General features: G+C 50.3%; 1 protein-coding gene and 1 pseudogene across 1 annotated transcript; one reads left to right on the plus strand and one right to left on the minus strand.

The window, feature by feature from the left end:
- The first annotated feature begins 17,876 nt into the window (after positions 1-17,876).
- Positions 17,877-17,993, plus strand: LOC140404174 (U2 spliceosomal RNA; annotated as a pseudogene).
- A 3,136-nt stretch (positions 17,994-21,129) lies between these two features.
- Positions 21,130-53,140, minus strand: LOC140403921 (cytochrome P450 2J2-like). Its single transcript, XM_072492167.1, has 9 exons — positions 52,742-53,140; positions 51,047-51,209; positions 47,866-48,018; positions 45,397-45,557; positions 43,084-43,257; positions 30,004-30,145; positions 26,653-26,840; positions 24,640-24,781; positions 21,130-23,521 (listed from the first exon to the last, which is right to left on the minus strand). The coding sequence occupies exons 1-9, from the start codon at positions 52,922-52,924 to the stop codon at positions 23,340-23,342; spliced, it is 1,488 nt and encodes a 495-aa protein (XP_072348268.1). The 5' UTR covers positions 52,925-53,140; the 3' UTR covers positions 21,130-23,339.
- Between the last annotated feature and the right edge of the window lie 18,949 nt (positions 53,141-72,089).

Genomic DNA, 72,089 nt, shown 5'->3' on the forward strand with positions numbered 1-72,089 from the left:
ACTAGCGGGAAAGCTAGCGCCGGGGGCATGCAACAAAGCAGGGCCGCAGCTCGCCCCCAACAGGGGGGGAAGGCGCCAGGCTGGGGGTGGGGGGGTCCACCCAACAGAGACAGGAGAGCAAACGGGGATGGGAACAGGGGAAAGAGGGACAAAGGAGGGGTATACGGGAGAGGGGGGAAAATGGCGAGACCGGGAGTAGGGGGGAACACAGGGAGGGAGAGCCCGGGGAGGGGGCACACAGGGAAGGAGGGACAAACAAGGGTAGAAAAGGAATAGGGCTGCAAAGTGCCACAACCAAGGGCTCGAAACAAGGAATCGCTGCAAGCATCCACCCAGTACGGTCTCTGGGCGAAGGGAGACCCCCAGAGTGCAGGGGACTACCCGCATGACGGACGCACAGTGGGCGGCCATGTCGGGTGCCCCCGGGACAAAGGGAAACCCCGGAGTGCAGGGACCCGACCGCATGGAGAGAGCAGTGACAGCGGCCATCCTGGACGGCCCCCTAACAAAGGGAAACCCCGGAAGGGTTGGGGCGCGTCCACCAGGTAAGTATGGTTAATCCCACAGGAGCGAGGGGGTAGATGCCCCCCACCAGGATAGTCACCTGGAATGTAAGGGGACTCAACGGCCCAGTGAAGAGATCCAGAGTCCTCACCCACCTAAGAAATATGAGGCCGACATAGTCTTCCTCCAAGAGACACACCTGAGAGAGCAGGACCGACTGCGGGTAAGAAAGTGCTGGGCGGGACAGACCTACCATTTGTAGCGCACAAAGACTCCGTGAGACGAATAGAGTGAAGTCGATGAGGCTTTATTAAGCGTGTCTGTTCCCCCGCAGCTCGATAGTAAACTGGCCTGCGGGGGAAGACTCCGGCTTCTTATACTCCGCCTTCAGGGCGGAGCTAGAGGTCAACGGCCAACCAGGACCCGGGATCTGTCAGCCAATGACATTAGGGCTTCCAGTCCCACATGACCCCCAATACATACTACCACATTCACCCCTTGTCAAAAATGAACCCGGCGGGGTGACGCTTCGTATGGTGGTAAGGGTTTACAGGGCTGGTCCTGGGAGGAAAAAAAAACATTCACAAGGCAATACAGTATTGTACAATTTTGTCCTGTTGCAACTATTTACAGAGGGTATGGGAAGAAAAGCAAAATGTTCTTGTGAAAAGTCCATATTTAGTTTTAGATCGACGCCACGAGTCGGTCGGGTGGTCTGGTCGTCCGTGTCGATCGCCTCGGCCACGGTGGTGGTGTGCTTGTACCGGTTTTGTCGCCTCCAGGAGCCTTACGGTTTCAGCTTGGGCTTTATTCTTGGTCGGTGCTGAGGGGAGGGGAACCGATCCTCCTGGGAAGGGGGCGGTCGCGGGGTGCAGTGGTGGCAGGAAGGGAGGGGTTGGGTTGATGGTGTCAGGGGTGTGTGCGTGTTGCCGGCGGGCGCCAGATCCCGCAGGGAGACCGTGTCCTGTCGGCCGTCGGGGTACTCCACGTAGGCGTACTGGGGGTTCGCGTGGAGGAGGTGAACCCTTTCGACCAACGGGTCCGCCTTATGTGCCCGCACATGCTTTCGGAGCAGGATGGGTCCTGGGGCCGCCAGCCAGGTCGGCAGCGACGTTCCAGAGGAGGACCTCCTAGGGAAAACAAGGAGACGCTCATGAGGCGTTTGATTAGTGCTCGTACATAATAGCGACCGGATGGAGTGGAGAGCGTCCGGGAGGACCTCCTGCCACCGTGAAACTGGGAGGTCCCTGGACCGTAGGGCCAGTAGGACGGCCTTCCAGACCGTGCCGTTCTCCCTCTCTACTTGCCCGTTCCCCCGGGGGTTGTAGCTGGTCGTCCTGCTTGAGGCTATGCCCTTGCTGAGCAGGAACTGGCGCAGCTCGTCACTCATGAAAGAGGACCCCCTGTCGTTGTGGACGTAAGCGGGGTAACCGAACAGTGTGAAGATGCTGTTCAGGGCTTTAATGACTGTGGCCGCGGTCATGTCAGAACAGGGAATGGCAAAAGGGAAGCGGGAGTATTCGTCCACCACATTAAGAAAATATGCGTTGCGGTCGGTGGAGGGGAGGGGCCCTTTGAAATCGAGACTGAGGCGTTCAAAGGGGCGGGAAGCCTTAATCAGGTGTGCTCCATCTGGCCTGAAAAAATGCGGCTTGCATTCCGCGCAGATGTGGCAGTCCCTTGTGACTGTACGGACCTCCTCTAAAGAGTATGGGAGATTGCGGGACTTGATGAAGTGGTAAAACCGAGTGACCCCCGGGTGGCAGAGGTCCTCGTGGAGGGTTTGGAGGCGGTTAATTTGTGCGTTGGCACATGTGCCGCGGGATAGGGCATCGGACGGCTCGTTCAGCTTTCCGGGATGATACAAAATCTCATAGTTGAAGGTGGAGAGCTCGATCCTCCACCTTAAGATCTTGTCGTTTTTGATTTTGCCCCGCTGTGCATTATCGAACATGAAGGCTACCGACCGTTGGTCCGTGAGGAGAGTGAATCTCCTGCCGGCCAGGTAATGCCTCCAATGTCGCACAGCTTCCACTATGGCTTGGGCTTCCTTTTCTACTGAAGAGTGGCGGATTTCTGAGGCGTGGAGGGTCCGGGAGAAAAAGGCCACGGGTCTGCTCGCTTGGTTAAGGGTGGCCGCTAGAGCTACGTCGGTGGCGTCGCTCTCGACCTGGAAGGGGAGGGACTCGTCGATGGCGCGCATCGTGGCCTTTGCGATATCCGCTTTGATGCGGCTGAAGGCCTGGCAAGCCTCTGTCGACAGAGGGAAAGTCGTGGTCTGTATTAGGGGGCGGGCCTTGTCTGCGTACTGGGGGACCCACTGGGCGTAGTATGAAAAGAACCCCAAGCAGCGTTTCAGGGCTTTTGGGCAGTGCGGGAGGGGAAATTCCATGAGTGCGCGCATACGTTCGGGGTCGGGGCCTATTTTCCCATTGCACACTACGTAGCCCAGAATGGCTAGCCGATCGGTGCTAAAAACGCACTTGTCCTCGTTGTACGTGAGGTTCAAGGCTTTGGCGGTCTGGAGGAATTTTTGGAGGTTGGCGTCGTGGTCCTGCTGATCGTGGCCTCAGATGGTTACATTGTCGAGATACAGGAACGTGGCCCGCAACCCATGTTGATCAACCATTCGGTCCATCTCCCGTTGGAAGACCGAGACCCCGTTTGTGATGCCAAAAGGGACCCGTAGGAAATGGTATAATCGCCCGTCTGCCTCGAAGGCTCTGTACTTGCGGTCACTTGGGCGGATGGGGAGCTTATGGTAGGCGGACTTGAGGTCCACGGTGGAGAAGACTTTATATTGGGCAATCCGGTTGACCATGTCGGATATGCGGGGGAGAGGGTACGCGTCTAGTTGTGTGTACCTGTTGATGGTCTGGCTATAGTCAATGACCATCCTTTGTTTCTCCCCTGTCTTCACTACTACCACCTGCGCTCTCCAGGGACTATTGCTGGCCTGGATTATGCCCTCCTTTAGTAGCCGCTGGACTTCGGACCGAATGAAGGTCCGGTCCTGGGCGCTGTACCGTCTGCTCCTAGTGGCGACGGGTTTGCAATCCGGGGTGAGGTTCGCAAACAAGGACGGGGGTTGCACCTTGAGGGTTGCGAGGCCGCAGATAGTGAGTGGGGGTATTGGGCTGCTGAATTTGAACGTAAGGCTCTGTAGATTGCATTGGAAATCTAATCCCAGCAAGGTGGGGGCACAGAGTTGGGGAAGGACGTTTAGTTTGTAGTTTTTGAACTCCCTCCCCTGCACCGTTAGGGTAACTATGCAGAATCCCTGGATCTGTACGGAGTGGGATCCTGCAGCTAGGGAAATCTTTTGTGCGCTGGGATAGGTGGTCAAGGAACAGCGTCTTACCCTGTCGGGGTGTATAAAGCTCTCCGTGCTCCCGGAGTCGACTAGGCATGTCGTCTCGTGGCCGTTTATTAGCACCGTTGTCGTCGTCATCTGGAGTGTCCGGGGCCGAGCTTGATCGAGCGTGATTGAAGCGAGATGTGGTTGTAGTAGTGGAGTGGGGTCCGTTGTTGCCGTCCAAGATGGCGTCAGGGATGGACAAAATGGCCACCCCCATACATCGCACAGGTCTGGGGCAGTCCAAGCTGGCAGCGCCCCTCCTCCCCTCGTGGTGGCCGGGACCCAAAATGGCGGCGTCTGCGGGTCGCACATCGGCGCCCCTCCTCCCCTCGTGGTGGCCGGGACCCAAAATGGCGGCGTCTGCGGGTCGCACATGGTGTGCTGGGGGGGCTGGGGAGCGCTAGGACCACGAGCGCTAGGACCGCGAGCGCTAGGACCGCGCGGAGCTCCCTCACCGGGGACAGCGGTGGTCGGGGCCCAAGTAGGTGGCGCCGGCCGGTCAGGCGTGGGGTGGGGGTTAGGGTGGCGTTAGGGACGCGCAAAACTCCCTCCTCTCCGTGGAGAGTGTTGGCCGGGACCCAAAGCGGTAGCGCCGGCGGCGGGTCATACATGGGCTGCGGGGAGGGGGGTTGGGGAGCGTAAGCGGCGTGCAGAGCTCCCAGTTCTCCCGGGACCGCGGTGGTCGGGACCCAGAGCGGCTGCGCCTGCGGGTCGTACATGGCGTGCTGGGGGGGTTGGGGCGCGTAAACTGCTTGCAGGGCTCCCTGTGCTCCCGGGACAGCGGCGACCTCGCGGGACCGGCACACAACCGCATAATGGCCCTTTTTCCCGCAGCTTTTGCAGATAGCTGCGCGGGCCGGGCAGCGCTGTCTGGGGTGTTTCGCCTGGCCGCAGAAATAACAGCAGGCGCCCCCGGTGCGACTCGGCGTTTGGACCGCGCAAGCCTGTGGGGTGTCCGGGGGGGTAGGGGGTTTGCCGCGACGGGTACGTACGGGGCCCAATGGGTTGCCGCGCGGTCGGGGCCGTAGGCGCGGGTATTACGCGCGGCCACGTCTAGGGAGGCTGCTAGGGCCCGTGCCTCTGAGAGTCCTAGCGACTCTTTTTCTAGAAGTCTTTGGCGGATTTGGGAGGATTGCATACCTGCCACAAAAGCATCGCGCATTAACATGTCCGTGTGTTCGTTTGCATTCACCGACGGGCAGCTGCAGGCTCGTCCCAAAATCAGCAGCGCGGCGTAGAATTCGTCCATCGATTCTCCGGGAGCTTGCCGTCTCGTCGCGAGCTGGTAGCGAGCGTAGATTTGGTTAACTGGGCGGACATAGAGACTTTTCAGTGCTGCGAACGCCGTCTGGAAATCCTCCGAGTCTTCGATGAGGGAGAAAATCTCCGTGCTCACCCTCGAGTGCAGGACCTGCAGTTTTTGGTCTTCTGTGACCCGGCCGGTGGTCGTTCTGAGGTAGGCCTCGAAGCAAGTCTGCCAGTGCTTGAAGGCTGCTGCCGCGTTCACTGCGTGGGGGCTGATCCTCAGGCATTCCGGAATGATCCTGAGCTCCATAGTCCTTTTTAAGCACGCTTAATAAATTGTAGCGCACAAAGACTCCGTGAGACGAATAGAGTGAAGTCGATGAGGCTTTATTAAGCGTGTCTGTTCCCCCGCAGCTCGATAGTAAACTGGCCTGCGGGGGAAGACTCCAACTTCTTATACTCCGCCTTCAGGGCGGAGCTAGAGGTCAACGGCCAACCAGGACCCGGGATCTGTCAGCCAATGACATTAGGGCTTCCAGTCCCACATGACCCCCAATACATACTACCACACCATTCCTGCTATGGAACAAGGGCCAGGGGGGTGACAATATTGATCGGCAAGAGGACGATGTTTAGGGCGACAAGGACGGCTACGGACCCAGGGGGACGGTACGTCATGGTCAGCGGGGCCCTGGATGGGGCACTGGTAGTACTAGTTAACGTGTATGTACCCAACTGGGACGACACGAGGTTCATCAAGAAGACCATGGCAGAAATCCCTGACATAGCGACGCATCGACTAATCATGGGGGGGACTTCAACTGTGTACAGGACCCAAAGACAGACAGATCAAACCCCAAAACGGGGAAAACCTCAAGCATGACAAAGGAACTCAGTCACTTTATGGAGCAGATGGGAGCGGTGGACCCCTCGAGGTTCGCCCACTCGTGGGGAGAAGGAATTCTCCTTCTTCTCCCCAGTACACAACGTATACACCAGAATTGACTTCCTTGTGGTGGGGAAAACGGTGCTTCCGGGGATAGACAAGTGGAATACTCCGCAATTGTGATATAAGACCACGCTCCACACTACATGGACGTGAGGCTGGAGACGGGCAGGGCCCAACACCCCATAGGGAGGTTGGACGTCGCCCTACTAGCGGACAAGGCCTTCAACGAAAGGATATCACGGGCCATAGCAGAGTACGCGGAGAACAACCAGAACGGGGAGGTCTCACCCTCCACGTTCTGGGAAGGGCTAAAGGCCGTACTAAGAGGGGAAATCATCGCTTTCAAAGCGCAAAGAGATAGGGAGGAAAGGGCGGCTAGGCAGCAGCTGGTCGACTCCATACTGGAGGTAGACCGTAAACACTCTGAGCCCCCGACCGTAGAGCTCCTGGAGAAAAGGAAAGAGCTACAAAGGAACTTTGACCTGCTCTCCACCAGGGAAGCAGTGCACCAACTCCGCCAGGCACGTGGGACCCGATACGAACACGGAGACAAAGCCAGCCGCCTGTTGGCACACCAGCTGAGAAAGCAGGCAGCCACCAGAGAAATTGCACAAATTAGGGATACCAGAGGCACGCTAGAAACAGAACCAGGAAAGATCAACAAAACCTTCAAGGCCTTCTACCAAGGGCTGTACACCTCAGAGCCCCCAATGGGGGAGTCCGGGATGAAACGGTTCCTTGATGGACTGGACATACCAGTCGTGGGGGAGGGTAGAAAACGGGGCTTGGAAGCACCAGTAGCTCTGGGAGAGATCATGGACAGCATTAGCTCCATGCAGGCGGGGAAGGCGCCGGGACCCGACGGGTTCCCGGTGGATTTCTACAAACGATTTGCGACAGTACTGGCCCCGCACCCGCGGGAGATGTTCACAGACTCGCTAGCGAGGGGCACACTGCCACCCACGCTAGCGCAGGCCTCAATCTCGCTGATACCTAAGAAAGACAAAGACCCAACGGAATGTGGGCCGTACAGACCCACCTCACTGCTGAACGCAGATGCCAAAATACTGGCCAAAACCCCAGCCAAAAGGCTAGAAGACTGTGTACCTGAGGTGGTCGCAGAGGACCAGACGGGCTTTGTCAAAGGTAGACAGCTTACCTCGAACATCAGGCGCCTGCTGAACGTGATAATGGCCCCCTCCGGGGAGAGAACACCAGAGGTCATCGTCTCCCTAGATGCAGAAAAGGCCTTCGACAGAGTCGAATGGAAATACCTCATAGAGGGACTGGAGCGGTTCAGGCTTGGAACAGGGTTCACCTCCTGGGTAAAACTCCTATACAACACTCCCATGGCGAGCGTACGGACCAATACCAACTCCCGATACTTCCAGCTGCACAGGGGCACCAGACAAGGAGGCCCACTGTCCCCGCTGCTGTTTGCTCTAGCGATCAAACCACTTGCAATTGCGCTCAGAGCAGCATAAAGCTGGAGGGGGATCCGAAGGGGCGGCAGAGAGCGCAGAGTCTCACTCTATGCAGATGACCTGCTCCTCTACATTTCGGACCCACAGAGCAGCATGGACAGAACCATCGCGCTCCTGAAAGAGTTTGGCACCTTCTCGGGCTACAAACTCAACATGTGATCTCCCCGGTACACCCACAAGTAAGGGGGGCAGCACTAACGGGACTGCCGTTTAAACAAGCCCGACACAAATTCCGATACCTGGGGATCCAAACAGCCCATGACTGGAAAGGGATCCACAAATGGAACCTCATCAGTCTGACAGAGGAAGTAAAAAAGGACCTGCAAAGATGGAACACACTCCCACTCTCCCCCACGGGGAGAGTCCAGACGATCAAAATGAACGTATTGCCCAGGTACCTCTTCCTACTTAGAAAAATGCTAGGATCCCAAAGAAGGTCATACAAAAAACAAAATCCAGGGGGGGGCTAGCCCTCCCAAACCTACAACTTTACCACTGAGCGGCGACGGCCGAGCGAATAAGGGTATGGATCAAGGAGCCAGAGGCCGGGTGGGTGCGCGCGGAAGAGGTCTCCTGCATGGGGACCTCCCTCCGGGCCCTCGACACAGCGTCACTCCTATCCCCACCCAAAAAACATTCCAGCAGCCCGGTGGTGATAGCCACCCTCCAGTCCTGGAACCAACTACGGCAGTAATTTGGCCTGACCAGAATGTCGGACAAAGCTCCCATCTACAACAACCATAGGTTCACGCCAGCGCTGACTGACGCCACCTTCAAAAGCCCAGGCCAGATGGTGGGAGGTGAATGTAATGCGACATGAATTCATTCCGAAAGCTAGTGATTCAAAACAAACGCGTTGGACTTGAACCTGGTAAACTTCTTACTGATATTTTTCTAACTAATAAAAAGTGTTCAGAGAAAATGTTCAAACCAAAACACAATTATATCATGCCCCATTGATTTTTTTTCACCTGGGAATTGCTTGGAGCAGTGTTCAGGAGATTATTCTTTCATTCCTGGAGACTTGGGATCAATATCCAGAGTGTTGGCACTGTTTACATTCCAGATCTTAGAATCACATAGAATCCAGTTTGTCGCCGTAATCGGGCCCGGTGATTCTCCGGGCACAGAAAATCGGTGTCACCGTGGAGTACGCCATTGCCAGAGGACCACTCATCAATCCTCCGCTCCCGACCAGCCAAGTTCCCGACGGCGTGGTACAGGGGCTAGTTTAGCACAGGGCTAAATCGCTGGCTTTGAAAGCAGACCAAGGCAGGCCAGCAGCACGGTTCAATTCCCATACCAGCTGTCATGATATTCAGATAAACATCACGGTGCAAACATACATACACACTGATGGACAGATCAACGGACCAATCAATACACACACAACATCACAGCCAATCACAGGCAAGCGCATTCACACTATAAAACGGGGAACACGACACTTCCCGCTGATTCCAGCAGGAGACAGCTCAGGGCACAGAGCTCACAGCAAGCGACTCAGACATTCACCATGTGCTGAGTGCGTCTCCAAGATAGTGTTAGGGCTAGGTCCACAGGTTAGAGGGTAATGAATGAACGACAGTAACCAATCTTTCCTAACACACCTCCGTATCCTCGCGCAGTCCTGCGGTTACGACACCACCTCCGATTCAGTGATTCGGGACCAGATTGTTTTTGGGGTCACCTCGGGCACCCTACGCCAGCAGCTCCTCAAAATTAAAAGCCTCACCCTAGTCACCGCTATCGAAGCCTGCGTCCTCCATGAAAACGCGACCAGCCGCTACTCCCAATTCCAGGCGGCCGAATCGGCACGGCAGGGGTCCTACGCGGCTGAATCGGCAAGGCAGGGGTCCTACGAGGCCGAGCGGGTCCAGGCGATCGAGTTCCTCGCGGCCCGGACGAGGGCGGCCATTTTGCGCGCTTTCCGCGGCCTCCCGCGCTTGTACGCGCCAAGAGAGCCGTCGACGCAGAGGGATGTGATGCGCAGGCGCGCTCTACGCAGACTGAACTGCGCATGCACGATGGCGCAACGAATGCCATGACGTCACGACGTGCGGCAACTGTGGATCCGCACATTTAAAGTGGCAATGTCCGGCAAAGAACCGACAATGCCTCCGCTGTGGCAAGATGGGCCATTACGCTGCCTGCTGTCGAGCAGCTCAACCTGCCAACGCTCCCCAATTCCGACAGCCTCGCAGGGACGTGCGGGCCATTCAGCCTCCGTACTCCGAGTCATACCCGGACGATATACAGACCGGTGATACAGAAGACCGGGAAGCCTTACGCGTTGCGGTCATTGACAGGAACCGGATGTCTCCAACCAGGATCCACCAGCCGATGCCGGTGAACAGCGTCAATCCGGGTGATGAATGGTGTGCCACCCTAACGGTCAACAGATCGCCAATCACATTCCGTTTGGACGCTGATGCCTCCGCCAACCTAATAGCATGGTCAGCCTTCTACGCCTTGAAGGTCAGACCACCAATTCGGCCATCCCGTTGTAAGATGGTCGACTACAATGGAAACGTTATCCCGGCCATGGGATCCTGCCAGCTCCAGGTGACACACAATGCATACACAGCATCACTGTCCTTTGAGATAGTCGGATCATCGAAGGACTCCCTGCTAGGCGCACAGGCGTGCGAGGTTCTCCACCTCGTTCAGCGGGTCCACGCTCTGACTCCAAAAGGCACATCAGACTTCCCGGATAGAGAATTTGGGGCACAACTCCACTCGCTCCTCGCCCACAACTAGGAGGCATTCGAGGGCATGGGCACACTGCCCTATGCCTACAGAATACAACTCAAACCGGACGCCACCCCGGTCATTCACGCACCTCGCAGGGTCCCAGCGCCACTCAAAGACCGCCTCAAGCAGCAGCTGCAGGTTCTCCAGGACCAAGGGGTGCTATCCCGGGTCACGGAGCCCACGCCATGGGTCAGCTCCATGGTGTGTGTTAAGAAGCCCTCTGGCGAACTCCGGATCTGCATCGACCCGAAAGACCTGAACAACAACATAATGAGGGAACATTACCCCCTACCCAAGCGGGAAGAGATCACGAGCGAAATGGCCCTGGCTAAAATTTTCACAAAGCTTGATGCCTCGAAGGGTTTTTGGCAGATCTAACTGGATCAGTCCAGCAGGAAGCTGTGCACCTTCAACACTCCTTTCGGCAGGTTCTGCTATAACAGAATGCCGTTTGGCATCATCTCGGCATCCGAGGTATTCCACAGAATCATGGAACAGATGATGGAGGGCACCGAAAGGGTGCGCGTCTATGTTGACGACATCATCATCTGGTCCACCACACCACAGGAGCACATCAGCCATCTCCAGCGTGTCTTTGCGCGGATACGGGAACACGACCTGCGCCTCAACCGAGCCAAGTGTTCCTTCGGCCAAACTGAGCTAATGTTTCTGGGGGACCACATATCCCGGTCAGGAGTGCGCCCGGATGCAGACAAGGTGAGCGCCATTACAGCCATGCCGCAGCCGGCAGACAAGAAAGCAGTGCTACGCTTTTTAGGCATGGTCAACTTCCTGGGGAAGTTCATTCCCAGCCTTGCCTCCCACACAACGGCTCTTCGCCACCTCGTAAAGAAGTCCACGGAGTTCCAGTGGCTGCCCACACACCAGAAGGAATGGGAGGAGTTCAAAATTAAGCTCACCACAGCCCCGGTATTGGCGTTCTTCGACACCTCTCGTGATACGAAGATCTCGACTGATGCCAGCCAGTCCGGCATTGGGGCGGTACTCCTGCAACGGGATGACACTGCATCATGGGCCCCGGTCACCTATGCCTCGCGGGCCATGACCCCCACAGAACAGCGCTATGTGCAGATCGAGAAGGAGTGCCTGGGTTTGTTAACCAGCAGAGACAAGTTCCACGACTACGTGTATGGTCTCCCCCAGTTCACCGTGGAAGCTGACCATCGCCCCCTGGTCAGCATCATACATAAGGACCTGAACGAGATGACCCCTCACCTCCAGCGCATCCTGCTCAAGCTCCGGAGGTACGACTTCCAACTGGTCTACACCCCGGGTAAGGACCTCATCATTGCGGATGCCCTATCCAGAGCAGTAAGCACACCGCCCAATTCGGAGGGGTTCATTTGTCAGGTCGAAGTGCAGGTGGCCTTCACATCGGCAAATCTGCCAGCTGATGATTCAAGTCTGGCCCGTATTCGCCAGGAGACTGCGGCTGACCCCCTTCTACAACGTGTGATGCGCCACATGACGGGAGGGTGGCTCAAAGGGCAGTGCCCGCAGTTCTACAATGTCCGGGACGACTTGGCCGTCATTGACGGTGTCCTCCTAAAGCTGGACCGGATTGTGATTCCACACAGCATGCACAGGCTGGTCCTCAACCAACTACACGAAGGCCATCTGGGGGTTGAGAAGTGCAGACGGAGGGCCCGAGAAGCTGTATACTGGCCGGGCATCAGCGATGACATCGCCAACATGGTGCTCAACTGCCCCACCTGCCAAAGGTTTCAGCCGGCGCAACTCCCTGAGACGCTTCACCCCCAGGAGTTGGTGACGTCCCCCTGGGCGAAGGTGGGTGTGGACCTTTTTCATGTGCTCGGCAGGGACTACGCCATCATCATAGATTACGTTTCGAATTATCCAGAGCTCATACGCTTGCACGATTTGACATCGTCCGCTGTCATCAGGGCCTGCAAAGACATCTTCGCTCGCCGTGGCATTCCGCTTACCGCCATGTCGGACAATGGGCCCTGTTTTGCCAGCCAGGAATGGTCATCCTTTGCTGCTTCGTATGGCTTCACACAAGTGACGTCCAGCCCTCTGCATCCCCAGTCCAATGGCAAGGTGGAAAAGGGCATTCACATCATCAAGCGGCTCCTCTGCAAGGCTGCTGATGCCGGATCGGATTTCTGCTTAGCCCTGCTGGCCTATCGCTCGGCCCCACTAGCCACTGGCCTCTCACCAGCCCAGCTGTTGATGGGTCGCGCCCTCAGGACCACTGTGCCATCCATTCTTGTCCCTACACTCGACCACATTCCAGTACTGCAAAGGATGCGACAGCAGCGTGCTCAGCAGAAGGTGGCACACGACACTCGGGCAACTGATCTTCCTGCCCTGGCGCCTGGAGACAAAGTCCGCATCCACCTACCAGAGGGTGGCTGATCGGCAACTGCCGAAGTTCTCCGACGCGTGGCTCCCCACTCGTTCCTGGTTCGCATGCCTGATGGCTCCATTCGCCGGCGCAATCGGCGGGCCCTTCGCCTGCTTCCACGCTCGCTACGTGATCATACACTGGTGCCACGCCCTCCTGTTGTTCCTGATGTCGACTTTGTGGAGCTTCCTGCCACCATGCCCATTCCTCTGCTGCCTGTGGCCAGGCCCATTCCTCAGCCGGTGGATCCTGACCCACCCTTGAGGCGGTCAACCCGAATTCATCGCCCACCTACTAGGCTGGACTTATGAGCCTGTTTGAACATTGGACTCACTGACGTATTATGCCACAATGTTAATATGTTTCTCTTTTTGTCGTTACAGGAGTTCGTTTTGATGCTTGATGTTTATACTTGTTTTGTTTATGGTACAACCTCGTTGCTATGTTGCACCTGACACCTTCCTATGTATATAGTTTAGCCTCATGTACATGTTGTAGATATTGCACACACAAATTCAGATGCACTCAGTACACATCTATATTTATTACCACACAGGCACATATCCTTGTAAAAAGGGGGGATGTCATGATATTCAGATAAACATCATGGTGCAAACATACATACACACTGATGGACAGATCAACGGACCAATCAATACACACACAACATCACAGCCAATCACAGGCAAGAGCATACACACTATAAAACGGGGAACACAACACTTCCCGCTGATTCCAGCAGGAGACAGCTCAGGGCACAGAGCTCACAGCAAGCCACTCAGACATTCACCATGTGCTGAGTGCTTCTCCAAGATAGTGTTAGGGCTAGGTCCACAGGTTAGAGGGTAATGAACGAACCACAGTAACCAGTTTACAGATGATGTTGTTATTGTTAGTAATAAAACTGAGTTGTACCATCCGCAACCGTGTTGGTTCGTCCATGTAGCAGAGCACCCAACACAACACCAACCTCCCTGAACAGGCGCCGGAATGTGGCGACGAGGGGCTTTTCACAGTAAGTTCATTTGAAGCCTACTTGTGACAATACGCGATTTTCATTTTCATTTCATTTCACTGACCACCTATTGCCGGTCGGGATGCTCGTGTGACGGCTGCGGACTCAGTTCCCGGATGTCCTGATCGGGGGGGCGGACGGATCGGAGACCAGGGGGAGCCTTATGGGCGGTCGGGGATTAAATGTGCGGGGTTTGAGGGAGGGGTCTCTTTCTTTGGTGTGGCTCCGCCATGGAGCATGGTGCGGCCGCTGGAGGTCGCCGCCGTGCGCATCCGCGGCCTCTGACCCAGGAGTGCGGGGGCCCGTACCTGCAGCAAAATCTGCGAGAGTCACTCCGGGTCCCTGCCAGCCCCCTGCAGGGCTATGGACTTGTTGAACTTATTTGCATGGATTTCTGGAGTAAAATCCCACCGTTTTCACGCCGGCGTGGGGGGACATTGTCACATTTTGGGAGAATCCAGCCCTCTGTGTCCGGATTGAGCGGAGTAACGAGAAAGGGAAATTCAGGAACCGGCTCACCAGGCAGGTCAGTGAAGACTGCAGGAGAGTCGAAGAAAGCAGTGGAGAAAAGATTGAAATCTGTCACGGAGAGAGAGAGAGAGGTTATGAGGTAAGCGACGAAGATGAGACTTGGCACGAGGAGGGACCAAAAGCAGATTGGAAAGATGTTTTTATTTTCATTTCTGGGATCTGGGCGTCGCTGGCTTGGCCCAGCATTTGTTGTCCTTGCCCGATTGCCCCTTGAGAAGGGGGTGGTGAGCCGCCGCCATCTTGACCCCGCTGCGGCCCATGTGGCGTAGGCACACCCCCCTGTGCTGTGAGGGAGGGAATTCCAGGATTTTGACCCACCGAGGGACTTAAGCAGTGGGACTGGAAGAGGAATGGGCGATGGAAGGGAGAAGATGGAGAATCAGTCGAGGCGACCCCCGGTAAAATGGGAAAAGGCGAGGGGGTGCCGGAATCGTAAAAGTAACCGCGCTCGGAAATGAAAACCAAAGTTGATCTTGCAGGATTTCTGTTGAAAAACGAACTCCTCTTGCTGAGCAGTGAGAGGAGCGAGGGGAGGTTCAGCCTTGTTCAGCACCTGCTCTCGGCCAGCAGAGGGCGGCGTGTCCTCGGAGATGAGGCTGAGGGCCTGGAGGGTGCCAGGGCTGAGCATGGCTGATCTGGGATTGTCCTCAGTCACAGCAATGGAGGAAATGTTTGCATTCAGCTACAACAATAGGGCCTTTGACGAGGGCGGTTCTGATGTGTGCGGCCGTGCCTAGTATCAGCAAAGCTTGCTGATGTTTTAGTTAAATGACCCCACCCACTCCTCTCTCTCCCCTGTTGTGAAAGATTGATTTGTTTTCCTGTTTCTTGCATTCTACTCCGCGGGAGGAGGGGATTTAAAAATTAGCACCCGTCATTTGCTCAGCTCCCAGCAGCTGTGGTTCATTCGGGAGCTTCTGAGTTAGAATATCATAGAATTTACAGTGCAGAAGGAGGCCATTCAGCCCATCGAGTCTGCACCGGCTCTTGGAAAGAGCACCCGACTTACGCCCACGCCTCCACCCTATCCCCGTAACCCAGCAACCCCACCTAACCTTTTTGGACACTAAGGGCAATTTAGCACGGCCAATCCGCCTAACCTGCACATCTTTGGACTGTGGGAGGAAACCGGAGCACCCGGAGGAAACCCACGCAGTCACGGGGAGAACGTGCAGACTCCGCACAGACAGTGACCCAAGCCAGGAATCGAACCTGGGACCCTGGAGCGGTGAAGCAATTGTGCTAACCACTATGCTACTGTGCTGCCCAATATCATGGGCCCATAAACACGGCAGAAACTGAGGCTGAAATTTCATTGCAGTACCAAAGAGGGCGCTGCCTCGATCGGCCATCTTTCAGGTGACATACTACGCTGTAATAACTAACCCTCAGGGGACCCACGGGGATGCCCAAATTGACCTCCCCCGTGGGGCTCACGGAGTGCAAGTTCCCTCGCTCGTGGGCGGAGGCCCATCAGCTGGGGCTCGTAGAAATCGCCTCATAAAAGCCGGCCCGGATTGGGACCGCTGAAACGGTTGTCCCGTTTGGGGCCTTTCTAGTTGTAAGCCACGTTGCGGCCTTTAATGACGGTGCCCCGAACTTTCATATACACTCAGGCCTTAACCGTCTCCTCTTGTTAAAGATCTTAGGCAGCACTCCTGGCACAGTGGTTAGCACTGCTGCCTCACAGCTCCAGGTCCCTGTGTTTGATTCCAGCCTTGGGTGGCTGTCAGTGTGGAGTTTGCACGTTCTCCCCGTGTCTGCGTGGGTTTCCTCCGGGTGCTCCGGTTTCCTCCCACAGTCCAAAGATGTGCAGGTTAGATGGATTGGTCATGCTAAGTTGCCCCTTGGTATCCAGAGATGCGCGAGTTAGATGGGATTGTGGCGATAGGAAGGGAGCCTAGTTAAGGGGCTCTTTCGGTGGGTTGGTGCAAACTAAACGGTCTGAATGACCTCGTTCGGCACTGTAGGGATTCTATGGATTCTATGGGGCGGGATTCTCCAATAATGGGGCTTTGTCTCCACGCCCACGAAGAAACACGCGCGAATCACTCTGGGCTTACCTGGAGAAAGTCCAGGGAGACTCTCTAATTTGCAGTGGGCTCCTCACAGCTCCGGCTGCTGATACGGGGCCCTGCACTTGGCCCACTGGACTGAATATTGGCAGCCCCAAAGAAAGCAATCAATTCGCAAAGCGCTCAATGAAATGCGGACAATGAGTGGTTAAAGAATTGCAGGGGGAGAATGTAAGATTAATGTGAAAAGATCAGGATGCTTAGAGAGCTTAAAGAACAAAATTCTGTGGGGTGGCACGATGGTACAGTGGTTAGCATTGCTGCCTACGGCGCTGAGGACCCGGGTTCGAATCCCGGCCCTGGGTCACTGTCCGTGTGAAGTTTGCACATTCTCCCCGTGTCTGTGTGGGATTTATCCCCACAGTCCAAAGATGTGCAGGTTAGGTGGATTGGCCCCACGCTAAATTGCCCCTTAATTGGAAAAAAATTATTGGGTACTCTAAATTTTAAAAAATAAAATGAAAACCAAAATTATGATTGGAAAATGTACATCAATCACCTTTAAGAACGGAATATAGAAGCTCAATAACTATGGAGAATGGACATTGCTAATCACGATGTAATAAGGATCGAGGCTCCTAAATCATTGAAGAAATTGGATAATTAGTTAGGATTGTCATGAATCACAGCCACCATGAATATGCTGCTCAGATCCCATCTGGAGTACCAATTACATAAATGGTCACTGAATCACTGGATGTTATTGTTCTTGAAGGGCACAGACACAAGTGTTGCAGTGAGTAACTCACCTCCTGACTCCTCAAAGCCTGTCCACCATCGACAAGGCACAAGTCAGGGGTGCTATGGAGCACTCCCCACTTGCCTGGATGAGCGCGGCTCCAACAACACTCAAGAAGCTCGACACCATCCAGTCCACTTGATCGGCACCCCATGCACAACCATTCACTCCCTCCACCACCGACGCACAGTGGCGGCCGTGTGTACCATCTACAAGATGCACACCTGCAACTCACCAAGGCTCCTTCGATGGCGCCTTCCAAACCCACGACCACTGCCATCTAGACGGACACGGGCAGCAGATACCCGGGAACCCCACCACCTGGAGGTTCCCCTCCAAGTCACTCATCACCCCGACTTGCAAATATATCACCGCTCCTTCACTGTCGCTGGGGCAAAATCCTGGGACTGTCTCCCTGACAGCACAGTGGGTGTACCTACACCACGTGGACTGCAGAGCTCAAGAAGGTTGTTCGCCACCACCTTCTCAAGGGGTAATTAGGGATGGGCAATGAATGCTGGCACAGCCCACGAGGCCCACATCCCTTGAGTGAATAAAAAAAGAGTCAGACTTCTACACAGAGTTGAGCTCAAGCCATGAGGGAAGAGTTGGGCTTGCGTTCTTTTGATACGAAGAGAATTAATGGCCCTTCACTAAAAGATTTTAAAACCATCGAGAAGGAAATGGCCCAACTTGGTGAAAGATTCTGTTACCGAGGGGCAGAAAGTAAAAAGGAGAACATTTGGAATAAAATGAGAATTCATTAACAGATGTGCGACAGATGCTGGTAACAATTACTGCTGAATGACATTTAAAGTTGGCAATGTAAAGGGGTAAAGTGCAATTTGGCTGAGATAAAATGTAGAGTCTGTTCTTATCAATTTAATATCTGATATGTCCCTTATTTGGGTGCCAAGTATTAAATTGTTTTTTGGAGCAGGGTACTTGCTCCTTCAGCGCCCGGGGGAAGGTCAGTCGGTCGGTTGGACAGGAGGAGGCCCAGGATGGCGTACGAGATCCTGCCCAGCCTCGGCAACCAAGGACGGCTGCCCTGATGTTTCCCAGACCCGCCACCATCTACATTGCCGGGTGGACGAGCACGGCGAGGAGAGGCGGACTGCTCGTTTACCAAACCGTAAGGCCATAAAACCCTAAGGATTAGGATCAGGAGTGTGCCGGTCGGCCCATTGAGTCTGCTCTGCCATTCAATGGGATCGTGGCTGATCCGACATTCCTCGCCTCCACTTTCCTGCCCTGTCCCCGCTGGACCCTGCTGGATCGAGATAGTAGAGTGTCTGGTTGCAAAGCCGGTTTCAGATCAAAGGGGGTTAGAAACCGCCGGCTAATGGACTTTTCACCATAAACTATGGGACCCATGAACCTGCTATGGTCGCTAACTGGTCGCTAAATGGTCCCTAAAAGCTTTAATCTTTGTTTCATGAAGTAACTTTACATCCTATTAACGAGCTGGGACACCGGAAACTACTTGGACCTCCGGGGCTCTGGGCCGGGATTCACATGGGCGTGAGTTGGTGCAGGTATTTCCCAGCGTGGCCCTGGCACTGTGGACTCGCGGTGGGACAAGGGGGTAACACTTTTAGGGATTTGCCCCCAAAGTTTAGCGGAGGGCTCCCTCCCCCACACAACACAAATCCTGCCCACCCCACCCCTACCAGACCTTCACACCGCCCCCCCCCCCCGCCACCAGAGACCCCCCCCCCCCCGTTTAAGAGAGACCCGCACCAACAACCCCCCATCACAGAGACACCCACCAGAAATCCTCCCATAAGAGAGCTCCCCCACCAGAGACTCTCCCATTACAGAGACCCTGCCTGGAAGCTAGAGAGAAGCCCAGACAGAGACAGTGAAAGAAATCACTGCTTTAAAACTCACCTGGGCAATACACCTGCTGGCTCAGGCAGAGGAAGCTGCACCTGTCCATTCCTAGAAAGAGAAAACCACACCCAGCTGTGTTTAAACCCTCCCCCCCAGGGTGAGAACAGCCTGCTATGGTGTCACTGAGGGCCCCCCCTCCCATTATCAGGCCTCCCATCCCTCCCTTTCGGCCTCCCCTTTCAGGACCCCCACCCTATACTCCCCTACCTTTATGAGACCGCTTCATTACTGCCCCCCCCCACCCTTCATACCCCCTCAGCCGCCTTTCATGGGCATGCCCCCCCCTCAGGCCCTGACTTTTGGCAGTGCCACTCTGGCACTTGGGCAACCCTGGCAGTGCCCCTGTCAGCCTAGTAGTGCTACCCATGCACCTGTGCGCAGGTGCCGTGGGGAGTTCCAGGGTGGCACCCTGCCATGTCTCCGCCCAGCCAAGGGTCTCCGATGGATTGGGAGACCCCCCCAGATGCCAGTAAGTTTGGTCCAGCTGGAGAACATAGGCTGCCAAATGGAGAATCAAGCCCACATCTTAGACAACAGTGGAAGTTCCAATTTCAGCAATCCCTTCCTCAAACCCGGGCATATGCCGTTACTTTAATCTTCATTCATCATCCTGCACTATCTTCCCTCAGAACGCGCTGTTGGAGTTCAAAGGTCTTCTTTTACCTCAGGGGAGGTATTTAATGAAGGCGACTGGGGTCTCGCCCAATGGCAAGAGAGCTTTACCTTCTTTGGAGCCCGCCATATTAAACACTTCTCAGTCACCTAGGTGGTCAGCTGTGTGCCTTTTCTGGGATCAAGGACCCTGGGGCTAGAAACCCCATCCTTCCCAAGAGCTGCCAGCCCATTAGGGGGCGGTAGCTGCGGTACTGTCTGCAATTTAACGTGGAAACTTGACATGAGGAAGGAGAAAACAAAAGGGTCTGCACCTTTAAGCGTGGAAAGATCTCCCTTTTCAAACACCAAAGTTGTGTAAAATGTCCCTTGGGAAGAAGACAGTTTGGCCTTAGCTATTGTTTTCGCCCCACATCAGTTTCATCTCAACCTCTCGGTATCTGTCCTTCAGTTCATTTCTCCCTCACGTGTTTGTCCAACTTCCCTTCAAATATACTTTAATCTCTGATGTGGCAAATTATTATTATTATTTTTTTTTTAGAAATTTAGTGCACCCAATTCATTTTTCCAATTAAGGGGCGATTTAGCGTGTTCAATCCACCTACCCTGCACATCTTTGGGTTGTGGGGGGCGAAACCCACGCAAACACGGGGAGAATGTGCAAACTCCACACGGACAGTGACCCAGAGCCGGGATCGAACCTGGGACCTCGGCGCCGTGAGGCAGCAGGGCTAACCCACCGTGCTGCCCTGTGGCACCTTATTATAGGGCTCTCTTAGTCGCAATGTCTTTTTGTATCTATGTTATTCACATCAAGCGCTCCCATGTTCTCACCACTCTCTGGGTAAAGACATTTCCCCCTGAGTTCCTAATTGTATTGATTTGTGGTCATCTTGTACTGATGGCCCCAGTTTTGATGAGGAAGCACACCTTCACACCAGGGCACCTGGAATTCTAAATCTCGCTGCTATAAAAGCCAGTGGCGGGTAAGGGAACTCTTCAAAACTTAGATCAGCAGATTTATGTTCGGTGGGGATATCAAGGGATGAGGAACAAATGCGGGGAAATGGAGTGAGGTAAAATGTAACTCAAAGTCGCCATAGCCCCAGATGACCACAGGTTGCTTTCCCCTTTGAGGGGGACAGCTGACTGGGGGTGATTTAATCTGAGGATCGCCACACCTCAGACAAGGGGCAAGGTTGAGAAGACGGGGCCTTCATGAATAACCTCAGTCGGTACGGGGAATTGAACCCACGCTGTTGGCCTCGCTCCGCATCACAAACCAACCGTCCAGCCAAGTCAGCATACAGACCACCCATGGCTCCACTGAATGGTGGGACAGTTTAGAAGGGTTGAATGGCTTACTCACATTCAAACGTACATAAATCATTCCCTGAATTACTGATCTTGAAACAAACACAGTATTGACATGCATTCCTATCATATAATTCTGTCATCATTCTTTTATTACACTCCTGTAGTATCTTGATATACTACGGACTGTAATATATGTTACTCAAACCTTGGTTACTGATGAGATCTTCTGAATCTCGATGAAAAAGACTTGAACTCATCCAGTGGTAACAAATGGTTTATTGAGTAACTATAACAATAGTTGCATGAGATCTTTACTTTAACATTGATACTAGTGATACGGTTGACAAAATCTAACTACAGTAACTACACTAACCATCTGAGCTAATCTGGTACTCCTGCCCTTGTCACAGTCCATCCAAAAGAGAGCGAGGGAGAGACACAATGTGGTTGCTTTTTATACCCCTGTTGGTCCGGCCCTCTAGTGTGGTGCTACTGATTACACATTAACTCCTTATGGACATACATGCACATACAGAGATCACTACATCCCCCTTTTTTTCTTGTGTTACGTATTTTCTGTATGTTGTAAAGAAAATGGAACAAACATAATGGGTGCAGTTTGCAAATGCATTACATAAAATCGGTGAGTTAATCAGTCAAATGTTAATACATTTAGACTTTTAGGTTTTTCTTTTTTGTTTGCTTGAAACAGGTAGATAACTGATGATATGTACAAGTTATGATGATATTGATGATTATGCAAAGTCAATTAATATTTATGAGTCCAATCTTAATTTAAAAAAATTATGAGTCCAACTTTATGAATTTATTCGGTTGAGTTGCTTTCTTCTTCTGTTGTTGACGTGGTGATGTTGATGTTGCCATTTCTTTGTGAGCGTCGTCAGTGTTCTTGTGTTTAAGTAACCAAGAAGTCATCATGAGGTGTTCGAATGGTCGAATCACTTTGATGTCTGATTTTGACATTTCCTTCTATGCTTGTGGTAGCAATTCTGTGTTACATCTTTGTTGTCTGACGTGGACTTTTTCCTGTGCTTGCGGTATTGATTCTGTATGTAATCTTTGTTGTTTGACCTGGACTTTTTCCTGTGCTTGAGGTATTGATTTTGTTCATAAGCAAGGCATTTTTGAATAGCGATTTCTAGAGTTAAATACTTTTTTTGTGAAAGTTCTTCCCTCAAATTTTGATCAGATAGTCCAGAAATTAATTGATCCATTATCATAGTGTCTCTGAAATCAGCATAATCACAGCCTTGTGCTAGTACCTGGAGGTCTGTAATAAAATCAGTGATGGGCTCTCTGTTTCTCTGGCATCTATGACAAAAGTTAAATTTTTCCAGCATCTCACCAGACTGACTTTTATAGTGTTCTTCAAATTTAGCAATAATCACTTTAAATTTAGTTTTGCCTTCACCTTCCTAGAATTTAAAGGAGTTATAGATCTCTATAGCTTCATGTTGTGTTCTTCCGAGAAGTATTGCTATTTTCTTTTTTTCAGAGACCGTGCTTAAATCATTAGCCGCCATATATACTTGGAACTTTTGTATAAACATTTTTCAGTTATTACTTAAGTTACCGTCAATTTTCAGCTGCATTGATACTTGAACGTGGCCCATCGAATCGTTTAGTCATCGAGGATCCATCTGCTGCGAAGTCTTCCACAGTCGAATATCCGGTCTGAATTTTCTTCTTTTTTTGTCCAACCTAATCTAACTAGTCCTTTTAAAGCCAACATGCCTGGTACCATCTTTTATTACACTCCTGTATTACCTTGATATACTACGGACTGTAATATGTGTTACTCAAACCTTGGTTACTGATGAGGTCTTCTGAATCTCGATGAAGAAGACTCGAACTCGTCCAGTGGGACCAAAGGTTTATTGAGTAACTATAACAATAATTACATGAGTTGTTTACTTTAACATTGATACTAGTGATAAGGTTGACAAGATCTAACTATAGTAACTACACTAACCATCTGAGCTAATCTGAAAGTCCTGCCCTTGTCACAGTCCATCCAAAAGAGATAGAGAGAGACCCAATGTGGTTGCCTTTATATCCCTGTTGGTCCGGCCCTCTAGTGATCATGTGGTGCTACTGATTACACATTAACCCCTTATGTACATGCACATACAGAGATCACTACAATCATTGTTGTGGGTCTAAGATTAGGTTGTTCATAGTTTGGATTTACAGATACTGCTAGAAGCAAGGTAGTTGGTAAAATCAACTTTTTATTGAACTATATATGGTATGTATAGTACAAGGCTTAGCACGAGGCTCTACATAGAATTATCTCTCAACATACTTTGTTGTCATACGATCTAACGTCACTGATGTTGTAAACTAAATAGTTACATATTTAAGATTAACCCCACCTCCAGCCTTCAGTAAGGCTAACCCCACCTCATCGCTACTGCATTAACCTGAGGTCACAGGTCAGCGTTTGGCGCCTAATTCCTGCAGCTTATTTGCATCTTATACGGCTGTGGAGTAAAAAGGATTTGATACAAGCCTTTCAGGTCCGGAGATGAGGTTCTGTCAGGCCAACGAAACTGGAAGTTCTGAAGGAGCGAGGTGAAGAACAGGAAGAGTTCCATCTTGGCCAGTTTTTCCCCAAGACACGCTCGTAGACCTATCGGCGAATCAAGATTGAAGATGTTTTGCTGAATAAAGCTTAGGAGTAGCTAAAGGCGATCACAACACGGGCATCGTTGGCAAGCGATGGGTAGCCAACTGAGCTCCTTAAAGCCAACTTGAACCAATTGGCCACTAGGCTCCTGTCGAGGCAGCCACCCAGTGGCAGAAGAGTGTGGCCAGCCCCCAATAAGGGGCCGGTTTAGCACAGTGGGCTAAATAGCTGGCTCGTAATGCACAAGAAGACCAGCAGTTTGGGTTCAATTCCCGTACTGGCCTCCCCGAACAGGTGCCGGAATGTGGCGACGAGGGGCTTTTCACAGTAACTTCATTGAAGCCTACTTGTGACAATAAGCGATTATTGTTGTTATTATTGAGCGCCCAGCTTTGAGAACTTGCATTGCACACTTAATTATAGGGCGAGCCTGCGCTCTGCTGCCCAATTCAGGGATAATCACTGCCAGTTGACTGTTATCCACGTCGTACTGGGTACTGACACCAGCTTTCTTTGGCGTCACGCGCCCTGAAGTCTGTGGGGAAAATCCTGCCTCATTTTTTAAAACTCCTCATGTTAGCTGGTCCTAGCTCACCCACGATACTCAACACTCCAAAATAAGACAAAATTGGCAAGAACACGCTTAAAGGCTGGGGATCCACAAACCTTTGTGTTTACACCTTCAGCGGTTTAACTTTACACTGCCTAACCATTTTTAATGGCCCACTTGGAGGCCCCCGGGATGGAGATAGGGTGAAAATCAAATGAATTAAGGCAGCACCTTCCAAACCCACGACCACTACCATCTAGAAGGACGAGGGCAGCAGACACCAGGGAACACCATCACCCTTAATTTCCCTGCGAGGCCACTCACCACCCCGACTTGGAAATATACCAGCCGTTCCTTCACTGTGATTGGGCCAAAATCCCGGAATGCCCTCCCTAACAGCACTGACGGTGTACCTACTCCTCAGGGACTGCAGTGGTTCAAGATGGTAGCTCGCCCCCGCCGTTTGAAGGGTAACTAGGGAAGGGCAATGAATGCTAGGCCCAGCCAGCAATGCACACATCCCGTAAGTGAATATGAAATAAATGATCTCAAATCAGCATTTCAAACTCACCCATTGAAAATGGAATGAATGCATCTGGTTGGAAAAATTCTCCATTTTCAGTCAGGAAGTTCTCAGGATTGAACTGGTTTGGATGTTTCCATTGGGACTCTTCAAACATGACCGACGACAGGTTTATCAGAACAACAGTCCCCTAGAACGACAGCAGAAACAACTTTGAGGTACCTGGTTAAGCAGAGATAGCACATTCAGCTCTTGTACATAATATTGGCTCCATGGCCTACATTCTCTAATGATGGATATCGTGAAAAACGCCTCCCTGAAACATCGTCTCCTGGAAAACACTGTTGTGGGGGAGGCGGTGGCGTAGTGGTATTGTCACTGGACTTGTAAACCAGAGACCCAGAGTAATGCTCTGGGGTCCTGTGTTCGAATCCCACCACTGCAGATGGTGAAATTCAAATTCAATAAAAAAAGAATCTGGAATTGAAAGTCTAATGAAGACCATGAAACCATTGTCGATTGTCGTAAAAGCCCATCTGGCTCACTAATGTCCTTTGGGAAATCTGCCATCCTTATCCGGTCTGGCCTACATGTGACTCCAGATCCACAGCAACTCAAGGGCAATTCAGGATGGATGGGCAATAAATGCTGGCCCAGTGTTTTCGGGTGCGGCCCCCCCCCCCCCCCCCCCCCCCAGCCGGAAGTGGGATTCTCCGTCCCGGCAGCAAGCCAATGGGGTTTCCCATTGTGGGCGCCCCCAGGCCATCGGGAAATCCGCGGGTGTGAGTGCGCTGCCGGCGAAACGGAGAATCCCGCCGATGGAGAATCCAGCCCATGTGAGAGCTATGGGTTTCTCGTCATAATAATTTTGCCACACCCCCTGATCCATCATTGGCAGGTGAGCCAGGTTTTCAATATGATTGACAAAAAGTCATTGACAGGAATAATCTACTTCCCTCTTCACGCATGTTGTCCAACCTGTCGAACGTTTCAAGCATTTCTTGTTACTTTATTTCAGATTTCTAGCACCCGTATATTTCACTTTGATTTCAACGTGGTTCTTACACTCATCACGTTGTTACGAGCTTTATGAGATACACATGTTGTCAAGTGTCTCCTTAAATTTAAAATGAAACAGAGATTGTGGGTTGGCATCGCACTAAACCTCTCCTCAGAGACAGGCCCATATGATCTGGTTGGCTATGGGGAAATAAACCCAGTCCGAAACCTACTGGAAATTGAGCGACAATTTTCACATCCTGTCACAGACAAAGAGACATCTGCTTTTAGGAGCCACAGATACCCAGAGACATGGGAGAGAGAAAGAAAGACACATAAAACAGCAGCTACTGCCGTGAAGAGCGTCAAGAGTTTACAACTAAACAGAAGACTTGCAAACGTTGGTCATCTGTTTGGAAGGAAGGCAGCAGGACTGAGGGGACTTGTGGAGTAACCAAGGTGGACTTTTCTGGTGAAAACAGGTGCTGGAATATCCTGGCTACGTGGAACGATTTTCAGAGGAAGATTCAACCTGGTAAGGCAGGGAGAAGTGAGCCTGCTGGGAGCCCCGTGTTCCTACCTGCCTTCTTGCCAAAACCCACCCCCTCCCGTGATCCCCTCCCTAAACCGCCCAAGCCCCTCCCCCCTCACCCAATACCCCAGACTCACCTTTCTCCGGGATCCGTTGGGCCTTCTTCTTGGGCCTGCTTGCAGTTCCAGCAGCGGCCACTGAATACGGTTTTGGCGCTGCTGGGACTGCTGGAGCTGCCGGCCACCGTGATTGGCTGGCAGTTCCTGAGGGTGGGAGGTCCTGGCCAGTAGGTGGCAGCGGCAGGCGGTGTAGCCTTGCCGCGGCGTGTTACGGCTGCCGGGGAGTGGCTGGGTTGGCTCAACGGCACATTTGGCTTTGGGTGGGGGGGGGGGGGGTGGTGGGGGGGAGGGGAGGGGGGGGGGGGGGCGGGGTGGACTGTTCATGCACCGCGCAGCCCGCGTTTATCATGTTAATCGAAATAGTCAATGAAAATGATAATCAGAGAAAAGCACAGTATAAGAAAGGACTACCTTTTTAAATGTGTACCCCATAAATTTAGTGTCTTGTGTTGTTGCATGGCTGACTGAAAATGGAGCTAAGTTCCCAAACCGTTGAACCTCATGAATAACAGCATTGATATACGGCATGTTGGGCCTGTCAGTCAGCAATGGGGCACGGGACTTGCCAATCACCTTGTCGAGCTCCTTCTGACACTTTTCTGCAAAACAAAACAGCACAATCATTTGGATTGCTTATTTCCCAGGCCATTCCATTGACTTCTGGACAGATCTGAGGAGATTCAGGGCGCCCTAAACCAGAGATGGATAGCGAGGAGAAGGCATATCAGTTCTATTGGATCCCTGCCACTTATTTCCCGTGTTTTTCGACCACTCCTGATGGTTCAGCGAGCAGTCAGCCAGGTCAGAAGCATTGGCCGGATTGTTAGGCCCCGAGAGGGAGGTGGCATGCGGAAGGAAGTGAAACCAGGTGCCATCGCCCGTTGCCCGCCCATCCCCACTGGAATTTTGCCACTGCTAGGAGAGGCTTCAAATCCCCCCCCCCCCACTCCCCCCCAACCTTGCAGCCGTTGAGGCACTCAAGTGGCCAATGAATAGCTTCCTCCTCCTGCTCCTGGTAACCTACCAGAACTGGCGAGTGTCCACTCCCTGAGCTGTGTTTGGGAATGGGGCTGGGATGTGTCGCTCCTGTTCGGACACACTGACCCAACGGAGCCCCCCCCCCCCCCCCCCCCCCCCCACCCCCCAAGCCCCATGGAACGTCAATCCCATGTTTCACCCCCTATTTGACCTCTTGAACTTTGCCCTCCAACTCCCTCACCAGGGCCTGCCAGATTAGCCCCAATAGAGTTTTCACCTGACTTCATGAGAGGATTGCCTGCAGTCCCAGGATTGGCCATTGGTGGTGCTACTGGGCCTGGACAGCTGCGGGCCACTGAGGTTGGTTGGCATGTCTCCTCCACATTTGAGCCAAGTAAAGGCCCAACGACCAGAGAGTCAGCTCGGGGGCTGTGCCCGACTATTACCCCAGGGCTGCTGGGCCATTGGCTCCACGGAAAACTTCTGCCCCCCAATCCTGGCACCTCTCTCCAGGAAGCCTTATCAAGACCTCAGAGACGGTGCTGAAGAGATTTACTGGAGTGTTGCCAGGGATGAAAGACGTCAGTTGTGAATAGAGACCGGAGAATCGAGGGTTGTTCGCCTTACAGCAGAGGAGGTTCAAAGGAGATTGAACAGGGGTGCTCAAAGTCAGGAAGAATCTTGAGAGGCTTCCTAAAGCGTTGGTTACACTGAAGCATTTAGCTCTCCATTGGCTGCGTTAAATGTCCTCCAATGTCAAGAAACGGTAGCAAGCAGATGTTCGGCCTCCTATTTACCTAAGCATAGAGCCTAACACCTGATTCAAGACCCAAGCTGTGGACACCTATCCTGCATACCCTTACCAATATGGTGGGGGGGCCACAGTTTCAGGGCTGGGATCTCCGGTTCTCCCAGCCGCGTGTTTCTCGGCACCGCGCTGTTTGCCGGCGGCTGGATTCTCGGCTCCCGCTGCTTGCCAATGGGATTTCCCATTGAAGCCGCCCCAGGCCGCTGGGAAACCTACGGGCCGGGATGCAGTGCCAATGGGAAAAGTGAATTCCCAGGGCTGGAGAATTCCGACGCTGATGTGGAAATGCCTGTGCAATCCCAAAATATTTTAGACTTTAGGAGCCCATTTTTGTGCCTGTAAAACTTTTGCAGCGTTAACAAATTGACCCACAATAGGAAAACAGACTCACAATGCCACATTTAATTCAGGGCACCACCTGATTTGTGCCAAATATTTTTTTTTCTAATCGTTATTGAAGCAAGTAAGCTTACATTAACACTGCAGTGAAGTTACTGTGAAAAGCCCCTCGTCGCCACACTCCGGCACCTGTTCGGGTACACAGAGGGAGAATTCAGAATATCCAATTCAGCTAACAAGCACGTCTTTCGGGACTTGTGGGAGGAAACCGGAGCACCCGGAGGAAACCCACGCAGACATTGGGAGAACGTGCAGACTCCGCACAGACAGTGACCCAGGCCGGGAATCGAACCTGGGACCCATGCGCTGTGAAGCAACAATGCCAACCATTGTGCTACACTGCTATTTGCTCCCAGGCTGCCCATGGACGTAGTCTATGAGGAGTAGTGAGATCTGCGACTCGGTGAGTAGCACTTTGACCTCGGGGAAGCACCCTGACCTCGGGGAAGCACCCTGACCTCAGGGTAGCACTCTGACCTTGGGGAAGCACCCTGACCTCAGGGTAGCTCTCTGACCTCGGAGAAGCACTCTGCCCTCTGGGTAACACCCTGACCTCTGGGTAACACTCTGACCTCTGATTCAGAAGGTCGTGGGTTCTTGCCCCATTCCATAGATTTGACTGACGCTCCGGCGCCAACACTGAGAAAGTACTGCACTGTCAAATGTGCTGTCTTTCAGATGAAACATTAAAACCAAGGCCCTGTCTAACCTCTCAGGAGGACGTCAAACCATCATAACAGTGTTATGAAGAAGAGTGGAAGCGTTCTCCCCACCGCCCTGCCCAATATTGAACTCTCAATCACCATTAAACAAAAGGATTAGCTGGCCATTATCACGTTGTTATTTGTGGGAACTTGCTGGGCACAAACGAGCTGGCATGTGTCTTATATTACAACAGTGGATGCAGACTAACTGGTCATCATTGGCTGTGGAGTGCGTTGGCGAGCGATCTGGGGTAGCACAGTGGTTAGCACTGTTGCTTCACAGAAGGAAATAAGGACTAAGAGGATCAAGTGTCAATACCTTATTAATCACCTTATTAATCACATTTTATGGTTTAGTTCGATTCCCGGCTTGGGTCACTGTCTGTGCGGAGTCTGCACGTTCTCCCCGTGTCTGCGTGGGTTTCCTCCGGGTGCTCCGGTTTCCTCCCCACAAGTCTCGAAAGACGTGCTTGTTAGGTGAATTGGACATTCTGAATGCCCCCTCTGTGTACCCGAACAGGCGCCGGAGTGTGGCGACTGGGGGATTTTCACAGTAACTTCATTGCAGCGTTCTGTAAGCCTACTTGTGACGCTAATAAACATCATTATTATTATAATATAAATGAAGTCCTGTCACAGAAAAATTGAACTTCATCGATGAGGTTTATCCATGAGGACTACAGCAGTTCCAGAAGACGGCTCACCACCACCTTCTCAAGGGTAATTAGGGATGGGCAATAAATGCTGGTCTAGCCAACGATGCCCACATCCCGTGGAAGAATCCTAAAAAAAGTAATGTTCTTGATTATCCTATTGATTTTTCAGAATCTTCATTGACTTCCCCTCTACATTGTGTTGGAAGCTGGGATTTACCTTGTATATCTGGGTAAGCCATCATGTATAGAAGGCCCCAGCGAAGGGTAGTTGCTGTGCTCTGGGTGCCAGCGAGGAAGAGATCATAAACGTTGTACAGCAGGTTTCCCTCCGTCAGATACGAATTGGGGTAGTTACGTTCCTGAAAAAGGAAATGTCTCTCTGATCAAGCACCTTGCAAAGTCAACTCTCGCCAATAAGTTTCAGGATTGAAGTCTAATTCCAGGACTTGACTGTAGAAATCAAAGTTGAAGCTCCTACTGCAGTACTGAGGGAGTACTGAGGGAGTGCTGCACTGTTGAAGGCCATCGCTTCTCTAATGTGTGTCTTTCCCTCCATGTCTCCTGGTATCTGTGTCTCCTATGTGCAGCTGTCTCTTTGTCTGTGTCAGGATGTGAAAATTGTCGCTTGATTTCCAATAGATTTCAGACTGGGTTTATTTACCCATGGTCAGCTAGATCACATGGGCCTGTCTCTGTCATCAGTTTAGTATGATGCCAATTGAGACTATCGATTTTATCTTAAACTTAAGGAGACATTTTACAACATGAGCATCTCATAAATCTCATAACAATGTGATAAGTGCAAGAATCACGTTAAATAAAAGTTAAAGACTGTGGATGCGAGAAATTGAAATTAAAAAAACAGAAAATGCTGGAAATGTTCAGCACATCTGACAATATGTGTGAGGAGAGAACTAGAATTTTCCTGTCAATGAACTTTTGTCAATCATATTGACAATCTGGCTGATCCACCAATGATGGAACAGAATGGGGGTATGGGATGTTGCAAATGGTTAGGGCGAGCAAAGCCATCATTCTCATACTAAGTGCTGTTCATAGAATCATAGAATTTACAGTGCAGAAGTAGGCCATTCGGCCCACCTGGTCTGCACCAGCCCTTGGAAAGAGCACCCTGTTTTGTTACCTGTGTGATAGGTAACATGTGCTACTCAATCCTTGGTTAATGATGAGGTCTTCTGAATCTCGATGAAGAAGACTCAAACTCGTCCAGTAGTAACAAAAGGTTTATTGAGTAACTATAACAATAATTGCATGAGTTCTTTACTTTAACTTTGATACTAGTGATAAGGTTAACAAGATTTAACTACAGTAACTAGACGTAACTCCACTAGCGATCTGAACTAATCTGATACTGCCCTGGTCACAATGCACCCAAGAGAGAGGGAGAGACACAATGTGGTTGCTTTTTATACCCCTGTTGGTCCGGCCCTCTAGTGATCATAGAACATAGAACATAGAACAATACAGCGCAGTACAGGCCCTTCGGCCCACGATGTTGCACCGAAACAAAAGCCATCTAACCTACACTATGCCATTATCATCCATATGTTTATCCAATAAACTTTTAAATGCCCTCAATGTTGGCGAGTTCACTACTGTAGCAGGTAGGGCATTCCACGGCCTCACTACTCTTTGCGTAAAGAACCTACCTCTGACCTCTGTCCTATATCTATTACCCCTCAGTTTAACGTTATGTCCCCTCGTGCCAGCCATTTCCATCCGCGGGAGAAGGCTCTCACTGTCCACTCTATCCAACCCCCTGATCATTTTGTATGCTAAATGTGGTGCTACTGATTACACATTAACTCCTTATGTACATGCACATACAGAGATCACTACATCCCCCTTTTTTTCTTGAGTTACATATTTTCTGTATGTGGTAAAGAAAATTGAACAAACATAATGGATGCAGTTTGCAACGACATTACGTAAAATCAATGAGTTAATCAGTTAAATGTTAATACATTTAGTCTCTTAGGTTTTTCTTCTCGTTTGCTTGAAACAGGTCGACAAATGATGTTATGTACAAGTTGTGATGATATTGATGATTATACAAAGCCAATTAATATGTATGAGTCCAATCTTAATAAAAAGATTTGTGAGTGCAAACTTTATGAATTCATTCGGTTGAGTTGCTGATGTGGTGATGTTGATGTCGTCATTTCTTTGTGAGCGTCATCAGTGTTCTTGCGTTTGAGTGACCAACAAGTCATCATGAGGTGTTCGAATGGTTGAATCACTTTGTTGTCTAATCTAGACTTTCCTTTTTTCTCTCTCTGCTTGTTGTAGCAATTCTGTGTTATACCGTTGTCTGACCTGGACTTTTTCCTGTGCTTGCGGTATTGATTCTGTATGTCATCTTTGTTATCTGACCTGGACTTTTTCCTGTGCTTGCGGTATTGATCTAATGTGTCATCTGCCTTGAAAGCTGGTGTGCTTGCTTGTTCTGGAGCAGATGTGAATTTGTGAATTGTTTTGTCATACCATGGCATGTTTGTAGTCTTGTCATTGTTTTGCAGTGTGCTGTGGCATTGTCCTTCATGTGCAGAGTTGTACCATGTTGTACAGGTTGTTGTTTCATTGTTGTTGTTTCTGTCGTTTCTGTCTTGGTTGTTTTCATTGTCGTTCTTGTTGTTGTCGTTCTTGTTGTTGTTTTTGGCATGCTTGTTGTTTCTGTTTTTGTTGTTTTCGTCGCTGTTCTTGTCATTTTTCTTGTCATGCTTGTCGTTTCTGATATGTTTCTTGTTGTCTTTGTTGTTGCTGTTGTTCTTGTTTCTGCTGTGCGTCTTGCGGTGTTTGTTGTTCTTGTTGCGCTCAATGAGTGTTCCGTATGGATGATTTGAGTCATTTTCACAGTTATTGGTGTCAGTGTCCGTTGAGTTATCTGTTACATTGAGCGTTTCTTCTTGAGAATTGTGAGAATGATCTGATGTTGCATTGATGTTGGTGACATCAGTCATTTGTGGTGGATTTGATTCCTCTTCTTTGCTTCCTTGGTACTCCTCTTCTAGAGTCATTTCTGGTTCACTTGAATCATCATTGATTTCTTTGTGCTCCTTTTCTGGAGTTATTTCTGGTTCATTTGAATCACCTGTGGTTTCTTGGTGCTCCTCTTCTGGAGTCAAAATCTTCACAATTTCATTTGACGTGGTCTCTCTGGACTCATGTGTAGCCCTCCTCTGACTGTTGAGTGCTTCTGTGCAGACGAGCTGAGATCTGTCAGTCTCGCTGTGATCCTGCACATCCTGTATGGGAATTGTGATTTCTTCGTCACTTGTCTCACATACAGTGGGTAGACATTCAATGTCTTCTTGTTGGTTAAATGAGCTGGGTAGACTGTCATAGTCTTCTTCTGGTGGCTCAAATAAGCTTGATAGACCTTCATGGTCTTGTTCATGCATGGACTTCGCTATGGAGTCTTGAGTTGCTTCCATTTTGGAGTCTGTCAATGAGCTCTCTGTGGAGGCTTGTATCACTCTCTTTGTGGAGTCTTTCATCGCTCTCTGTGTGGAGTCATGCAGTGGTCTCGCTGTGAAGTCTTTCATCGCTCTCTGTGTGGTGTCGTGTTCTTCTTGGGTATTTGACAGGTTGCTGTCATCCAATGTACCGACGATCTGCCATGGCATCATGGTATTGGATTCATTTACCATGAGTAGAGTCGTGTTGAGCTGTGCAACCGTGTTGCTGATGCTGTGATCAGCAGATCTGAATAACTCAGCCATGTCTGAGTAGTATGAAAATCGCTTATTGTCACAAGTAGGCTTCAAACGAAGTTACTGTGAAAAGCCCCTAGTCGCCACATTCCGGCGCCTGTTCGGGGAGGCTGTTACGGGAATTGAACCGTGCTGCTGGCCTGCCTTGGTCTGCTTTCAAAGCCAGCGATTTAGCCCTGTGCTAAACAGCCCCTGTGCTAAACAGTATTGTGTGTATTGTTCGATAGACAAATCATCTCTTTTTGTTTCGGAGTTGTCATTGTGCTCTTCACTTTGGGTGGTGCAGACTGCTTGGGCCAGGGTGTTGTGAAAGTTATTTTCAACTGCTGGTGTAAGTTCAGGCATTGTTCTGTATTTTGAGGTAAGAAAACTGGGTTTTGCAGCTTTAAATTACTTTTTTCAATTTTCGTGCATTTCCTTTTTAAGTGGGCGCGGTCCGGGTCCTCTGCTCGTGACATCATGCGCAGGGCTTGATTGCGCATGCGCAATCCGAGTTTCAGTTACTGTGCGCTCTTTTCGCAACTGCGCATGCGCGGCTTCTGGCGCATGCGCAGAACACTGTTTCGCCGGTTTGCGTCTTTTAGGGTAGTGCGCATGTGCGTACTGGCCGGAACGCTCTCGCTCAAGATGGCTGCCAATCAAAAAGTGCTGTTGCATCGAGTGAGATTCTGCCTCTGCCTCATGGTGAGTATTCGCGCCATTTTCACGGATTTTGTTTTCTAGATAATGATTCTGTCTTTGTAAAGACTCAAAGTATTGATTTTGTTTTTGATCATAAGCAAGGCATTTTTGTACAGCGATTTCTAATGTTAAATACTTTTTTTGTGAAAGTTCTTCCCTCAAATTATTTTCAGATAGTCCATAAATTAATTGATCCAAATATCATAGCGTCTCTGAAATCAGCATAATTAAAGCCCTGTGCGAGTACCTGGAGGTCTGTAATAAAATCAGTGATGGGCTCACCGTTTCTCTGGCCTCTATGCCAAAAGATAAATCTTTCCAGCATCTCACCAGACTGACTTTTACAGTGTTCTTCAAATTTTGTGCTAATCACTTTAAATTTAGTTTTCTCTTCACCTTCGAAGAAATTAAAGGAGTTTTAGATCTCTATCACTTCATGTCCTGCTCTTCCAAGTATTGCTATTTTCCTTTCTTCAGAGACCCTGTTTAAATTATTAGCTGCCATATATACTTGGAACTTTTGGATAAACATTTTCCAGTTATTACTTAAGTTACCGTCAGTTTTCAGCTGCATTGATACTTGAACGTGGTCCATCGAATTGTTTAGTTGTCGAGGATCCATCTGCTGCGAAGTCTTCCACAGTCGAATATCCGGTCTGAATTTTCTTCTCTTTTTTGTCTAACCTAATCTAACTAGTTCTGTTAAAGCCAACAAGCCTGGTACCATGTTTTGTTACCTGGGTGATAGGTAACATGTGATACTCAATCCTTGGTTAATGATGAACCTCGATGAAGACTCAAACTCGTCCAGTAGTAACAAAAGGTTTATTGAGTAACTATAACAATAATTGCATGAGTCCTTTACTTTAACTTTGATCCTAGTGATCAGGTTAACAAGATCTAACTACAGTAACTATACGTAACTGCACTAGCCATCTGAACTAATCTGATACAGCCCTGGTCACAGTGCAACCAAGAGAGAGGGGGAGACCTAATGTGGTGCCTTTTATACCCCTGTTGGTCCGGCCCTCTAGTGATCATGTGGTGCTATTGATTACACATTAACCCCTTATGTACATGCACGTACAGAGATCACTACACACAATATCTAAGCGCACACCTCCATCCTATCTCCGCAACCCCATCTAACCTTTTTTGGACACTAAGGGAAATTTAGCGTAGTCAATCCATCTAACCTGCGCATCTTTGGACTGTGGGAGGAAACCGGAGCACCCGAAGGAAACCCACGCAGACTCGGGGAGAACGTGCAGACTCTGCACAGACAGTGACCCAAGCCGGGAATCGAATCTGGGACCCTGGAGCTGCGAAGCAACTGTGCTAACCACCGTGCTTCTCTGGGTGGATTCCTGTATTTTTCTCTGGTATATGAACTTCCACATGGTGCAGGCTTAGATTTCAACAGTGTTCTCCAGGAGATGGTGGGGTGAATTCTCCAGCTCCCCAGCCGTGAGCGGCTCGGTGGTGCGTCGTCGCTGGCAATGGGATTCACCGTTCCTGCCGCTGGCCAATGGGTGGGGGTACGCTGCCGACAGAACGGAAAATCCCGCTGGCGGAGAATTTGCCCCGGAGTTTAAGGGGGCGGGAGAGGTGTTTACTTATTCATCTTTCAGATCTGAAACCTATCTTCCCTTTCGGGTGGATGTACATGATCATAGAATTTAGATTCATAGAATTTACAGTGCAGAAGGAGGCCATTCGGCCCATCGAGTCTGTACCTAAGCTGTAGAAACCAACTATTTTCTAATACGCCTGATAGGCAAAAGATAGCTATTTAGCGTAAATATTAAGCCCAGTCTTTAAATACCCATTTTACATTCACTCATAACCTCAGGTCATCTCAAACAGACACAAAACAGCATGACACAGCATAATTCACTTTTACTGAGCTCCATTGTTCTAGCAAATACATTTGCAAGACAGTGTGACATTAAAACACAAGCCGTACCAGATATCAATCCAAGGACAGGACAGGCACCATAGCAATATTAAGGCGCTATTGTCTACAATGTGGCTAACAGCTAAGTCAGCAGAAGTCCATTTTAAACTGGTCGCGATAACAGCACAGAATCGCATTCCATAACATGCACAAGTATTCAGACATGAAACGCTTAAAACTAATGTTGCACATTGAAGATTGACAGCTAAGCGTCAAATCAAACTCATTTGATTCTAACCCAAACCAATTAGGATTACATAGGGGTGTAGATAGATGGCTAAAGACTGATATGATTTCGTACAACCGTGTGGATCCGTACGACCATCTTTATTCATGTATCATCTATACTTTGATCTAAACTATTCGCTGTCTCTATACTTTCACTTTTCCACTCTACCTCTTGAAGTAAATGCAAGCTGTTTTGCCGTAAGCAAGAAACCATTTCTGTATTATTTTGAAAGTTAAATTGTGTACAAGTTGCTTCTCTTTAAGCCCTTTGTGCTAGCAGGACTTATTAGAGAATAAGATTTAAGTGACTCTCAATTGTAATCAAATAGAGGCAATAAACGATGCTTATTTGCACCCGAGAAGTTTTAACTCAAATTTTGACTGAGTTTTATTGTTCGCAAGTGCCACTAAATCCACATGGTAGATCTCTACATAAGCCCACACCTAACCTTTTGGACACGAAGGGGCAATTTAGCGTGGCCAACCCACCTACGCTGCACATCTTTGGATTGTGGGAGGAAACCGGAGCACCCTGAGGAAACCCACGCAGACACGGGGAGAATGTGCAGACTCTGCACAGACAGTGACCCGAGGCCGGGTCCCTGGCGCTGTGAGGCAGCAGTGCTAACCACTGTGCTACCAAGCCACCCAAATGATCCCATGATACTATTTTGTACAGGACAATAGGAGCTATCCTTGGCTGATATTTATCCCTTAATCAACATTAATAAATTGGACCATCTGGTTATTATTGCATGGCTGTTTCTGTGAGCAAATAAATGTCTGCATTTCCCACATTATAACTGTAATTGCAGTTAAAAAGTACTTCACTGACTCTAAATTACATATTCTTTCTTTTGTAACATTTTATACATCATGAGTCAACATCACTGCTAACTGGAATGTTAATATACAGCGGATGTGGAGCACCAGCCACAAATTCGGCTGCCTACAGAAATTCAACACCATCCTCCACCTGCTCCACGATGACATACAAGCCGTGACCCTCAAATAGGGAACCACCACAGACCCAATACGCGTGCAAACCAGGGTCAAACAGGGTTGCGCCATCGCACAAACGCTCTTCTCCATCTTCCTTGCAGCATCACTATATCCCATCTCCCTGAAGCTCCCCGCTGGTGTGGAGCTAACCTATCGGACAAGTGGGCAACTGTTCAAACTCCCACGCCTCCGGGCTAGAGCCTAGACCACTCCAACCTCTGTCATCAAGCTGCGGTGCGCAGACGACGCCTGAGTGTGCGCACGTTCAGAGACGGAGATACAAACCATCGTCAACGCATTCATCAAGGTTTATGAGAGATTGGGCCTCAGACTCAACATCCAGAAAACAAAGGTTCTCTACCAGCCCGCTCCTGCAATGCAAAACTGTCCCCCGACCATCAAGATCCACAGTAATCCCTTGGGCAATGTGGATCATTCCCCATACCTCGGGAGCCTCCTCTCGGTGCGAGCAGTCATTGACGACGAAATCCAACATCGACTCCAATACGCCAGTAAAGTTTTCAAACGCCTGAGGAACAGAGTATTCGAAGACCTAGACCTCAAACCCAGCCCCCAGCTCATGGTCTACAGAGCAGCCATGGTCCCTGCCCTCCTGGGTGCATCAGAAACATGGACAATGTACAGCAGACACCTCGGGCGGGATTCTCTGACCCCCCCCGGCCGGGTCGGAGAATTGCTGGTGGTCGGCGTGAATCCCGCCCCCGCCGTCCTCCAAATTCTCCCGCCCCCGAAAAATTTCCCCGGCGTGAGTCGCGCCGCCTGCCTCGGAGAATGGTGGGGTCCGACGCGACTCAATGGGCCCTGGGGCTGCCCGCATTCTCCGGCCCGCGATGGGCCGAAGTCCCGTCCGTTCGTTGCCAGTCCCGCCGGCGTAAATTAGAGTAGGTCCCTTACTGGCGGGACCTGGCGGCGCGGGCGGGCAAGGGGTTCTTGGGGGGGTGGGGGCGGCGGATCTGGCCCCGGGAGGTGCCCCCACCGTGGTCTGGCCCGCAATTGGGGCCCACCGATCGGCGGGCGGGCCTGTGCCGTGGGGGTACTCTATCCTCCCGCATCGGAGGCCGTGGTCCTCCGCCATTCCCGGTGCGGAAGTGAATCCCTCTGCACGTGCGCGGGGATGACGCCACCACCGCTGGCGCTCCCGCGCATGTGTCGACTCACGCCGGCCAGCGGAGGCCCTTCGGCGTGTTGGCGTGGCGCCAAGCCCCTTTCCCATCGGCCGGCGGGGCGCAAACCACTCCTGGGCGGGCCTAGCCCCTGAAGGCGCGGAGGATTCCGCACCTTTGGGGCGGCCCGACGACGGAGTGGTACACGCCACTCCGTCCCACCGGGACCCCCCCCCCCCCCGCCCCGCCGGGTAGGGGTGAATCCCGCCCCTCAAATCCCTGGAGAGATATAACCAACCAATGCTGCCTCCACAAAATTCTGCAGATCCACTGGCAGGATAGGTGTATCAACCAAGGAGTCTCCTCTCCAAGGTCAATACCCCAGTATCCAGGCACTGGTCACACTCGACCAGCTGCGATTGGCGGGCCACATCGCCCACATGCCCGACACAAGACTGCCAAAACAAGCGCTCTATTCTGAGCTCCGCAATGGCAGGCGATCACCAGGACGACAGAGGACACTCTGAAAGCTTCCCTAAATAAATGCAACATTCCCACCGACACGTAGGAATTTCTTGCCTCATAACGCACCAGCTGGAGAAGGAGCATCCGCGAAGGCACCAATCACCTCGCGGGTCGCAGGGTGGAGCACGCAGAGGCCTAGTTTAAACAGCGGAAGGAGAGCGCAGAATCCAGAGCATCTCACCTACCCACCTCCTCAAATACCACCTGCCAAAGCTGTGGCAGAGCCTGGGATCCAGGATCGGACTATTCAGCCACCGGAGAGAGACCCCCCCCCCCACTCCTCCCTCCCGGAGAGAAAGCAATTCACTCTCAAACCTGAGGAACTGCCCAAGAAGGGGATTCACTGGGCAAGAAGCGGCACAGTGGATTATGTCTGAAAACCCACCCACGTGTTTTGCTTTACGTTTTTCACTGATCAGGATAAAGGATAGAATACCAAATGGCAAACGACCAGCCGTTTGCTCCTGCAGTATAAATTGTTGTGCTGATTCGTCAGCTAGTCGACTCTTATTGGGCCAAGATATTTGCCATGGAGAAAGTAACAGGGAACTCCAGGCTCCTCAAGCTCCCTGGCAATTAAAAAGAAACATGGGGCTTGAGCATATTCCTTTTGTTTGCAGAGAATGCGTCCCAGTGTATGAATGTGCATGTCACTTCGAGCAAGTATAAATGTGTCATGCAATGAGCTCGACTGATTGCTTTAGATTGATTGTTGGTGTAGCTGTGATGGCCCAAAACAAAATGTCTGCCATGAAATATAATCCTGTGCTTGAGCAGAACTTGTTGAACAATCCTGAGTGCGCTAATAGCTACACTAACAACCGATCTAAGGCAATCAGTGTTGCACAACATGTTGCTTTGGGCCATGTGAGTACAGTCTCTACTCTGCATGGTGGGTTAACAGCTACATTTTAACAACACCTACAATGGCATCTAGAGCACTGAAATAGGCAATTTACCCTAATCAGATGTTAATGCTCTAAATAAGCTCCCTTGCACCCCATCCGACTCACCCCAACACCATAAACTGCAAGGGATGCCAAGGGGTGGCAATCTCTACTTTCGGATGATGGCCAAAAGTCAGAATTGTTTTGCATTCTTTCAAAGGACGTGGACGTCGCTCGCAGCATCAACACTTGCTGCTAATCCCTAAATTCCTTTTGAGGGCAACTATACCTGTTTCTCCTCCCTCCCCCCCAGGAACAACCCGGTCTTCTGGATTAATGAGAGCAGTGGCATGACCACTATGCCATCGTCTTGCGAATTAGCGAGGTGTAAGAAGAAATGGATTGAGAGTTGGGGCACTCCCCTTCTAAGTCTCCTTAACCTAAGTACCTAAACTGACTCAAGGAGCCATTTAACCATTGAATCAATACCGTGATATTTTGGATTGGGGATCAGGAATTGGGTTGATAACTGACAATTGCTTGAATGTATTAGTTCTGAAGATAATGAGGCGCAGTGGCCGTCAATTGAATCGACAAAAAAACAACGGGAACTGAGTTAGGGCAAAACTAAAGAATTGCAGAGGCTGGAAGTCTAAACTCAAAACAGAAAAGGGGCCTTCTGATGGAGTCTCCCCACCAACTCTCCCATACCCGCACCCCCACCCCCTCCCACACCTTCCCGCGGAGAGGATGCTAAGTTTTCCTATTTCCCACCCTGAGGCATCTGGAACTTTCCTGCCTGAAGACTGAGGCTGGGCGGGAAAAGGCCATTAAGTGGGCACTTAAGGGCCTTAAAGGGGGTAAGGGCAGACTTCCTGTCCGAGGGCCTGCCAGCTCCACTGTCAAATCAGGTCGGCGGTGGAGGGATCCTGGCGGGAATCCTGTCCGTGGAATTTAATATCCCCCCCCCCCCCCCCCCAACCAATCAGGCACTTAGCTGGGCAGCGGCGGGTCTTCCCCAGAAGCAGATGTCCTGCCCACTGAGGTCTGATCGACAGCGCCACTGGGAGGGACAGTGGTCACTGCCGGTACTACACCCGGCCGAGCCACAGGATCGCTGATGGACCTGGGCCCAGATAAATGATGATGTGGAGATGCCGGCGTTGGACTGGGGTGAGCACAGTACGAAGTCTTACAACACCAGGTTAAAGTCCAACAGATTTGTTTCGATGTCACTAGCTTTCGGAGCGCTGCTCCTTCCTCAGGTGAATGAAGAGGTCTGTTCCAGAAACACATGTATAGACAAATTCAAAGATGCCAAACAATGCTAGGAATGCGAGCATTAGCAGGTGATTAAATCTTTACAGATCCAGAGATGGGGTAACCCCAGGTTAAAGAGGTGTGAATTGTCTCAAGCCAGGACAGTTGGTAGGATTTCGCAGGCCAGATGGTGGGGGATGAATGTAATGCGACATGAATCCCAGGTCCCGGTTGAGGCCGCACTCATGTGTGCGGAACTTGGCTATAAGTTTCTGCTCGGCGATTCTGCGTTGTCGCGGGTCCTGAAGGCCGCCTTGGAGAACGCTTACCCGGAGATCAGAGGCTGAATGCCCTTGACTGCTGAAGTATTCCCCGACTGGAAGGGAACATTCCTGCCTGGTGATTGTTGCGCGATGTCCGTTCATTCGTTGTCGGACATCGAACGCAACAATCACATGAACGGACATGAACAGACATCGCGCAACAATCACCAGGCAGGAATGTTCCCTTCCAGTCGGGGAACACTTGAGCAGTCAAGGGCATTCAGCCTCTGATCTCCGGGTAAGCGTTCTCCAAGGCGGCCTTCAGGACCCGCGACAACGCAGAATCGCCGAGCAGAAACTTATAGCCAAGTTCCGCACACATGAGTGCGGCCTTAACCGGGACCTGGGATTCATGTCACATTACATTCATCCCCCACCATCTGGCCTGCGAAATCCTACCAACTGTCCTGGCTTGGTACAATTCACACCTCTTTAACCTGGGGTTACCCCATCTCTGGATCTGTAAAGATTTAATCACCTGCTAATGCTCGCATTCCTAGCATTGTTTGGCATCTTTGAATTTGTCTATATATGTGTTTCTGGAACAGACCTCTTCATTCACCAGATAAATGATGGCGGGGGAGAGGGGTGGGGGTCCACAGAGTAGGGGGGTCACAGGGAAAGGGGTAGGGCAGCGCAGGTGTGGGGGATGGCTCTCAGCCTGTCCACCCATTTCCTGACGCCCGGCGTGTCAGTCAGGCACTGGCCGCTCTTTGAACAGTAGTCACCCCATGGCAACCCCGACAGGATTGCCGTCCAACTGGGTGAATACCATCGGGGGGAATGGCATTGAATTCTTCCCGGTATTCCAGTCCACTAACCCTACATCAAAGCTGTCAGAATGAGTGAAGAGCTTAATTGATGTGTTAAAGTGGATTAAAGCACCCAGTACCCTGCACCCGCATTACGCCTTCAGAACCACTTTAGAATCATAGAATTCACAGTGCAGAAGGAGGCCATTTGGCCCATCAAATCTGCACTGGCCCTTGGAAAGAGCACCCTACTTAAGCCCACCCCTCCACCTTATCACCGTATCCCCACCTAACCTTTTGGACACCAAGGGGCTATTTAGCGTGGCCAATCCACCTAACCTGCACATCTTTGTACTGTGGGAAGGAACGGGATCAGATGGAGGGAACCCACGCAGACACGGGGAGAACGTCCAAGCTCCACACAGAGAGCCACCTGAGGCCGGAATTGAACCGGGTCCCTAGAGTTGTGAGGCAGCAGCGTTAACCACTGTGCCACCCCACTGCTCTGACATTGGTGTTTCCCACACTAACCAGGGCTCAAAACCATTCTCCCAATACGGGAGTAAAAGCAAAACACCGTGGATGCCAGAAATGCGAGCGGCAAACGGACATAAACGCTACAGAATCTGAGCGGGAATCTATGGAGAGAGAGACAGAGCCAGATCGTATGCCGCTTACTGCCTTGTTTCCCTCCAGTAACCGAGCTGTTCCTATTGGGAGGAATTTTCCTTTACCCGTTCTTCATGGGCACATACATCGAGGGACGGCAATCTAACCGATGGCGATGGTCATGAGCGGGTGGGTTTTAAGTGCCGTACACTCACCTTCTCCATTTCCAGTAGATAGGCATCAATGAAATCCCGGATCTCTTCCCCATTGAGTGTGTCTTTGTGCTGGTCGATGAAGTCCTGAAGCATGGCTTCGATTGACACTTTGTTTTTCAATATCCTCTGGTGAGGCCCTGGGATATGATGCATGTTCGGGATTGCACAGCACACCTAAGCAGAGACCACAAGATTTGTTTAGCTTCTATTTCAAACGCAAGTTCCAAGGTTTTAATACTCAGAATTCTCGTATTAAGAGGCAGCTTTGGGACAAGACTGAGTGTCATTGGTATGCCGGGGGGGGGTTAGAGATAGTGGGTGCTGTGTGTTTGTGTGTGTATGAGAGGGGATGTGTGTGCGAGCATGTGTGTCCATGTGTGTGTGTTAGAGAGAGAGAGAGAGCGTGCGTACGTGAGAGCATGTGTGTGTGTGTGTAAGAGACTACCTGTGTGTGCATGTGTGTGAGAGAGAGTCTGTGTGTATGAGCGTGTGTCTGTGAGAGCATGTGTGTATATTTCAGAGAGCACGTGTGTGTGTGTATGAGAGCCTGTACGTGTATGTCCGAGAGCACGTGTGTGTGGGTGTGTGAGACAGAGCATGTGTGTGTGAACGTGTGTGTGTGAGAGTGTGCGTGTGTCTGTGAGAGCATGTGTGTGTGAGCATGTGTGTCTGAGCATGTGCGTGTAATCATGTGTGCAAAAGAGCATGTGTGTGTGAGAGCGTGTGGGGGTGAGCGGGTGTGTGTGTATGCGAGAGCCTGTGTGTGAGAAAGTGCATGTGTGTGTGCACGAGTGAGAGAGTGCTTGTGCGTGTGTGAGAATGTGTGTGTGTGAAAGGGAGAGATAAGGGGCTTAATTCTCCGCCGGCAGGATGCTCCGTTTTGCCGGCAGCCCGGGGGGGGTTCCCGACGGCGTGGGGCTGCCCCACAATGGGAAACCCCATTGACCAGCCACCGAAATGGAGACCCCGCCGGCGGGGTGAAACAGAAATGTGGCGCGGCGGAGAAACCCGACCAGAGCATTTGTGTGCGAGCATGTTTGGGACAGCATGTGTGTGAGAGCGTGTGTGTATTTGTGTGTGTTTGCGTAAGAGAGTGTGTGTGTGAGAGTGTGTGTGAGAGCGTGTGTGTGTGAGAGTGTGTGTGAGAACATGTCTGTGTGAGTGTGTTTGCGTGAGAGAGTGTGTGTGTGAGAGCGTGTGTGTGTTTGCGTGAGAGAGCGAGCGTGTGTGTGTGTTTGCGTGAGAGCGCGAGCGTGTGTGTGTGAGAGCGTGTGAGAGACAATGAGAAATCACGACCGGCGCCGGGGCAGAGAATCCATTTCCATGCATGGAACCGGGACCAGCGCCCAAATTGCGCACGGCAAGCTCCCACAGACAGCAATCCGATAATGACCAGATAAGTGTGATGTTGATTGAGGGAAAAATATTGGTCAGGACATGAGGCATCCTTCTCCTGCTCCTCTCCCACATTGTGCAGTGGGATTCTAAACCCACCCGAGCAGGCAAATAGAGCCCAGGTTTCAAGCCACACCAGAAAACGGCACGTCCGGCAGTGTCGTGTCCCCTCAGTGCTGCACCGACATATCGGCCTGGAATTTTGGCTCAAGCCCATGGGCCTCCATTTTGAGGAAGCTGTTTTCTTATTCCTGGACAAAAAGACTTTGGACGGGATTCTCCGTGGCCCGACGGCGAAATCGGGACTGGCGATCGGGCGGTTAATGGATTCCGACGCTGGATCTGGGGATGTTGCCGGTTCGATGCCGGTTTGCGATGCCGCACCCCCTCCAAACCGGGGCCATCGGGACGCGCGGCGCACGCAGTTGCAAGGCCGTTGGCGCGCCATCGGCCGGGCCCCCCCCCCCCCCCGCAATGCTCCGCCCCCAATGGGCCCCGTTCCTGATGGCGCGGGCCACGTGTGGTCTCAGCGGTCGGGAACCCAGCGTGCCAGAGCGGACAGTGTCCAGCGCTGCCACACTCGTCCTGGATCCGTGCCGCTGGGTGGGTGGCTCCTGCTCGGGCTAGGGGCCGTGGTTGGCGGGTTAGTGTTCGAACACTGGCAGCACATCATTTCCGGCGTGACCGGTGCATGCCGTCGGCCCTGCACATGCGCAGCCCGGGACCCGGCCATTCTCCGGCTGTTTTCCGCACGATCTGCGGCGCCGGTTCACGCGGCGCGAGCCCCTCACCGGAAGGAATCGGTGAGGGGTTCGTGACGGTTGTCCTGTCGGCAACCACCCGCGGATTCTCCGTTGGCGCCAGCAGGAAGCTTCAGGAATGGAGAATTCCGCCCTTTATACACGTTAATGTTTTTACCATGGCCCAGAATCCCGCTTGAAGCTTCAGGGCCTCATCGAACAACTCGACCAGTCGCTTGAATACCTTGTCCTCGTAATGGAAACGCTTGCCTAAGGTGATCGTGCAAATCACGTTGGAAACCGCACTGGTGATGAGAGCACTGGGGTCAAAGGGCGAATCTACGCAAGAAAGGAAAGCCGGTTAATTGGATTCAGGAAAGTGTGACTTCGCCTTCAGTTCTCTGCCTGAATGCAGGTCAGGCCTATGCTCTGTAATCTCCTCCATGGGTAAGACCAGGAGAAAAGTTTGAATCTATCCCCAACAGGAATGGGGATCGAACCCTCTGCTGATGGCACCAATCTGATCTGAAGTCAACTGCTCCCCTCTCTCGCCCCACATCTCCTGCCAGACCTGCTGAGCATTAACAGCACTTTCTGATTTTATTTCCTTCACAGTTAGCCTGTTCTGCCCCTTTAGCCTTAGCGAAGGAGCAGGAGGAATCAATTCGGCCGCTCAGACCTTCGACCTGAACCTTAACTCCATCGATCTACCTTGTTCCTGCAACCCTCAACTTACAATAAAGATTCCTGGTGGGTTCAGTTGGGTTTTAGTTCTTCCAGAATCTTTCCAAATTCTTCCACCCCTCCTGTCTTTGAAACATGGAAGCATTGTAAACTGTGAGGAGGAGGGTGTAGGACTTCAAAAGGACACAGACAAGTTGTTGGACTGGGCAGATAGGTGAGGATGGAGTTCAATGCGGAGAAGTGTGAGGTGTTGCATTTTGGTAGAAAAGACCTGGAGAGACGATTTACATTAAGGGATCCAATTTTGAAGGGGATGCAGGAGCAGAGGGAGCCAGGTGTTTGTGTGCATAAATCATTGAATGTGGCAGGAACAGGTAGAGAGAGCAGTTAATAAAGCAAATAGTGTCCTGGGATTTATTAATAGGGACATAGCGTTCAAGAGCAAAGAGGTTGTGCTAAACCTATACAAGACGCTAGGTAGACCTCAGCTGGAATATTGTGCACAGTTCTGGGCGCCACACAATAGGGAGGATGTGAACACATTGGAGAGAGAGCAGAAGAGGTGGAGGTGAGAGAAACTTCAATTTTGCGGATTGATCGGAGAGGTTGGGACTGTTCTCCTTGGAGAGAAGGTTAAGGGGAGATTTGATAGCGATGTTCAAAATCATGAGGAGGCTGGACAGAGTAGATGCGGTGGTGGTGGGGGGGTGGGGGTAGGGGGCGACTGTTCCTGCTCGTAAAAGGATCAAGAACGAGAGGGCACAGGTTTGAAGCGATTTGCAAAACAAAAGAGATGAAGCAAATGCGAATAGTGAAAAATCTTTCGCGCACAGCGAGTGGTTGGGGTCTGGAATGCGCTGCCTGGGAAATGTGGTGGAGGCAGGTTCAATGGAGGCGCTTGAGAGGGCGTTTGAGGATTATTTGAATGGAAACAATGAGCAGGGGGGCGGGGGGGGGGGGGGAGAGAGAGAGAGACAGGGGAACGGCACTAAGCCACAATGCTGGTTTGGAGAACCAGTGCAGAGACGATGGGCTGAATGGCCTCCTTCTGCGCGGCAACAATTCTGTGATTTCTGTGATAGTGAAAGTCCCCTTTAATTGTCCTCATCCCTTTTAATTCTGCTTACAATTCTACCCTTTCACCAGTGGTGCCAGACTCATCTGAGATTGCAAGTAACCACACAACCAGGGTTAGAGAATCGGAGAAAGTGCCGATTCAGTTTGACTGATAAAGGTAATGTTGATCTCTTTTCCTCTGTGCTCAGTGGAGATGGGAGGAGTTGGGGGGGTTGGTTTGCCCTCCAGTTTGCTCCTCTTCTTTGGGAACTGCAGTACTCGCAGCGGCCACCACTCGAACAATGGCGCTGCAGGGAGCACAGAGCTGCTGGCCAACTGATTGACCCCAGGTTGGGGTGGGAGATTTCCCCCGTGGCCCAGCCGAACATTGAATGGCTGCGGGGTAGCGGGCGGCCTGTGGGCAGGCATTCCCCGTCGACAGGAAATCCTGCCATCCAAAGTAAACCCTGCCCCTCGGGCAATCAAGTAACGACGTGAAGGAATAAGAACTGGAAATATGCAGCAAGCCCGCAAATCTCCCTCCATGAACCAATGACACTTGGCCTCCTTGGCTGTCTCTCAACGCCTCAGGATTTAGTATTGGCCTCGACAGAAGTGGGGAGGCAACCGAATGAATTCTGACGATTGTGACCCTGAAGAGGCATCTCAAAATGATGGCGGTCTTCAATCTCAAGCCGGAGACTTGTGGAACGATTGGCGAGGGCAGGGGTACCAACACAAGAAGAAGCATCTGAAAGGGGAAGATGGGTTCACACTTCAGGTGCGGCGTTAGAATCGTGGAAAGGATTGGCAGCTAGACATAGTCAACAGATCTCGCACCAACCTCCAACCAGGCACCAATTGTTGCTGTGTAAAGGAGCCACAGAACAGTCTAATGCGTTCCTACCTCCCGAAGCTCTGAAGGTTTCAGTCAAATATCGGGTCTCTTCCAGAATTTTCTCCTCAAAGGCCAATTGGCCTAAACCAAAGTTCCTCAAGACACTCAGTGTAAACCTACGTTGCTGCTTCCAGGACCCGCCATAGGGGGCTCCCATAATGCCTGAGAGAAAGGGAGGAAAAGAATGGATTAAATCATGATAACCAGTTTCTGCTATCTACACTTGGAGGTGCAGGACCAAAATTATACAATGTAGTCCATAGAATCCCTACAATACAGAAGCAGGCCATTTTGCCCCTCACTTCTGCATTGACCCTCTGAAAGGGCACTCCACCCATGTTCGCTCCCCCGCCCCATTCCCATAACCTTGTAACCCCAACGAACCTGCACATCTTTGGGCACTAAGGAGCAATTTAGCACCCCTAACCTGCACATATTTGGACTGTGGGAGGAAATGGAGCACCCGGAGGAAACCCACGCAGACACGGGGGAGAAAGTGCAAACTCCACACAGACAGTCACCCAAGGCCGGAATCGAACCTGGGTCCCTGACGCTGTGAGGCAGCAATGCGCCGACGTGCTGTCCCTATCACTGTGCCACCCTGCTGCCCCTATGCCACTGTGCCGCCCCTACAGCAGCTGGTTTCCCCTCGACTAAAACATTTGAATAATTTACTTAAATTCTGAGATCTCACATGGCAAGGCATTATAGTAGCGTCAAGCTGTGGTCTATAAGACTCAATTAACATTTTCTTCTCTAAGTTAGAAGGTTACAAGTCCTAGTCCCCACTCCAGAGACTTGAGCATAGTGGTGGTCCATTGCCAGTACTGAAGGAGTGCTGCACTGATGCAGGTGCCATCTTTTAGATGAGATCTTAAACCGAGGAATAATTGGCAATATGATAGAATTCTTCGTCAAGGTGGAGAGTGACGTAGTTGGTTCTGAGACTAGAGCCCTGAAACTAAATCAAGGAAACTACGATGGTATGAGGTGCATGTTGGTTATAAAAGATTGGGAGATATTACTTTAAAGGGACGATGGTGGATAGGCAATGGCAAACATTGGGTGAACGGCAACAATTGTTCATTCCTGTCTGGCGCAAAAGTAAAACTGGAAAGGTGACCAAACCATGGCTTACAAGGGAAATTAGAGATATATTAGATCCAAGAAAGAGACATACAAATTGGCCAGAGAAACAACAAACCTGAGGATTGGGAGCAGTTTAGAAATCAGCAAATGAGGACCAAGGGATTGGTTAAGAAGATGAAAATAGAGTACGAGAGTAAGCTTGTGGGGGAACATAAAAGGTTCTGTAGGTACGTGAAGAGAAAAAGATTGGTGAAGACAAATGTAGGTCCCTTACAGTCAGAAACAGGGGAATTTATAATGGGGAACAAAGAATCGGCTGAGCAATTAAATACATACCGGATAAAATTCTCTGGTTGTCAGGATTCATTTTCCTGCTAGCAGTGTGTGGCATATGGCCGGGAAATATGCGGCTGGAATACTGGAGAATCCCGCCCACTGCGGTACTGTCTTCACAAAGGTGGACACAAATAACATACCAGAGAAGTTGGGGAACGTGGCGTTTAGTGAGTGAGAGGAATTGAAGGAAATCAGTATTCATGGGGAAATAATGTTGGGAAAACTGACAGGATTGTAAATCCCTAGGGCCTGGTAATAGTGGCTGGTTTAGCACACTGGGCTAAATCGCTGGCTTTTAAAGCAGACCAAGGCAGGCCAGCAGCACGGTTCAATTCCTGTACCAGCCTCCCCGAACGGGCGCCGAAATGTGGCGACTAGGGGCTTTTCACAGTAACTTCATTGAAGCCTACTTGTGACAATAAGCGATTTTCATTCATTCAGCTGCAGCCCAGAGCACATAAGGAAGTGGCCTTGAAATAATGGGTGCATTGGTGGCCATCTCCCAAGATTCTATAGACTTTGTAGCAGTTCCTACAGATTGGACACAAAGCTGGCTGGCAGGGTGAGCTGTGAGGAGGATGCAGAGATGCTTCAGTTTGATTTGAACAAGTTTAGTGAAAATGCATGGCAGGTGCAGTATAATGCGGATATCCACTGTGGTTATCCACTGTGGTAGCAAAAAACAGGAAGGCAGATTATTATCTGCTATGGATTGACAGAGGGGCATGCGCAACGTGACCTGGGTGCCCGCGTACACCAGTCACTGAAGGTAATCCTGCAGGTACAGCAGGCGGTAAAGAAGGCAATGTATGTTGGCGGTAAAGTATGTTGGCCTTCACAGCTCGAGGATTCGAGTACAGGAGCAGGGATGTCTGGCTGCAATTATACGTGGGGAGGCTACGCCTAGAATATTGTGTGCAGTTTTTGCCTCCGTATCTGAGGAAAGATGTTCTTGCTCTCGAGGGAGTGTGGTGAAGATTTACCAGGCTGATTCCTGTGATGGCAGGACAGATGTATGAGAAGAGATTGAGTTGGTTAGGATTGTATTCACTGGAGTTCAGAAGAATGATGGGGGATCTCATAGAAACCTATAAAATTCCAACAGGACTGGACAGGGTCGATGCAGGAAGGATGTTCCCGATGGTGGCCAGTCCAGAACCAGGGGTCACAGTCTGAGGATATGGGGTAGGACATTTAGGACGGAGGTGAGGAGAAATTCCTTCAGCCAGAGAATGCTGAGCCTGTGGAATTCGCTACCACAGAAAGCAGTCGAGGCCAAAACATTGTTTTCAAGAAGGGGTTAGGTATATCTCTTGGGGCTAAAGGGATCAAGGGACATTGGGGGAATGCGGGTCCAGGTTACTAAGTTGGACGATCAGCTGTGGTCATAATGAATGGCGGAGTGGGCTCGAAGGGCCGAATGGCTTCCTTCTGCCCCTATTTTCTATGTTTCTATGACCGCTCAGGTGGAGCCCCGTTGCTTTATTTTGAAGGACAACATGGGAAGTTCTCCACTTGGCCCTGGCCCATCCCTCAACTAATTAAAAGAGATACTTTCTGGTTATTTATCACGGGGCTTACTGTGTGTAGATTGGTGCCTTGTTGCCGACACTCCAGAGGGTCTTGACTGGCTGCAAAGGGATTTGGGACCTCCCGAGGTTGTGCTCGGCGCTATATCAATGCAAGTCCCTCTTTGACGCACAAGGGAACCATAACTGATGCCAGTCACTTCGCGAGAAAGAACAATATTCCAAGAATGTATTACCTTGACCTTTCGACAAGAGGTCAGTTAAGTACACGTGGGGTCGACCTGCAAATTCTCTGCCTTGTTGGATCAGCGCCTCTCGGATGGTCTGAAACCCGTTCAGGATGATGACCGGCACCCACAGTATATGCGTCGTAAAAATGTTCCCGTATTTCTTGGAGAGCTATTTAAGGAACAGTCAGAGAGACGAAGGTGAGTTCCATTGCCAGTTGTACTGGGCGGGGATGGGGTACATTTTCTTGGCCTTTCCCACCATACGCGATGGAGTTCAACATGGCGCCACTGGTCGGACCCCTGCTATGAGGCTTGGTTGATAGCCTAGGCCTTCAGTTAGGTGGCGGAGGATGGGGAATGGGGGTGGGGGGGGGGGGGGGTGGAGGGGCCCAATCTGTAGAGACCGCAGCAGTGGGTCACTCCATGCCAGGACCCAGAGGATGGGAAAACGGGCTGGTTTTGTGGGGGAGGAGGGGGGTGGGGGATAAGGGGAATCTTGTGGGTGGGGGAGCTCAGAAGTGTGAGGCGGAAGAGATTGTTCAAGTTGGCTGTCGTTCTCAGAAATGTAGTCGAATGCCAAGGGGGAGGGGTTGATGTTTGAAGATAAGTTGTAATGGGGGGGGGGATGTAATTGGTAAGGGGAATTGGATGGGTGGAAGGTCATTGGGAGTGGATGCCTCATCCATCTGTAGTAGACACATTGGCACCTGAAACCAGGGGGTAAGTGTTGTTCCATGTGTGAGCACAGCCGTACTTCGTCAGTGCGTTTCTGTGACAGGCTTTATTGAACCGCTCTTAAGATGTCTGCATCCAGAGGCAGCCTCGTGGCATAGTGGTGTGACTGTGGGAAGCCAGAGGTGTTAGTCCGACTGGCTACGTTTCAAAACCTGAAAAGGTTGGAAGGTACGTCTCCCCGGGATCTACCCAGTCCTCTCCTCAGCGCCTTAACCGGCAAGAATGTACCACCTGGAAAGTTTTCCTTACCGCGTGTTGGCAAGGAGGGGGTCATTGGTATTAGCGTTCCTCCGTACAACTCTCCGAATGCCGGGTGGGCGATGAACATTTGCCAAGGTGGTGGGTTCGGAATTTAAGTATGATAAAAGGGTGCGAACCCCTCTCCCCAGGATGGTACATTCCTGCTGTCTGCCCGGGATGCCTAAAACTCCGAAAGAGCATCCTACCTAGGCCCACACTCCCTAGGCCCTATACCCGTAACCCCGTAGCCCACTTAATCTGCTCATTTTTGGACTGTGGGAGGAGCACCCGGAGGAAACCCGCGCAGACACGGGCAGTCACCCAAGGTCGGAATCAGACCGGGTCCCTGTTGCTGTGAGGCAGCAGCGCCAACCACCAGAGCCCTTCCATGCAGCCCCTGGAGCCAGTTTTCTAAATGCCGGTCCAACAGGAGAGTTTGAACGGGAGAATCTTCATGGAGCTGCTCCTTTTAGTCCCGGCCCGTATCTTTCCCGTGTTTGGGAGCCTGGTGGCGAGCCTACCAGCTCCAGGTGTGGGGAGAGAGACAACCTGAGATTGGAGGAGGGGCTAACACCAGCGACGGGGGTGGGGGGAGTGAAGGGTCAGGACCCCGGGAGCTGAGACCCAGGGAGCCAAGGAGCAGGGTTGCTGGGGATTTAATGGAAGGAATAACACAAAATATCAATAAAAGACCCCCCCCCAACCTCCCAGCAGCACAACCATTACCTCAGTCACGATGATCTGGGGAGCACTTCGGCTAGGATTAAAGATATTTCCAAGGAGCGACCAGGGCGAGGGCCCTGGGGGGAGCTCACTGGTCCTTCTTGTTTGGATGACCATAGTTACCAGTAAGAAGACCAGCAGGAACATCAGGAGTGTCTGCAGGTCGAGCCACCGGAATGGAAGCATCTTCGACAAAAGCTAAGCGCTTCCCTTTCCAAACCTTTCCCAATCTCCCCGGCAGCTTTTTGTTAAAATGGTGGCTGAGCAAATAGTTAGGAATTAACCAGCTTCACCCGAGACTGGGTTTTCTCTTTCCCCCGCAGGCAGGGTTGTGGTAATCAGGCCGGGTTAGAGTCCAGATTCCCAACTGCAGTAGTTTACTGTTTACACAGCGAGGAGAGGCGGACCGCCCTGGAGAGACGCAGCTGAGATGTGTTTTGCTTGGTTAGTCTGACGTCGCTTGCCAACCACCCCTGGCAGAGTTCCCAGAGCTGCAGATTCTTTCCAAGTTTGAAAAGCAGGTCCTTCGACAGGCTTTGTAGGCCGCTCATTAACAGGTATCGGACGGGCCCAATGCCTGTGTTGGACACCCACCTCAAAGACAATGAGGAGCTTTTCTTGAAAACTGTCAGCCTCCCTTACCACGGTGGCCAGTCTGTGCACAGCAGCCTCTCACTAGAATTTCAGAGAATCCCTACAGTGCAGAAGGAGGTCATTCAGCCCATCAAGTCTGCACCGACCCTTTGAATGAGCACTCTACCCTCGCCCATTTCCCCCCCCATCCCCTCAACCCCATAACCTAACCTTGAAATTCCTAGACACTAAGGGGCAATCTATCATGGCCAATCCACCTATCACGCACATCTTTGGACTGTGGGAGGAAACCGGAGCACCCGGAGGAAACCCGCGCAGACACAGGGAGAATGTACAAACTCCACACTGATAGTCACCCGAGGCCGGAATTGAACCCGGGACCCTGGAGCTGTGAGGCAGCAGTGCTAACCACTGTGCCACCCTGCCGCCCACTAACACGATCTGTTTTTAATTTGAGGGGTTGCTTTGCGATGACCCTCACCAGGACCGCAGAGAATTACTATTAGATCTCCCCGTGTGGCTCGTTGAGTATGAATTCCCATGGTAACGGGTGGAGGCCTGCCGAGCGGGGGGGCGCGCGCGCTACCAAGCCCTTTAAATGTTGTCTTCGAACCAGACCTGGTAGTCCCGGACTGGGGCAGTTGTGTTGTGAGCCGTGGGTGCGGCTATACATTTGAGTTTAGAATATCTCTGGTTAAACCTTCATCGTTGAGTTTCCCGAATTACTACAGGCCAGGATTTCAGGGGCAACACCCCTACTTCGTTTACCACAGTGCTAACCACTGCACCACATGCTGCCCTTCAGGGGGCATCTTTAAGTGTCAATCGCATTACTGCGGGTCTGGAGTCATGTGTATGCCAGACTGGGTAAGGAGGGCAGATTTTCCTCCCTAAAGGGCATTAGTGACCGAGATGGGTTTTTACTGCAATCGACAATGGTCATCGTCATTGCAGATTTTTTTATTGAATTCAAATTCCACCATCTATCATGGTGGGATTCGAACCCAGGTCCCCAGAGCGTTACTCTGGATCTCTGGATTGCTAGGCCAGTGACAGTACCACTATGCCAGCATCTCCCCAGTCAATTCATCAATTGAGTTTAAATTCCATCGGCTGCCTTGGCGGGATTTGCACCCTATGACCCCCACAGTTGGGCCTCGGGATTACTGCTCCAGTGACTTTCTCATGACGCGCCCATCTCCCATAACCTGCCGTCATCTTCCCTTGGAGACCTTTCAATCTCCAGCAAGTCCACATACCCAGACCAGGAAACATCCCGCCGTGGATGAATTTACTGCCACAGCTCATGGGTTCGATAGGCCTAAGGAGCTGCTTCCGTGCCCTTATGTTCCAGAACGGTCTTGAAAAGAGTCCAGAGGAGGTTCACAAGAATGATTCCTGGAAGGAAGAGCTTGCCGTACGAGGAACGGTTGAGGACTCTGGGTCTGTACTCATTGGAGTTTAGAAGGATGAGGGGGAAGAAAAGAATAGAATGATATGCTGATGGAGTTAGATGAAGAAGGAAAGGAAAAACCTCGTGTGGTAATGCTAGCCGCATCTAATGGGCCGAATGGCCAGCCGTTGCATGTAACTCGTTTGCAAGGCTCCGGCATCTGCAATATGATTTTCAGATCCACTCACAATCGCGATTAGGTAGCCCGCAAATCGTAATTTAGTTTTGGTAGGTGTTGCATGTGAATGAGCAAAGGCTTTGTGCTCTAATCAGGAAAATGTTGCTCACTCGAGTGTGAATTTCTACTCAATGTATTTTATTCTCCTGAGGTAGTTGTGCAGTGATCAAGTTGTGTTTGATCAGCGCTGACTCATTAAGCAGCCTGCTAATAATTCAGGAGACCGATGCTCACTCAGTCTGAATCAGCGTGTAAACAGATTCAATCATCTGTTAGCGTAGGTCGTGGATGAAAGACATTCTCATTTCAGTCATCAATTTTCGAAGAGACTGGACTGCCATCATTAGAGAAGCAATTCCCGGATAACTGAAGAACAGCGGAGACCTGACAGCAGATTGGAAGTCATATGTTCAGGGTTTAAACCTATAAATATTCCAATTCTTGATAAAGGACCCAATCCTCATCAGGGTTGGCAGTCATAATGGAGCGACACTGGGTGATTAGTAAATGGAGCTTTCAATCATTCCACACAACTTCAATTCTGGAACATTTTTCCAACCATGCAAAAAAAAAAAAATGTATTCACGTGCATGAGATTTCAACAGACCAGATCATCTGGATTTACTGAAGCTGAATTGGTTTTGGGTATCAGGATCCATCACCAGTCTATGATTTCCCAAGAAGTTTAGATGTCTGATGGGCTGTTTCTCGCTGTCTCCCCCATGCTCCGGATCCTCCAGAAATGTCTCTCATACAGAGATATATAAACCACACATAGACCCCTCACATCAGCCTCCCCCCCCCCCCCCCCCCCGCAATCAACCCGACTGCTGGTCCTCCCGACCAGCCCCTTACCTGTGATGAATGTAGAAATTGTTGGATACAGTATTTTATATTTGTGGCAGTAATGTTATTAAAGAACCGAAGTTCATGTATCCAGACGGAATGGCTGCTGAAGCTGCAATTAAGGCGTCGTAAAAGGCGAGGTCATGATTGGTTCTAACCATTTACTTGTTTTCTCATGAAACATTGTTATTATTGCTGGAGATTCCCTGGAGAATAGATTGTTTATGCAGGATTGTGTGCAGTCCTAGCTAAGCAGATGAGAAAACATTGTTGTGGGATACAGATGATGTAATTAGTGGGAGGAACCAGGTCTGCCTGTAGTTTTGCAGTCTGCTAGACGTTTTTAAGTCGAACAGCAGTTCTGCAAAATGCTGTAAGGTTGAGCAGAAGCCTCTGACCAGACAGAAGGATTTTCAGATTGCTCTTGAAAGGTTCTCTCGCCTAAAAAAATCTCTTCACAGATAAGCAAGTAAATCTGTTCTTTTAACTTTATTTATAAGTGGCATTTGAACTGTAGTGGAGTTCCTTCGTTGGAATATTTACAGTGAAGGCGTAAGACGTAAGCTTAAATATTTCCTTGTGTATAAGAACTGATAATTGTAAAGTTATTTTCTTTGATGTTAATGTGGGTAATTCTGTGTTTAAATTAAAGTTTGTTTGAACATAAAAGTCACATATTGGTCAGAGTCATCACTCCTGGGGTGAAATATACAAATTTTGAAAAAGGGGCGGGATTCTCCGTCCCGCTGCATCTGTTTTCTGGTGAGGCGCATCCCCGTCGGCAACGGGATTCTCCGTCCCGGCAGCTGGCCAATGGGGTTTCCCATTGTGAACACCCCCACACAGTTGGGAAATCCATCGACGTGAGTGCGCTGTCGGCGAAGCGGAGGATCCCGTCGATGGAGAGTGCAACTAAAGGTGTTTGAGGTCCTTGTCTGTATTCTAACAAATGTTGGAACCTGGTCAGGGATCTTAACATACCCAATGTCTGACGTGACCCCCTAATGCCTGATCCTACCACTGTGACCCCTCGCCCCGCTACCAACCCAACTAACCCTTGGCCCAACAAAATCCCCACCAACCAAACCCCCACCTCCCCAACTTCCCCAATGTGGTTCAACGACCCCTCCCCCACTCCCAGCCCCTTTCAGTCACCCCAGGTGAAAGCAGGTGATTCCAGACTGATCATCGGCTGGTGTGGACTGCGCCCATTAAGATGCCCACCGCCCATGCTGTGGCATCACCAATCATGCAGAAGTATGCACGAAACATCAGAGAGGTGAAGCAGGCCTGTGCCCTTTAAACATAGGAAATAGGAACAGGAGCGAGGCCATTCAGCCCTTCGAACCTGCTCTATCATTTGACAAGATCGTGGGTGATCTAACACGCGCTCATCCACTATCCTGCCTTCTCCCCGTAACCCTTCCTTCCCCGACTGATTGAAAAACTATCGATCCCGGCCTTGAAAATGTTCGAAGACTCGGCCTTCACAGCTTCTTCCTCAAATCCATCTGGAAAGAGCTCCCCCCTTATTCTGCGACTTTCCCACCTGGTCCTACACTCTCCCATGAGTGGAAACATCCTCCCAATATTGACCCTGTCGAACCTCCCCTGAGTCTCTGATATGCTTCAGTCTTATCACCTCACATTCTGCTGAACCCTGCTGCACAGAGAGACTCATTGTCGGAGTTTCTGAAACACAAAGACCAGGAGGAGGCCATTCAGCCCCTTGAGTCGGGTGAGGCCACTCAATTGATAATGGCCGATTTGTAGCTAGTTGGTATCTGAGTTATAAATACAGCACAGTATAACATTTCGACGCCTTTAAGCTGAGTGAGAGAGAGAGAGGGAGAGAAAGTCAGTAACAGAGTGGGATCTTCATTCCGTGGGAAGTAATCATAGATTATCATAGATTATCATAGAATTTACAGTGCAGAAGGAGGCCATTCGGCCCATCGAGTCTGCACCGGCTCTTGGAAAGAGCACCCTACCCAAGCCCACACCTCCACCCTATCCCCATAACCCAGTAACCCCACCCAACACTAAGGGCAATTTTGGACACTAAGGGCAATTTATCATGGCCAATCCACCTAACCTGCACATCTTTGGACTGTGGGAGGAAACCGGAGCACCCGGAGGAAACCCACGCAGACATGGGGAAAACGTGCAGACTCCGCACAGACAGCGACCCAAGCCGGGAATCGAACCTGGGACTCTGGAGCTGTGAAGCAATTGTGCTAACCACAATTAATCCGATGGAGGCGATCGCAGGCCGATTGCCAATTGTTCAAAATAAGTGGAATTAATACCACTGAGTTCGACAGCAGGGTGGGGGATGGGATCTGATCCATGATATTACAAGGCAAGCATCTGAAAAGAGAAATTAAGGGTTAATAACAATATACAAGTGAAGTTGCATTGGGAGGACTCAAAGAGACAGCTGTTAGCATAGGGAACTGAGCTGGGTGATTGTTTTCACAGATGCCCTAAGCTGCTGCTTTGTCCATTGTAACTACAACAGTGTCAAAGGTCGTAAACACTGCAGACATGTCTTTGTTGTGATAGCATAATCACCGTGTACGGGTATAACTCTTGATTGGATAATTGTGGTAGAAACATAGAAAATAGGAGCAGAAGGAAGCCATTCGGCCCATCGAGCCTACCCCGCCATTCATTATTATTCATTAGTGATATGGGAAATCATATTCATTTGTGATTGGTGTTTGCTAATAATTCATAGAATCCACAGAATCTCTACAGTGCAGAAGGAGCCATTGACCCATCAGGTCCACACCGATCCTCTGAAAGAGCACCCGACCTAAACTCCATCCCTATACCCGTAACCCCAACTAGCCTTTGGACACTAAGGGGAAAATTAGCATGGCCAATCCACCCAACCTGCACATCTTTGGACTGTGGGAGGAAACCGGAGCACCCGGAGGAAACCCACGCAGGCACGGGGAGAACGTGCAGACTCCGCACTGACAGCCACCCGAGGCCGGAATTGAACACGGGTTAGCATTACTGTCCAACAGCACCAGGGACCGGGGTTCAATTCGATATCAAATGCCTTCTGAAAGTTAATGTGAACAAATCCATATCCCCTGAGTACTCCCATTTCCAATACTCTTCCCGCTCCTGGTCGGGCACTAAGGCAGACTTCCGTCCGTTTCCGTAGCTAGTTATTCCCGGGAAAGGTTGCTAGTCTGTCGCCAGAGGCTTATAGCTTGAGGGGGCGCCACTCCACATCAAGCGTGGCTGACCAGGAGCCTCTCCCGCTCTTACCGCCAACCATTGGCTTGTTTGGAAGGATTTTGCAGGTTGCCACATTCAATCTGTTTTGGCTGCGTTACGAACGCACCTCCCTTGGCCATTGAGTCGTGGGGTGGGACTCGAACCCGGAGCTTCAGGCTCAGAGGCAGGGGCACTAACCCATTACGCCACAAGATCTCCTCCTGATGACGACGTACATCAAATACATCAGGCAATACCTAACCTTTACAGATTTTATTTAATCAGCTGAAAATCATCAATTGACGCCGTGCTCTTCGACCCTGAGAGGTTCACTTTGTGTAACTTTGCGGTTAACTAAAACAAGGAAATTCTCGGATTGATGAGCCGGAATGCTGACTCCGTCTGTGTTTCTCTCTCTCCACAGACGCCGCCGGAGTGTTTCCAACATTTTCTGTTTATGTTTCAGATTTCCAGCGACCACAGCCATTTGCCAAGTTGGAAGAAAAGCTGCTTCGAGAGAAACGGGCCTACTGAGAGCAGCAAAGGGCTGGATGATGAATGTGGCCTTGCCGGAGTTATCTGGCCTGAGGGCGAATTGTTAAAAATATCCCTGACCTGTACTCTCCCCCGCCCACCTTTAACGTGTAGGTCTTGAAAACTCAAACCTATCACTGTCTCACAGTCGTTCTAACCTTGGGCCTGCACTGTGGGCCTCAGCTCGCAGCATTGGCTTCTTAATTTAATAAATGTCGTAACTCCCTATATCTCCACATCCACTGAAATCGTTTCTTCGTGCCAAAAATTCAGACCAAGCATTTTTGAAAATTATTTTCATGTGGTGTGGGCGAATTGCCCTTGAGCTGAGTGGCTGGCTCCGCCTTTTATAATAATAATAATCTTTACTGTCACGAGTAGGCTTATATTAACACTACAATGAAGTTAGTGTGAAAATACCCTAGCCGCTACACTCCGGCGCCTGTTCATGTACACTGAGGGAGAATTCAGAATGTGATTCAAAATGGCGCCGGACCATAGCGACTCTGCGAGCTCTCCCCCCCGTCCCTTTTCTTTTATCTCCTATTAGCGTTCTGACCTACTAAAACTATTTTCCTCTTTGTTTGGCCCCTTGTTCCGAACTGTAACCAATCACTGTTTGTCGATGTACCATTTGTCAATGTTCTCTGTTGATTATTCTTTTTGTCTACTGTGTACGTACTGTGTACGTTCCCTCGGCCGCAGAAAAGTACTTTTCACTGTACTTCGGTACATGTGACAATAAATCAAATCAAATCAAATCCAATTCACCTAACAAGCACGTCTTTCGGGACTTGTGGGAGGAAACCAGAGGGCCCGGAGGAAACCCACGCACACACGGGGAGAACGTGCAGACTCCGCACAGACAGTGACCCAAGCCGGGAAACGAACCTGGGACCCTGGGGCTACCCACTGGGCTACCCTGCCGCCCTTTTTCAGAGGGCAGTCAAGAGTCAACCATTTTGCTGTGGCTCTTGTGGTGGTATGTTGGTGAATGGTATTGTACAAAGTTGGTACTGCGACCTCCAACCAGTTGGTGGCATCAGACCTTGGTGATGTGACGTGGGACACGGGTGGCAGTTGGTGATAGGTCATACAACAGGACAGTCGCACTTAGAGTAACTCTTTGGCTGTATGTACTCATTTCTGTTGGTTACCTTTCCACCTATTGGACAAAAAAACATTGAGCTCGTTAAACACGCACATCCTCTGCGTGCATCCTGATGAACAGTGACACCACCGAACACAACAGGCCTGAAGCCTCATGTAGGCCAGACCAGGGTAAGGACAGCAGATTTCCTTCCCTGAAGGACTTTAGGGAATAACGATCCAACCGGAAAATATCCAAGTCCAGCTTTTGGGCACGTTTAGCGGGGTGTTTCCCGATGGCTGCAGTGCCGAGATTCAGCGGCCTAGTCCCAACACCAAAACGGGCGTGACAAGGACGCTGAATAGCGGCCAGTATTTCACCATTCCTCCTCTGCATTTTATTCCGCTGGTGGAAATAGCCCCGGGATCCTTTGCTTCCCTCACGAACGTAGTCGAGAGCAGAGCCAGCAAACTTTATCGAAAAGGCTAATCCGTATTCTGAAGGATGCTTGAGGCCCGAATCTTTCATACCTAAATCCACCTTTTCTTATTTTTCCACAAAAGATATTTAAAACATGCGTTAACTTTCATCAAAAGAGGGACGCAGAAAGGGCTCTCTGAACATGAACAATAAAGCGGAGAGAATGGCAACTCAATTATATCAATTTTACCCAAAGTGATCTCTGATTCCTTGAACCAAAATTTTCAGGCTGTTCCCGCAGGCGAGATCTCCCAGCCCCACCCCAATCCCCTCTCCCTCTCCCCCCACCCCGTGTTCCCCGGTGGTCGAGGGGGGGAACAATGGGAAAACCCAGTGACGGCGGCCGCAGCGGAGGATCCCACCGCCGGCCAATGTGGGGTGGGGGGGGGGGGGGCGGGGGTGGGGGCACATCCGCCATCACAAAACATTTGCGAAATCCCAGACTTTGACTTGTGGAGTTGTGGATAGTAAGGAGGGCTGTTGTCGGCTGCAAAGAGACATAGATAGGATGCAGAGCTGGGCTGAGAAGTGGCAGATGGAGTTTAACCCTGAAAAGTGTGAGGTTGTCCATTTTGGAAGGACAAATATGAATGCGGAATACAGGGTTAACGGTAGAGTTCTTGGCAATGTGGAGGAGCAGAGAGATCTTGGGGTCTATGTTCATACATCTTTGAAAGTTGCCACTCAAGTGGATAGAGCTGTGAAGAAGGCCTATGGTGTGCTCGCATTCATTAACAGAGGGATTGAATTTAAGAGCCGTGAGGTGATGATGCAGCTGTACAAAACTTTGGTAAGGCCACATTTGGAGTACTGTGAACAGTTCTGGTCGCCTCATTTTAGGAAGGATGTGGAAGCTTTGGAAAAGGTGCAAAGAAGATTTACCAGGATGTTGCCTGGAATGGAGAGTAGGTCTTACGAGGAAAGGTTGAGGGTGCTAGGCCTTTTCTCATTAGAACGGAGAAGGATGAGGGGCGACTTGATAGAGGTTTATAAGATGATCAGGGGAATAGATAGAGTAGACAGTCAGAGACTTTTTCCCCGGGTGGAACAAACCATTACAAGGGGACATAAATTTAAGGTGAAAGGTGGAAGATATAGGAGGGATATCAGAGGTAGGTTCTTTACCCAGAGAGTAGTGGGGGCATGGAATGCACTGCCTGTAGAAGTAGTTGAGTCGGAAACATTAGGGACCTTCAAGCAGCTATTGGATAGGTACATGGATTACGGTTAAATGATATAGTGTAGATTTATTTGTTCTCAAGGGCAGCACGGTAGCATTGTGGATAGCACAATTGCTTCACAGCTCCAGGGTCCCAGGTTCGATTCCGGCTTGGGTCACTGACTGTGCGGAGTCTGCACGTCTTCCCCGTGTCTGCGTGGGTTTCCTCCGGGTGCTCCGGTTTCCTCCCACAATCCAAAGATGTGCAGGTTAGGTGAATTGGCCAATGATAAATTGCCCTTAATGTCCAAATTGCCTTTGGTGTTGGGTGAAGGTGTTGAGTTTGGGTAGGGTGCTCTTTCCGGGAGCCGGTGCAGACTCGGGGGGCCGAATGGCCTCCTTCTGCACTGTAAATTCAATGATAATCTATGATTAATCTAGGACAAAGGTTCGGCACAACATCGTGGGCCGAAGGGCCTGTTCTGTGCTGTATTTTCTATGTTCTATGTTCTATGTTGACTTGGAAAATAGAATTGTGCGAAGCTCACCCATGTTGTTTCCTTTGAAAGGTTCGGAAACGCGGATTTTAACCTCGAGGGAATTTCAGGCAAACGGACGCTGACAGAAACAAGCCCGGAATTCACAGGTCTCATTACAAGCTGAGTTAGAGAGACCAGGGCCGGGAATCTCTGTTACGAGTCCACCCCGCTTCCGCTGCTCGTGAGGACCGAGAATTTGACGGTCAGCCAAATTTCCCATTGACTACAGTGGGTCTGGAGAATCCTGCTGGCGCAAATGGATGGAGAATCCTGTCCATGGTATTGAGGGGGGTATTGGGAGTAAAACAAACTATTTCTGGTAACTTTACAACGAGGGGCCTAGTCCAGAATTTGGAACCAGACCCTTCAAGAATGAAGTTAGAAAACACTTCTAGGCATAAATGCTGAATGTTTTTCGGAGCTACCCACCTGCGGGATCTTCCAGTCCCTGCCAGAGGCGACTCCCCGCCACCTCAGTGGTTTCCTCGGCAGCAGAGGGTGTGGGACATGCAAAGCCCCGTTGACAGTGGTGGGACTGGAAGATGCCACCACAGGTCAATGCCAAGCGACCTCTGCCACCGGAAAATACGCCACAGTGGGGATCGTGGGGGTGGGGGTGGGGGTGGGGTGGGGGTGGGGGGGGGGGCGGTGGTGGTGGTGGGGGGGGGGGGTTGGTACATGTTTGAAACTCTCTTCCGCGGACTGCAACTGATGTTACATCAGTGCTGGGCAACCGAGGCTGGTGAGTGGGCCGCATGAGAGGCCCTCCTTCATCTCAGTGGGCCGTGAGATTGAAATCGAGGCTCGTTCACTAACCCTGACCCCCATGAATAAGATTAAACACAGTTATTACACGCTGAATATTTCATAATGAGATATAGAAAATGCTGAATCACTTAGGTATTAACAGAACTGCCATCAACTTCAAATGGTAAAAACAAAAGATATATTTACACTTTGGACACAGAGGGAGCGCACGGCTCTCACAGTCAATGTCGTGAGCAATCAGCACGCTCCTCACTTCACTCGCCCTCGCTTTACGTGCGAATCGCTTCAGCCATACCGGCAGGAAAAGAAACCACGCGGACGGGAATCAACGGGAATCTGGCGACCCTGCGCCTGGGCAACGGTCAACAAAATGTCTTGTGGGCCGCACTCAGAACCCAGATGGGCCGGCGTGGACAGGATGGGCTGAATGGCCCCTTTCGGCACAGTCACATTTCCATGATTCCATGTTCTAACCTAACCGTATTTACATTAATATTTTAAAAATAAATTTCGAGTACCCAGTTATTTTTTTTCCTCAATTAAGGACAGTTTAGCATGGCCAATCCACCAACTCTGCACATCTTTGGGTTGTGGGGGTGAGACCCACGCAGACACGGGGAGAGTGTGCAAACTCCGCACGGACAGTGACCCGGGACCGGGATCGAACCCGGGTCCTTGCCGCCGTGAGGCAGCAGTGCTAACCACTGCGCCAACAGCTGATCTGGAAACTCTCTGCGTTGATTGAACTTACAGGCTGACTCTTGAAAGTCATTCCAGCAATATAACTATTCAACTGTCAGTGGTTAAGTAGATCAGTATTCGAAGCAGGATTTGATAAATATAGCTCCATTGAGCTCCACCATTCAAAATGGCTGACCATTGACCTTCACTCCACTTCCCCAACCCTTCCCCATATCCCTCGAGTTCCCTGAGAGACCAAACAAATCTGCCTCCCTCAGCCTTAAATATAGTAAATATACCTCTGGGGTTCAGAAGACTGAGGGGGGGGTGGGATCTCATAGAAACCTATAAAATTCCAACAGGACTGGACAGGGCCGATGCAGGAAGGATGTTCCCGATGGTGGGGGTGTCCAGAACCAGGGGCTACAGTCTGAGGATACGGGGTGGACCATTTAGGACAGAGATGAGGAGAAATTTCTTCACCCAGAGAATGGTGAGTCTGAGGAATTTGTTACCACGGGAAGTAGTTGAGGTTAAAGCATTTGTTACATTACTCTTTGGTAATATATTGTTACTCTTTGCTTTATATATCCATAATGGTCTGATGGTGTGATTCTCAAGAAACCACCAATCTTCAACTTAAAGCAAAATGCATTTAATGAATAACGAATTGATTAATATTGAGTTCGCACACTCTTACAGAATTCTAACTGGTGATCAAATAAAGTATTAACTATATTCATCCACACGTGCTAACTATGCTGTTATCGATCTCTCTAACACTGCTGTCTATTTACTCCTGGTTCGAAGATCCTTTGAGTTCTTATACCAGCGGGGTTGGTTTAGCTCAGTGGGCTAGAAAGCTGGTTTGTGATGCAGCCCTCCAAGCCCCTGCCGACCATGCTGCCCGACTAAACTACAATCTTCTACACTTCCTGGGTCCGTATCCCTCTATTCCCATCCTATTTGTGTATTTGTCAAGATGCCCCTTAAATTCAATTCCCGTACCAGCTGAGAATTCTGAATTCTCCCTCTGTGTACCCGAACAGGCGCCGGAATGTGGCGACGAGAGGATTTTCACAGTAACTTCATTGCAGTGTTAATGTAAGCCGACTTGTGACAATGAAGGTTATTTATTTATTTATACAGGGATCTAGTCCTGCCATCCAGTGGTTGGCTTACACTGTGATGGAGTCATTAACCCTTTATGTGTCTCTATATAGACATATCTCGACAGAATTATAAGTTTTCAAGAAGCGGTTAGATAAACAAGGGGCTGTTTAGCACAGGGCTAAATCGCTGGCTTTGAAAGCAGGCCAGCAGCACGGTTCAATTCCCGTAACAGCCTCCCCAAACAGGCGCCGGAATGTGGCGACTAGGGGCTTTTCACAGTAACCTCATTGAAGCCTACTTATGACAATAAGCGATATTCATTCATATCGCACTTGGGGCGAAGGCGATCAACGTATATGGGAGGGGGGGGAAAGCGGGATTAGGCTACTGAGTTGGATGATCAGCCATGATTATAATGAATGGCGGAGCAGGCTCGAAGGGCCGAATGGTCTCCTCCTGCTTCTATTTTCTATGTTTCTAAATGATGGAGCCTCCTCTTCCATTTCCATGAACTGTGAGAAAAACATCAACGTTTGCTCTTTGTAGCCAGCAAGTAAGAAAGGAACCATACAGGGTGTAACAACTGGCATGTAACATTAAATACCAGAGGCTTTCTATAGACTGTCTACAATAGGATTGCGATATACCGGTGCACAGGTGTTGAGTACAGCGGGGCTCTCTCTCGAGGAGAGACAGCAGTGGTTCACTGGCTGACAGTTCCCAATAACTGCCCCCCCCCCCCCCCCGACTTTGACAAATGGGCTCAGATACCCAAACTGACGGCGGGAGCATTTCCTGCAATAAACGTGGAGGCTGCTGCAGACGCTGGTGCGAGAGAGAGCGAGAGAGAAGGAGGATGCGTGGGATGGAGGAATAGGCCAAGCGCAGGAGCGACCAGCTGTTGCTTGTCCCTCGTCTAATTCCAGCGGTTCACCGTGTCTCAGGAGGACAAAACCATTTGAACTCTTCAAGGTTCACAATGTTATTGAACCAAAGCAAGTAGAGCCCAGCTGCCTGGCAGTGTGTTGCTGCTGTGCTTGTGCTGTGTAGGTGCCTGCCCATCATACAGTGGTAGACACTAACAGCATTCAAAATAGGAACAGGAGGAGGCCATTCCGCCTCCGAGCCTGCTCCACCATCTAATAAGATCGTGTCTGAATTAATACTCACTCAGTCCACTGTCCTGTCTTCTCTCCATCATCCTTAATTCCCCTAAAAACCTACCGATCGCAGCTTTGAAAACGTCCAAGAACGCGGCCTCCACAGCTGCCTAAGATAAAGAATTCTCTTTGAGAGAAAAAATTCTTCCTCAAATCCATCTGGAATGAGCTCCCCCTTATTCTGCAACTATCCCCCCTGGTCCTACTCTCTCCCTGCCAAGACTTCTGCCAAGTTATTGTTCTTTTTATTACGGGACTGCCCTTCAGTTATTTTATTTACTGTGCTGTTCAATTGTTCTGTGTTTGATTATGTGAGTCTGGTAACTGGTCTTTGCCCACTGTGCTCGATTGGTTAAGTCTGGGTGTGGACTCAGAGCAAAGTAAACTACCATGGAAGTGAATGGAAGCAGAGCTGTCAGCCTGAGTGCAGCCATTTTGTGATTACAAAGAACAAAGAAATGTACAGCACAGGGACAGGCCCTTCGGCCCTCCAAGCCCGTGCCGACCATGCTGCCCGACTAAACTACAATCTTCTCCACTTCCTGGGTCTGTATCCCTCTATTCCCATCCTATTCATGTATTTGTCAAGATGCCCCTTAAATGTCTCTATCGTCCCTGCTTCCACCGCCTCCTCCGGTAGTGAGTTCCAGGCACCCACTACCCTCTGTGTAAAAAACTTGCCTCATACATCTACTCTAAACCTTGCCCCTCTCACCTTAAACCTATGCCCCCTAGTAATTGACCCCTCTACCCTGGGGAAAAGCCTCTGACTATCCACTCTGTCTATGCCACTCATAATTTTGTAGACCTTTTCAGGTCGCCCCTCAACCTCCCTCATTCCAGTGAGAACAAACCGAGTTTATTCAACCGCTCCTCATAGCTAATGCCCTCCATACCAGGCAACATTCTGGTAAATCTCTTCTGCACCCTCTCTAAAGCCTCCACATCCTTCTGGTAGTGTGGTTACCAGAATTGAACACTATACTCCAAGTGTGGCCTAACTAATGTTCTATACAGCTGCAACATGACTTGCCAATTCTTATACGCAATGCCCTAGCCAATGAAGGCAAGCATGCCGTATGCCTTCTTGACTACCTTCTCCACCTGTGTTGCCCCTTTAAGTGACCTGTGGACCTGTACACCTAGATCTCTCTGACTTTCAATACTCTTGAGGGTTCTACCATTCACTGTATATTCCCTACCTGCATTAGACCTTCCAAAATGCATTACCTCACATTTGTCCGGATTAAACTCCATCTGCCATCTCTCCGCCCAAGTCTCCAAACAATAAATCCTGCTGTATCCTCTGACAGTCCTCATCGCTATCCGCAATTCCACTAACCTTTGTGTCGTCTGCAAACTTACTAATCAGACCAGTTACATTTTCCTCCAAATAATTTATATATACTACAAACAGCAAAGGTCCCAGCACTGATCCCTACGGAACACCACTGGTCACAGCCGTCCAATTAGAAAAGCATCCTTCCATTGCTACTCTCTGCCCTCTGTGACCTAGCCAGTTCTGTATCCACCTTGCCAGCTCACCCCTGATCCCGTGTGACTTCACCTTTTGTACTAGTCTACCATGAGGGACCTTGTCAAAGGCCTTACTGAAGTCCATATAGACAACATCCACTGCCCTACCTGCATCAATCATCTTTGTGACCTCCTCGAAAAACTCTATCAAGTTAGTGAGACACGACCTCCCCTTCACAAAACCATGCTGCCTCTCACTAATCCGTCCATTTGCTTCCAAATGGGAGTAGATCCTGTCTCGAAGAATTCTCTCCAGTAATTTCCCTACCACTGAAGTAAGGCTCACCGGCCTGTAGTTCCCTGGATTATCCTTGCTACCCTTCTTAAACAGAGGAACAACATTGGCTGTTCTCCAGTCCTCCGGGACATCACCTGAAGACAGTGAGGATCCAAAGATTTCTGTCAATACCTCAGCAATTTCCTCTCCAGCCTCCTTCAGTATTCTGGGGTAGATCCCATCAGGCCCTGGGGACTTATCTACCTTAATATTTTCTTAGAACTCTGTCGGTAAACGTGGTGCCCGCTTGGTGTCCTGTCTGTGTTGCTCTGAGATGATGTGGAGATGCCGGCGTTGGACTGGGGTGAGCGCAGTAAGAAGTCTTACAACACCGGGTTAAAGTCCAACAGGTTTGTTTCAAATCACTAGCTTTCGGAGCACTGCTCCGAGGAAGGAGCTGCGCTCCGAAAGCTAGTAATTCGAAACAAACCTGTTGGACTTTAACCTGGTGTTGTAAGACTTTGTACTCTACTCTCTCCCAGGAGTGGAAACAGCCTCCAACATTTATCCTGTCGAACTCCAAAAGGAATTTATATGTTTTAATCATATGGAGTAATAGAGTCAGATAGTCATACAGCACAGAAAGGGCCTTCAGCCTATCATGTTTGCGCCAGTCAAAAATAACCAATTAACTATTCTATTGCCATTTTCCAGCATGATGCACGATCAATAACTATTAAAACGAGGTTATAGCATAACTGAAGGCTTTAATTGACTAGATCTGTTCCCCAGCAGCTTCAGTACAGAATGAGGGCTGCTGGGACGGCACCGGTTCTTATACCCCGCCTGTCAGGGCGGAGCTACATACAAAACAGCCAATGGTAAACCCCTAGATTTAACCAATGGAACTTCAGCCTCTCGGGTACTGCAATACCCGATAATACCACACAGCACTTGGCCCATAGCCTTGCATATCTCTAGAAACGCTTCGCCTGGACAGGCACCGAAGCCCTGGACACTGAGATTAAAAGTTTGATGCTCTACCGACTGTGCTACCCAGGCTATCACCTCTCATTCTTTTGAACTGTGAAGAGTACAGGCCAAGCTGTTTAATCTCTCCTCATAGGACAGTCCCTCCATACCCGGCCAGGATCATCCCAGTAAACCTACTCTGTACTGCCTCCAGTGATAATACTTCGTTCCTTCAAAAACAGCTTCTTCCCCGCTGCAACCAGACTCCTGAATGACCCTCTTATGGACTGAACTGATCTCTCCACACATCGCCTCCACTGAGCAGTACTACACTCCGGTACGCTTCACCCGATGCCGATGTCTATGTATTTATACGTTTGCCCTATGTTTTATTTTTCTCATGTATGGAATGATCTGTCTGGACTGTATGCAGAACAATACTTTTCACTGTACCTCGGTACATGTGACAATAAAAAAGTCCAAATCCTTAAATAAGACCAAAACTGTACACAGTGCACTGTCGCCAGAGCATCAAGTGCCTGATTGGATTCTCCGGCCTCCCAGCCACGTGTTTCTTGGCGGCGGGAGGGGGGATCGCACCATTCGCCAGTGGCAGGATTCTCTATTCCCACCACTTGTCAATGATGTGGTATTATCATAACTATCAGCATTGCAAGGGTTAATGTAGTGTCGAGAGTAGCCACTCGAGGGAGCTGCAGATACAACTATATAAGGCAGTGATGCTAGACCTTAGGGGAGGAGTGTATGCAGGAGGTAGCTAGTGAAGGGCATAAGAGCAAATAGTGTGAGTAAGGTTAGATTATAGTGTATACCAGTAGTGAGATTAGCAGTAGATGAGTGTGGTTAGATGTTATTGATTAATAGTGTATTCTTAAGAACTAAGTGTCGAATCTCAGTTTAATAGTGTAAATAAAGTCATAGCTTTGTTTAAGTTAAAGTCATTTTGTGGTCTTTGTGGACACCATGCCAACCATCCTGAAATAAACAACACAAAGAGCACCACAAATGAGATATCCCATTGAAGCCACCCCATGGCGCCGGGAAACCCCCGGGCGGGTAGGCATGCCGGCAGGAAAAGTGACTTGCAATGTTGGGAGAATTCTGGCCATGGGTTTAAGGGCCAACTTAAAAGGGATTCTCCCCTACCCGGCGGGGCGGGCGGTCGCAGCGCCGAGGAGTGACATGAACCACTCCGGCGTCGGGCCACCCGGATGGTGCGGAATCCTCCGCACCTTCAGGGGCTAGGCTGGCGCCGGCACGATTGGCGCCGTGCCAACCGGCGCGGAAGGGGCTTGGCACCATGCCAACCGGCGCCAAAGGGCCTCTGCCGGCCGGCGCGAGTTGGCGCATGCGTGGGAGCGCCAGCGGGTGCTGGCGTCATCCCAGCGTATGTGCAGCGGGGTGTAAAGGTAAACATGCAGATACAGCAGGCAGTAAAGAAGGCTAATGGTATGTTGGCCTTCATTGCGAGAGGCTTCGAGTATAGATGCAGGGATGTGTTGCTGCAATTGTACGGGGCCTTGGTGAGGCCACACCTGGAGTATTGTGGGCAGTTTTGGTCTCCTTCTCTGAGGAAGGATGTTCTTGCTCTCGAGGGAGTGCAGCGAAGGTTTACCAGACTGATTCCAGGGATGGCGGGACTGTCATATGAGAGAGATTGACTAGGTTGGGATTGTTCTCGCTGGAGTTCAGAAGAATGAGGGGGGATCTCATAGAGACTTATAAAATTCTCACAGGACTGGACAGGGTAGATGCAGGGAAGATGTTCCCAATGATGGATGTGTCCAGAACCAGGGACCACAGCCTGAGGATTCAGGGTAAACCATTTCGGACAGAGATAAGGAGACACTTCTTCACACAAAGAGTGGTGAGCCTGTGGAATTCATTGCCACAGGAAGTAGTTGATGCTAAAACTTTGAATATATTCAAGAGGCGGCTGGATATTGCACTTGGAGAGAATGGGATCAAAGGCTATGGGGAGAAAGCAGGATTAGGCTACTGAGTTGGATGACCAGCCATGATCGTGATGAATGGCGGAGCAGGCTCGAAGGGCCAAAAGGCCTCCTCCTGCTCCTATCCTCTATGTATCTATGTATCCCTAATTACCCTTCAACTGAAAAGTTTGCTCATCTGTTTCAGAGGGCATTTAAGAGTCAACCTCATTGCTGTGGATCTGGAGTCACATATAGGCCAGATCAGGTAAAAGTGGCAGATTTCCTTCCCCAAAGGATATTAGTGAACTAGATGGGCTTTTTATGACAATTGCCAATGGTTTCATGATCATTGTTAGGCTTTTAATTCCAGATTTCTTTTGTGTGATCGAGAATTGAAAAATACTTCATGTCTGGAAATTTTTGGAAAGGATATGAATCTAAAATAACCCAAATCAACACCCAACCAGGGTCTTTCCGAATGGGCTCTTTCCAGCTGAATTCAGAAGAACAGGAATCATTGTATTCCATTTTCTGCTCATCCCTACGTGATTCATTCAGATAGGAAAATAGTTGGTGTGCATTGTATATTTTTTATAAACTCAGAGTTGACACCAATTTCTGTGCAACAGCTTTATTTACAGTGCTTTGAAACATCTCTGCAATCAGAAAATGTCTACACTCATATTTACAGCTCAAATTCGATTAGGGTCTCTGTTTTCTCCAGCTCTGAGCCATCACCCAGGCTTAACCAATCAAGCACGGTGAGCATAGATCAGTTATCAGCCTAACATCTGCGAACACAGAATGTCCAAACCATTGAACACTGCAGTGTGGGAAATTAA

Source organism: Scyliorhinus torazame, chromosome 29 (genome assembly GCF_047496885.1).
Source record: "Scyliorhinus torazame isolate Kashiwa2021f chromosome 29, sScyTor2.1, whole genome shotgun sequence".
Taxonomy (NCBI): domain Eukaryota; kingdom Metazoa; phylum Chordata; class Chondrichthyes; order Carcharhiniformes; family Scyliorhinidae; genus Scyliorhinus; species Scyliorhinus torazame.

Coding starts and splice junctions, on each gene's coding strand:
- LOC140403921 (XM_072492167.1), bottom strand. CDS start 52,924: ATGCTTCCATTCCGGTGGCTCGACCTGCAGACACTCCTGATGTTCCTG. Junction 45,558..47,865: donor AACCTTCAGAGCTTCGGGAG/GTAGGAACGCAT, acceptor TTTCTTGCGTAG/ATTCGCCCTTTGACCCCAGT. Junction 26,841..30,003: donor GGCTTACCCAGATATACAAG/GTAAATCCCAGC, acceptor TTTGTTTTGCAG/AAAAGTGTCAGAAGGAGCTC.